The 71,272-nt window shown below is 46.8% G+C and overlaps 1 protein-coding gene and 4 long non-coding RNA genes across 10 annotated transcripts in view; 2 read left to right on the top strand and 3 right to left on the bottom strand.

Annotated features, from left to right (window-relative positions):
* Window positions 1-4,900, bottom strand: part of NABP1 (nucleic acid binding protein 1) — a 10,699-nt gene extending 5,799 nt beyond the window's left edge. Inside the window, exons 1-3 of one of the 3 annotated variants that reach the window (XM_032354238.1) lie at window positions 3,886-4,900; window positions 3,486-3,624; window positions 995-1,066 (exon numbers count right to left, since the gene is read on the bottom strand). In XM_032354238.1, the coding sequence (XP_032210129.1) occupies window positions 995-1,066; window positions 3,486-3,624; window positions 3,886-3,976 (302 nt within the window). In that variant the 5' untranslated portion in view covers window positions 3,977-4,900. The other 2 variants (XM_032354237.1, XM_032354239.1) reach the window with 2 other exon arrangements.
* A 6,968-nt stretch (window positions 4,901-11,868) lies between these two features.
* On the top strand, window positions 11,869-16,376 carry LOC116597254. Of its 3 annotated transcripts, none has more exons than XR_004288528.1 (4): window positions 11,869-12,156; window positions 14,629-15,093; window positions 15,292-15,490; window positions 16,339-16,376. It is a non-coding gene; the product is annotated as an uncharacterized LOC116597254 (long non-coding RNA). The 3 variants fall into 3 exon arrangements; XR_004288526.1 differs by having other exon boundaries at window positions 14,041-15,093; XR_004288527.1 differs by having other exon boundaries at window positions 14,041-15,126.
* Window positions 16,377-31,016: 14,640 nt separating this feature from the next.
* Window positions 31,017-46,543, bottom strand: LOC116597183. The gene is made up of 3 exons (XR_004288482.1): window positions 45,928-46,543; window positions 45,687-45,843; window positions 31,017-38,093 (listed from the first exon to the last, which is right to left on the bottom strand). It is a non-coding gene; the product is annotated as an uncharacterized LOC116597183 (long non-coding RNA).
* Window positions 46,544-57,996: 11,453 nt separating this feature from the next.
* On the bottom strand, window positions 57,997-59,562 carry LOC116597184. Its single transcript, XR_004288483.1, has 2 exons — window positions 58,992-59,562; window positions 57,997-58,764 (listed from the first exon to the last, which is right to left on the bottom strand). It is a non-coding gene; the product is annotated as an uncharacterized LOC116597184 (long non-coding RNA).
* An 8,808-nt stretch (window positions 59,563-68,370) lies between these two features.
* LOC116597480 overlaps window positions 68,371-71,272 on the top strand; it is a 3,065-nt gene continuing 163 nt past the window's right edge. Inside the window, exons 1-3 of one of the 2 annotated variants that reach the window (XR_004288629.1) lie at window positions 68,371-68,429; window positions 68,667-68,992; window positions 71,066-71,272. The exon at window positions 71,066-71,272 is cut by the window's right edge and continues 163 nt beyond it. This is a non-coding gene — a long non-coding RNA (uncharacterized LOC116597480). Of the gene's footprint in view, window positions 68,430-68,666; window positions 68,993-71,054 lie in introns of both variants that reach the window. The other variant, XR_004288628.1, reaches the window with a different exon arrangement.

Below are 71,272 nucleotides of genomic sequence, written 5' to 3'. Positions count from 1 at the left end.
AGGAAGAATGGAGTGACCCCCACTGGTTCTTCACATAACTGACCTCTTTCTCCGTATACAGGAAGGTCAGGAAAAACCCCACGTCTTTGGATGATATTGACGCTAAGAGCTTTCATAACAAGTTGCTCTAATACTGCTCTAAAAACAAACATAAATAAACAGTTTTTCTCCTAGCGAAAGCAAAGTGTTACCAATTTCTGATCTTGAAAAGCTAGCAAGATTATCTTTTCCCAACAATTTTATCCCTGCAGTGTAGAACCTTTCTTTTTTGTGTGTGTATGTGTGTGTGCCATGTGTGGCTTCTATAGGTCTTCAAATCTCCTACAAACAGAATGAACTAATGATGTGGCTCACTGCCAACACAATACTTTATGAACACATCCCAAATGTCTAAGCTAATATGGAGGCTAAATTACCTTTACACCCCTAGAGAGGATGGTTCCTCCAAGTCAGGGTGGAGATTACCAGGGTAGGAGTATACGGAAGCTCGCACTGTAGCTGCCTATACGGTACCTAGACTGTGGATAAATACAGGACTTCAATGGTCATCGCTGCAAGTCCTTCTACCGTGAGTACATATTCACCCATAAATGAAAAAAGAAAATTTAAACTGTTGGCCTGAAACCTAACTTCTTACCTAGCTTCTTCTTTGGCATTTCACCAGAAGACAGAACCTATTTAAAACTGCACTGTGACACCTAAAAGACGCGTGTTCCCAAACTCTACAGAAATGGCCCCATTGGGGCTCATCTCAAGTGCAACTTCATGCTCTTTGCCAGGAAAACTACTATTCTCAACCACAGAAAACAATATGGATGGCTGTTAAGCTGGTACATACATGCAAAGTTGTTTTTACAGCGAAGCTATTGAAGGCATTCAGTTTATCAATACAGAAAAGCCAAGAAGTTTATCCTTTATAGTTTATACCTACCAGTTACTCTGCAGACACTACGTGTAATTTATTCATTTACAGGAAATGCATTTGAATACTTACTCCCCAATTTTTTGAAGTTCTCCACCCCTTCCAGTGTACAGCGTCAAACAGCCTTTCCACATGGATGCATACCTAGAAAGGAAAGAAACGTCTGTTCTGTAAAAATACATGTATTTCCTTCTACTTAAGTGAAACTTTATACTGTATTTTTTTGTATCGGGACGGAGATGTAGATCAAACTCTGTCTAGGGTAGTAAATCAATTAGTCTAATTTATTAACTTGTTACTTATAATCAAACAGTACAAAGAGAAGTCTACTGCCAAATTTTGACATAATTATCTAAACTATAACCAACCCTAGAAAACAGGAAGTCTTTTTGAAAAGCAAGCATTGTTATACTCCAAAGATCACATCTTCAATTAACAAAAGAACTTTCAATTGAAGAGATTCAAGCAGAAATTATTTCTCAATCATAGCATATATAATATCAACACCAAGTATGTGCTTTTATACACATTAACTTGGTCTCCTCAGATTATTCAATAAAACAGTTTTTCCTTTTTCTCTATAAAACACATAGGAGGATTCATGAGCTACTGAAAATTTGTTAAAATTTAATCAAGGGCCTAAAAAACAATCACAAATCTCACCTATCTGCCTTTCCAAACCTGCAATCCTTACCATCAATTTAGCTGAACAGATTATTTACTCTGATCAACTCTGAGAGCACAGACAGCATCATTAAATATTCCTGCACAAAAATCTAATAAAAATGTAAATTAAACATTGTAAAATCAGTCTAAAATTTGGTTTATAGTGGTTCTCTATAAACTACAATGGTAACTTTAGGACCTAGAATGTTAAATTATAGGGGAGCCTAGGTGGCTACTATAGTGGGTTTAGCATCTGCCTTTGGCTCAGGTCAAGATCCCAGAGTTCCAGGATGGAGTCCTCAGGTCTGCACAGGGCTGCTTGCTCAGCAGGGAGCCCGCTTCTCCCCCTGCCTGCCACTCCCCCTGCTTGTGAGCTCCCTCCCTCTGACAAATAAATAAAACCTTAAAAAAAAATGACAAAGTATAATTAAATATTGTTAACTAAGTCGTTGTATTTCATTTTTTAACATAGATTAATAAATACTAGTTAGTTCCACATTATATATTCGTCTTTAGTAAGGGTAATCCACTAAAGACTCTTATGCTATACAAAAAGCAACTTAGAAGAAGAAGAGTGCACTAATATTTCACCTTAGTAATGTGAAAGTTAACGCATGCTGAGAAAAAATTTGAAGTTTCAACAAGTAAACATTTAACTTGCATTTGTTTTGGGAATGAGGTCAACGACAGATACAACTAGAACTGAAGGGCCTTACAACAGGCCAGACTCAGCCACACATGTGATTTTTTAAGTAAGGTGTAATTATTCCCATCTTACAGATGAGGAAATTACCCAAGTGTAAAAACCTCAAGGTCACACTGAAGTTACAAAACAGTGGAGTTTCTTTAGTTTTGAATTTTCCTTTAAATTATACTCCTTGAAACTCTATAAATACTATATGGAACTTGATTTTAGTCTTTCCACAAATTTTTTGAGGGACATACCTATGTATTTCCCACGGACTACAAAATACGGAGATATCTGAAATGAGATGCTGTTTACACTACTTTAGATAGATGCGAAACATTCTGGCAGCCAGAAAAACTTCAATTATGCTAATCCTAATCCGCACCACACCCTCCTAGGCAGGAATTCTCTTTTGTGTCAGCTACAGATGTGGACGTTTAAGGACACAATTAGTGTCCTGAGTCACTGCAGGAGAATAAAATGTCTATGCTCTGACTCTCACTTCCTTCTTTGAGGACACTCTGCCTCACTTCCTGAAGCTGCTCTGAGGCCTGCACGTATTACCAAAGGGCCTACCCAACCTCCAGCGTTCAGGGTGATCTGACACTTTTCTTCCTGCCGAACATTTTTCTGCCTATCGTTCTGGTTTGTGTACTCCACTGACCTTACAGCAGCAGACACCGGAAGTCATCTTCCAGAATGTGCCTTCCAGATACTGTGAACTTCCCTTAACTTTTCCATTCCCGTACAAAATGGACATACCGCAGACCTGCTGAACTGTCCAACTACAATCTGATGTCCTGTCTGAACAAACTACGGGCAGGATTTCAAAAGCCACTAAAAAGGGGGAAAAGCTAGAAAAGCGCTGACAACTGTATTAAATAATTCATGAAAAAAAAAAGGAAGTAGGATGAATTTATGCTAATTCTGCCAATCTACAAAAAACACTCAGTAATCCCAAAAACATATTTAACCATCTGCTTGACCTGTACAGAGGGGAAGTGGGCTAGATTCCGGGGTCAAACTGACCGCTTTCCTGGGAGGGTGTTCCATCCCGAAGCTGTCCACTCCCCAAAATGACCATCCAAGGGGCCCCAAACTGCGCGGAGGGCCACCGAGCAGACAGGAGCTGCAGCACCTGTCAGGGTCCCCAGCGGGTGACTGCAGGCTGTCACCTAGGAAGCCTCCCCCGGCCCTCCGCGCACCTACCCTCGGGTCAACCGAATGATGTCCCCCGGCTGGATGAGACCTCCGATTTCATCCCACACGGAGATAGTGATGCTGCCCGTTTTGTCCGCCACTTTGCATGATCTCACTTCATGGCCGTCTTTGGTTTTGGTCACGCGTCCTGCGGGGAGTTAAATCGCAAGGGGGAGGGGTGCGTTAGGTAACGAGGACTTCAGAGGCTCCAACTCCTCCTCCGCGGACAGGGGGCAAGAGGTCGCGCCCCGCGATTTCGCCGCAGGTCGGACCCGAGCCCGGGGCTGGGGGGCACCGGGGCCACGTGGACGGGGGGAGGGGTGGGGGCCTCGCAGAGGCGGCGGCGGGGAGCCCTCCCCGCCTGCCCAGCACGCGCGGGGCAGCGGGGCGGGCGGCGGACCCCACTTACCTATCTCCAGCACAATAAAGACGACATTTAAGTTTTTCAGTCCGGGCTTAATGTCTTTTATGAAAAGAGGAGGGTCGCTGCCCCCGTTCATACCGAGGCAGGTGCGGCTACGGCTGCGGAGGCGCGGGTGGGCGGGGGACGAGGCCTCCCACCTCCCGGGCCGGGGCGAGGGCGCGGGGGAGACCCTGGGCGGGGGCGGCCGGTCGGGGACCAGGGACACCAGCCCAGACGGCGCTGAGCGCCCCACACGGAGACGGAAAAGGGGAAAAGCTCCCGGGTTCCAAAGCAAAGAGCGGCCGGAGCCGAGCGCGCTGCGGCGGGGCGGCCGCGACCCCGGGCCGCGCGGCCCCCTCGGACAAAAGGAAGGTCAAAAAAGGCAGCGAGGGGCGGCCTCCGCGCGGAGTCCCCTCACACTCGCAACACACACGCGCGAGCGCGCGTCCCGGGGTCCCGAGCTTCGGGCAGGGACAGACTGTGACAGCGAACCCGCGCCGAGACCCAGCGACCACGCACGCTCCGTCCCGAACCGCGACTGCCGCACGCGCCCGCGCGCCGGCCGGACCCTACCCCGGCAGCCCCGCCCCTTGTGACGTCACGGGCGTCGGCACGCCCGTCGCCGGGCTCGCCCAGCCCGCAGGAAGGGAAGCGAGGGGTCCGGAACCGGCCGGCGTCGCACGCGCAGCCTCCCTCGCTCCTCGCGGGCGGTCCTCTCGAGCCCCGCCCCCCGAAGCCGTCCAATGAGCGCTCGGCCCCGCCCCTCCCGCCCCGCCCACCCCGCTGCCGCCGTCGCTGAGCCGCGTCCGGGTGTCCGGCGGCTTTTTGCCGGCTCCGGGCGGTCACCGCGCGGCGCGGGGTGTCCTTGCTCCTTTCTGGCTGGGAGTTCGGCCCTCCCTGGGCGCTTTAGCCCCTCGTCCCCGCGGGTACCCGGGGCAGCGCCTGTGTTTAGGGCCCGTGGGTCGTTCAGAGAGGGGCGCCCAGGCGCAGGCCGGGCGGCTGTGGGCGGAGGGACGCGCCGGCCGACGGGCGGGTCCCCGCTCCGCAGCCAGGACTCGGCTGGGGAGGGGCCTCGGCTGGGCGGGGCCTCGGCTGGGGAGGGGCCTCGGCTGGGCGGGGCCTCGGCTGGGCGGGGCCTCGGCTGGGCGGGGCCTCGGCTGGGCGGGGCCGGCGCCTTTGCTCTGCCACGTCTGCTCCGTCCCAGGGACGGTGCGGGGACCTCCGGGACGTGGTGACCCGCGGGCCTGGCCGAGCCCTCCCCGTACTCGGTCGGGCCCCTCCTCACGCCCGTCCTCCCCTCCCTCCCCGCGCGCTCGTCCCCTCCGCTCAGTCTCTTCAATGGGCGAGTTTTAGGGCGGCGTTAGGTTCCCAGCGGAGCCCCGGGGGGCGCGGACGCTCCCCGACACCCCGCCCCGCGCGTCCCCGGCCCGGAGGGTCCGCCGGTCGCGGCTGCTGAAGCGACGCCGGCACGTCGCTGGCTCTGTGTGTCCGTGAGCTGGGACAGGTGTGTGGTGACTTGTGTCCACCCTACGGTGTCGCAGAGCTTCAGGGCCCGGAAAGTCTGTGTCACCGCGTGTCCTTCCCGCCCTCCTGGTCCCGGCGCCCCCTCGTCCGTCTCCGCAGTTGTGACCGCAGAACGGGCACCGCCGGCCCTTCAGACGGTCCCTGCACTGCTGTGCGCTGTGCGTCCCGTCGGCGCCCCTCCGCGGGCTCGGTCTGTCCTTGCACAACCGCACGGTCCCGCACAACCGCACAATCGTGCACAACCGCACGGTCCCGCACGACCGCACAATCGTGCACAACCGCACGGTCCCGCACAACCGCACAATCGTGCACAACCGCGCGGTCCCGCACAACCGCACAATCGTGCACAACCGCGCGGTCCCGCACAACCGCACAATCGTTACAACCGCGCGGTCCCGCACAACCGCACAATCGTGCACAACCGCACGGTCCCGCAACAGCAACGGGAAACCCGAAACGACAACCCAGAAAAATAGGTTTTCTTCATCTCTTTATCTCGCGTCGTGAGGAACGGGCACTTGACAAGCAAATCTGGGCTCAGACGGTCCTGCGGGACCTTCCGGACACCCATGGAGCTTCGTAGTCCTGATCCATCGTCTGGGAAGAGGCCGCCGGCCTGGGAGCTGCGACCGCAGACGTCGTCTGGCCAGTGCAAACACTCAGTACGCTCCCTCGCTTCGTTGTCCTCGGCGGTGGCCGCTGGCTGTTAGCCCATGGCACAGCTGGTGAGACTCTCGGGACGCAGAGCCAGAGCGCGGCCGACCTCGAGTTCCAATCCAGGCCGTCTTGACGCCACCATCCCCCACCCCCCAGAGCCCTGCAGCTTAAAAGTAGTTTTTCAGACTTAAATTGCAGTGGTAGAGTTACATGTTTTAGCAATAAAACGTATCTGTAGAGCATTAAAGAATCATTAACTTTGTGATGGGGAGAAGAGTCAGAGAACTTGCATGGCAGAAGCCTTATGTTTTTCTTGATTCTTGCTGCATGTTTTTAGATGCACCACCTCGGCCCAAGCATCTGCGAAGAAGTGGCATCATCTTACTCAGCCCGAGAAGGGCTTCGGAGAGAATCACATGACCAGGACAGCCCAGACATACCGAAGGAAGCAAAAGCTTCCATTTCAGGACCAGTAAGGCCCGGAGAGCCAAAGACACTGACGTAATGAGGGAAAGTGATGTCAAATAATGTAAGCATGATTTCAACATCAAATAAATGAGGAAACGTGGCAGTTCCTGGCAGAACCACATCCAACCTCAGGACTCCCAGAGTCTCCCCCTTCAGATCCGAAGCTCTGATTCCACCAAGAGTATCCAGCAGGACTTGTTGCTTCATTTAGATGTTCCTCAAAGCAATTTTCTTCAACACAGGCAAGAACATTCTCATAGAAACAATATTTAACCAACTGAGCCACCTCGGAGTCCCTCAGAGAAGGAATATTTAAATCAGACCTTTATTTAAAGGTTTGACAAGCTCTCTAAAAGATTAACAACAGATAGGAGATCAATTAACGTGGAGCACAATCGCGGCCAAGAGTTTGGACAAAGCGAGCTGGCCCCTCCTTGCACCCTCCGTCCGCTGTTCCCAGAAAGGGGATTAGATGGGGCTCAGACTTATTTTACCGACACTGCCGAAGAGGAACCAGTCCGGAGCCCAAGCCCCACAAAAGCAGAAGCTGAAGTTAGCAGCCCCGCCCTGCCCTAACCCCACAGGAGAGAACTCGCCAAACCTCTACTTCCTCCCCGACTCACTCAGCTGTTCTCGAGCAGGAAATGGCCACCAAGTGCTTTCGTGTTCACTGAAACTGGAGACAGCCTCGAGAAAACAAAATGGTGTGAACAGGGCAGGAACTCTTCAATCCAGATCAGTTGGTTTCAACCAACTCCAGTTACCACTCAAGGGTGATGTTAATGAAACGAGAAAGGGGGTGGCTGTCGAGAAAAACAACTGTTGCTGCTCAGATAATCATTCCTAATACGTAATTCAGCAAAATAAACAAAGGCCCAGCCGGTCAGGTGATGAGGATCCTACTGCTGACTCGACGACATCCACAGGATCGCCTCACGGTCTTCTTCCTTCCAAGACTCTTGTTCTTCAGGCCTTCCTCATGTTCAGAGCTCAATCATCAGCCTCTGAGGGAACCAGAGGATTGTGGCCAGAACCTCACCAACACTCCCTTGTGTTTAAAAAAAAAAAAAGGTTGTGTGGCGAGATCCAGTACAATACAGAAGTGTATCCATTAGAATCTGTACTTCAGGGTCTGCATATCTGGGTGCTCCCTGGTAAGGGTTTTCCTGTAAATTTTACCACCACCCACGACCCACGCTCACTGCCACGTTCTGGTTTCTGGGATCAAAAAAATCATTTTTTCTTTTGCTGCGCTACCCATCTATTCACCACTGTGACAACCTCCATTGAGTAGCTGACCAAGTTCTGTTTGAAAGGAGATGTCTTGTGTGGTGAAAGAACAATAAAAAATTAACAAGAACTACAGTGTTCTCACATTACAAAGGTAATCTACTTTGTAACATAATTGGCAAGGTCAAGAAGAAATAGCCTTTTCTTAATCTCCTTAAAAAGATTTAACCAAAAGGGGCGCCTGGGGGGCTCAGTGGGTTAAAGCCTCTGCCTTCTGCTTGGGTCATGATCCTGGTGTCCTGGGATCGAGCCCCACATCGGGCTCTCTGCTCATTGGGGAGCCTGTTTCCTCCTCTCTCTCTCTCTGCCTGCCTCTCTGCCTATTATCTCTGTCAAATAAATAAATAAAATCTTTAAAAAAAAAAAAAAGATTTAACCAAAAGACTTATAAGTAATGTTTAGAAATGTTTACAACATAGCCACACAAATCATCCCTATAATGATACAGGCTAACACACACTGCTGAGCCTTTGCCATGTGCCAGGCATTTTATACATATTATTAATATATTATTTAATAATATTTTGGGAGTAGGTTTTCTTATTTTACGAAAGTTACGGAGCTGGGATTTAAAACCAAGCCTTACGTGAAATAACTTCTTCTATGAAACAGGTTATTTGCCCTTAAAAGTACACTTCTTTAGTTACCTAAGTGGGTAATTGGATTTTTTTGAAGGCTTTGTAGTTCAGTGGTAAGTGCAACGCCAGGTTATTTAATCCCTAATGTCTCATTGTGGTGGGGGCAGTGAAGTCCGCTGGTGAGGAATAAGTTTGTCGTTTCTCTTGGGAAGAAATGCATCCCGAAGTAGGTTAATTCAGCTCAGCTACATTATCTTTTTAATGATAGTGTGAACACCTTCGGTTTCTGTTCTAAAGAAGTTCCTTTCAGGTGCACCATACATCTAAGTAGCCGCCTGAATTCATTGTTTGTTCAGCTGAGAAAACAAAACATTAGTGGCAACTGAACAACTCAGAATTCATAAAACAAAATTATTTATTGGCAGATTAATCTCATTATGTATCCTAATCCTCATACTTAAAGGGATATTGTAGAAAAGGCTACAAGTCACAAGTCCAGCTGGCTGACCACATTGCATAGGATCAGAAGTCCTTTCCGAACTGTGTGTCTAGAGGACGTGCTGTTCACTGAGGTTTCTTGTTATCCAACGTGGCTGTGGAGGGAGTGTTCACGCGCCACCGCAAATTCCTGTGTTGAAATCTGATCCCCAACGTAAAGTGGAATTTGGAGGTGGGGCCTTTGAGAAATGATTAGAGGCGATAAGAAGGCGGAGCCCTCAGGCATGGGATTGGTGCCCTTGGGAAAGACTCCAGGGAGCTCCCTCACCCCTTGTGCCCTGGGAGGTCACAAAGGAAAGAGGCATGTCAGTGAACTAGGAAGCGGGCCCTCACCAGACACCCCAATCTGCCAGTGGCTGGACCTTTGACTTCCCAGTCTCCAAAGCCGTGAGAAATAAATTTCTGCTGCTGATAAGCCACCCAATCTATGGTATTCTGTTCAAAGAGTCCAAATAGGCTAACACATATGTAAAAATAACTCAATTATAATTTTAAAAACCACCTCTCCTGCTTTCGGAATCTTGGTCCTCAATGTGCTCTAGTTGGCCCAACAAGAAGCAGGTAGCAGGTTCTGCTAACGTCATTCGTGCCTGACCTGTGTTGCAGTGGAGGGCTTGGTGACCCTTTATGGAAGTTTTCCTTATATTCTTGGCTTATCTATAGTAAAAATAAATATTTCTTCTTATTTTATAGTATTATACAGCTTACTCACTTTCTCTCCTTTCACACACAGGCAAGCATACACATATACCAATAAATCACCTAGAAGAAACAGTCACTGCTTCTGTACAAACCCCTAATTCAGATCATTTTCCATGTGAACATAGAGAGTCCCAGTTGGAAGAATATTTACAGATAATGGACTCTAAGTCCTTCTTTTTGTTAAAAAATATATTTTTTATTTCTGGGTATATATGCCCAAAATTATGAATAAGAGTAACACTACAGCCTCTAATGAATTAAGGCTCTCAGTAACTTCAGTAATTATCATTATAGGCTGCTAATATCATGACAAGGGGGACAGCAGTCAAAACAATGAAATCAGAATCTCTAAAGGTGGGACTTAGACATCAGTGTATGCTAAAACCTCTCAGTGTACCACCAAATCAGAGCCATAGCAGGTTAGAAGAGACATTTTTTTTTTTCCCCCAGAATATTTTCTTTATTTTCCACATACCTGTTCCCTTATTCTAGCTTGGGAAATCCTGCACTGAGATAAGCTTCTAGAAGTGGAATTACTGAATGAATGCATAGTTAAGAACTCTGACAGGTATTGTCAGTTGACATTTTAGGAATTTTGAAGAGACTTATAATCCCGTTTGCCCTTTGTATGCTCATTAAACATAACCTATTAATTTATTCAACAAGCCTTTATTGAACAACTACAATGTGCCAGCCCTGAGACTGCATCAGTAAAATAATAATAATAATAATAATACAAACAAAGTCCCTAACTTCACGGAGCTTGCATCCTGAATACATAAAGTTACATAGTATATCAGAGGGTGGTGAATAGTGTGCTGGAAAATGAAGCCAGGCACAGGGTAGGGATTCAACAGGAGTGACTACCGAGAGTGGGCAGGGAAGTGACATTCGCGCAAAGACGAAATGAGAGGAAGGAGCCATGGAAGACCTCAGGCCGCCTGCCCTCTCCCAGGAGCAGTAAGCAGACGACGGTGACTGAAGCAGGGGGACAAGCAGAGCGTGTGACGGATGAGAATGGGGAGGGGGCGTCACAGAGGAGGACGCTGAGTTGGACTCCGGGACGGGGGTCTGCTGGAAGGTTCTGAGCAAAGACCCAACACGCTTATCAGACTAACAGGATCGCTCCGGCTGCCGGGTGCGGACCAGAAGGAGCTAGAGTGGAAACAGTCAAAGATGATCGTAGGAATCCACTTGAGACGCTGTGGCTTGCCCGAGAGTGGGCGCGGGGACACTCGCGAGAGGAGGTCAGGTTTCTACATCCATTTGGAAGAGACAGAACACAGGTTATAAGCAGAGTTTGGGAAAATGGGAGGAATCAAGTAGACTTGTAGACTTTGAGTCTGAGCAGCTGGAAAGAAGGTTGTCGTTCACTGAAACGGTGAGACTCCCAGGGGGACCGCTGGGCAAACGTGGGAAGATCCGGAGGGCCACCTCAGACACGAAAAGCCACGAGGCAGGAAGAGCACAGGAAGGAAAGACGTGCCCTGGCAGCCAGTGAACCGAATGTTTCCAGGAAGAGGGGGTGATGTTTGTGTCGAATGCTGCCGATAGACCAGCGAGATAAAACCAAGGGTTGATTATTAGGTTTAGAAAAAAGGAAAGTAATGGCTGACTTTGACAAGAGCAGTTGCCCTGGAGTTGGTGGGGCCTGAGAGCCTGAATGGACTGAGGCAGGGGATAGTGGAAGCCGAGGAAGCGGAAATGGTGAAAGAAGTGTGCCCAGCGCTTCCTAGCTGCAGAGTGGAGCAGAGCAGAGGGCAATACTTAAGAGGACAGTGGGACAAAAGAGGGTTTTTGGTTTTTTTTAAGATTTTTAAAATTTATTTGACAGAAAGAGAGCAAAAGCAGGGGGGAGCAGCAGGCAGAGGGAGACGCAGGCCCCCCACTGAGCAAGGAGCCCAACATGGGACCAGATCCAAGAACCCTGGGTTCATGACCTGAGTTGAAGGTACTTAACTGACTGAGCCACCCAGGTGCCCCAAGAGAGACTTTTTTTTAAGGTGTGAAAAATCGGATCATGACTGTGGGCTGAAGAGAATGTTCAGTAGGTAGAGGGAACTTCTGGAGACACATCCTTGTCCTTGAGTAGGTGAGGGGGGAGGGAGTGAGAGACCCTGTGGAAGGGCTGTTGGGAGCACACAGGATTCCTCTGGAGCAGCCCAAGGGAGATGCTGGTGGGTGGGCGACATGACGGCCTGCGTGTGTGGACGTCCCCTTCTGGTTGTTACTGCTTGCTTGCTTGCTTTCTATTTAGTTATTTAGATTCGATTAGCCAATATAGAGCACATCATTAGTTTTCATGGAGTGTTCGATGATTCATTAGATGCATATAACACCCACCGCCCATCACATCACGGGCCCTCCCTCATGCTACTACTTTCTGAGTGAGATAAGCCAGACCATCCATTTTGGGTGAAGATGCGGACAAGATGCTGGAAGACTGATGTGTGGAAGAGGGTATGAAAGAGTTGTCGGGGAGCTTGGGAGAGTGAGTGAACCAGGGAAATGGATGACAGTTTTACAGCACGACTAATCGCTCACGTGAAGGCAGTCAATAGTAAGTTTAGAGTTAGACCACTGCACATACTGCTTTTTTTTTTCTTAAGACACATTCATCTATGAAGATCTGGGCACAGACTAGGCTGAGATTTGGATCTAACTAGTATTGGAGTTTTGCCAAGTGACAGTAACCCTGTTTTCTTTAGGGTGTATTGTACAAATCTTTCCCGGTTTGTGATTTGCCTTCTCCTTGTGTCTCTCTATATTTCTTTGAGCTATAGTAACTTTTTATATGGTCAAATCTGTTGTCTTTTTCCTATGGCTTTTTCCATTGTTTTTTTTTTTTTCCTTGAGGGAGCCTTTCCTCAAGAAGGGATGATATAATCTTTCTTTTATACCTTCTCCAATTTTTTATGATTGAATTTTGAACTCTTTAATCTATCTGTATATATGCTGTGATGCAAAGTTCTAATAAAATTGTCATCAAAATGTCCTTCCTCTCCACATTAATTATTAAAGAAGCAATTCCTTATCCTTAAGTTTATAATTTCTTTGAAGTATGTTACCTTATTATCTTTCTATATTTTGTAAGTTCTCATTCCAGGTTATCACATTTTTTTTAAGATTTTATTTATTTTTTAATAGAAAGAGACACAGAGAGGGAACACAAGCAGGGGCAGAGGCAGAGGGAGAAGCAGGGAGCCCAATGCGGGGCTGAATCCCAGGACCCTGGGGTCATGACCGGAGCTGAAACTGAGCCACCCCCGTGCCTCGGGTTATCACTTCAGAGTCACCAATTCACCTGTATAAAGATGTGACAATGGTATATTTATAATTCTTCAGCATCTGATAAGGCACGTAACAGCCTCCAGCCTCTTTTTTGTAAGTAGTCTTTAACCCTTCTTACTTATTTTTGTAGAGAATTTTGTCATGATTCAAAAACAGACTCCTCTTAGGGTTTGTTTGGAATCAAAAGAAGCCCGAAATCTTAATTTGGGAAATACCACTTTCTTTATGATATTTAAGTTCCCTATTCAGGAACCATGCTCTGATCATCTATTCTGGTCTTTTAAATTGTACTGGGTTGATTACTCATTCATGTTTTTATACACTTCAAATCTCCCTGAAATATAGTTTTACTTCAATTTTGATTTTGCTAGAGTAATTTTTCAAGTAATTCCTCAAGTAAATTCCCCAAAAAGAAAAGCAGAAGATAACTTTCTGATACTTTACACAACCAAAGAATTTCTTTTTCTCACATACATATGACATTTGGGACAGGTATAGAATCTTCAGATTGTAATTTTTCCTCTTAATATTTATCGCCGGGTCCAATGGATAGAATATTCCTTGAAACAGTACTATTGAAGGAAAAAAGTGGAAAACGACCTAAAGGTCAAAAAAGAAGAGATTTATTAAATAAGTTAGGACGAATTAGTAGGAAAATCTATCACCTATTTTTTAAAATGAGGTAAATATATGCACGTGATAAAAAAAGATTATGTGGGGAAAATGGGAGATTGCATAGCTATGTACACTATGATTAGATTTTTGAGAATAAAACCCTATCTGGATATATATTGGTGTATCTATTTTCATGTCTATCTATCTGGAAGAACGCACATCAGGTATTAACAAATCACAATGGATATTAAAATTAATGTGTGTGGGAAGAACCTCCACTTTTTATTTTATATACCCCAAGTTATTTGAAGTTTTAAAATTATATATCATTCTTAACCAACAGGTGTACAATTTTGTCCGGCCAATATGCACACTTACTTCACCTTTTTCCACCCCTAAACTGCCAACCACACTCCCTCCTACCAATGCTGGGTTAGGTGCCTCTTCCAGGTGTTCCCAATGACACACGACACTTATTTGAATTATAATACTTTTCACTTCTTTTATAATCGCCAATTTATTTATCTCTTCCTTCCAGGTAGACTGAAGAGTCGGTACTTTCCCTATTTCGTCATTTTTGGTGATACCTTATGAAGTAATTGTTTAATAAGTGTTTGTTAAAGTGTCTATGATTCAGAGGAGAAGGGGTCACTACCTAGTTCTCTGGAAACTAGAAGGGCAGCGTTGGGAAGGCGGAAAAGGGAAGCGATAGAGGAGGTGAAGAGTCCTGGGGAAAAGCAGCCAGTCCCCTGTGCGAGTGACTCCCGTCACGGCCACCTAAGCCGTCAGAGCGAACGAGGTGGAGACTTGGGGAAAAGCCATGCAAGAGCGCTGAGAAGGCGACCAGCCTCCTTCACTGGGGGATTCCACACCTCGACAGGAGCGGGTGATGTCAGTGTCTTTCTCCGGCGACCCAGTGGTCACATACCCCATGCGGGCAGGATGCAGAGGAGCAGCAGGAAACCTCTGAAGAGAACGTTCAAACGCAACTAAGATAAAAGCAAGAGAAAGCAGCGTTTGCGTAACAGGGAAAAGACTAAGCTGTCCCAAAAATGAAACCAAAGAGTATGCATGTACATGCGGAGGCTTAAGTAACAGCGAAGTCCATGTCCTTCTCATGTTACAGGAAGGTGTGCAACCCTGCCTGGCAGGAAAGCCACCGCAGGATCACCTCCCTTCCACGTGTTATTGCTCCGCTATTACCTGAGGTGACCGCTCCATCGTCGTGGCCAGAGTTGGACTGTGGGCACACTCAGTCTTCCGACCTATGCAAAAGGAAGACAGGAACTCGAGGCAAGTGGCTTATCTTTTAAGAGAGAAGTGACCCAGAAATAACACAGTACTTCATCTTGCATCCCATCAGCTAAAAGGTAGCCACATAATCATATCTAGTTGTGGAAAGAGGATAAGGATGTGGCCTCTGGCCAAGTAGCCATGGATTCAGTGTCATTGGTTTCTACAGAAGACAGAAAATACAGACTTTAGAGAAAAACTAGGAGTTTTGCCACATAAATCAAATATGGTGCTCATAACCAACCCGAGACAAGTGAAACGCCATCAAATGCTGGTTTAAGACAACTAATGAACTAATGTACGTGCAGTGCAAAAAGCAAGATCTTTGCGGGTAATTTAAAGCTAAAGGGATTGTTTTTAATGATGAGATTATGTCCTTTCTATTTTTGACGTTAAAATCTAATGATACAGTGGGGATGGTAGATAGCATTTTAATTATCTTTTTTTCCTTCTTTTCTTTCTTTCTTTCTTTTTTTTTTTTTTTTGTAAAATAAAGGTTGACAGTACTACATCAGTATTCTCATTCTCCAGTTCATGTATGTGTGCTTGTTGAGATTTTACTGATTCTTGCCATTCTGACGTGGGACCAGAGCTCCATCAGACCACCAAGCACAGAGGCTCCGCGGAGAGGCCAGGATAGGATTGTTCTTATAGCCTGTTTTTCCTTTAACAGGAAGAGGACAGCTCATCCACAGGTGAGGTTTTCCGAACTCTCCCCATCGGGAGCCACCATCATCTCCCTCTCCATGGCCAGATAGGGTCCCCTCCTCTGGGCTCCCAGAGTAATCTTTACATGGTTCTGCCGTAGCATTTATCATCCTGTGTTGTATCCCAACAGCCTCATTTTTACTTAATCCCTTCTTCAAAGGCTCCATCTTTAAAAACAGACACAGTTTGAAGTACTGGGAATTAGGACTTCACCATATCAGTGTGGGTACACCGTTTCACCCACAACAACATCTTTATGACCCTTGCTGATTATAAACCAATCCAGGTTTTTATTTTTAGTCAACTTAAACATAAATGTAGAAGTAGAAAGTCTAAATCTCCTTTGACCCTACTCTTCGTGATAGTAGCGCTCAATAGTTAGACGTAGTCAATGATTCGGGAAGAAACGAGGGAGGGAGTGAGCAACAAGGTGGTCCCCATATTACACCTGAGGAAGATGACACACACCAGAAGACCAGGCAACTTTTTTTTTTTTGAAGATTTTATTTATTTAGTTAGAGAGAGTGAAAGCTCTTGCCGGGGGTGGGGCAGAGGGGGAGGGAAAGAGAGCATCTCAGGCGGACTTGACGCTGAAGCACAGAGCTCAACACAGGGCTTGATCTCACCATCCTGCAAACATGACCTGAGCAAAAATCAAGGTTAAGATGCTTAACTGACTGAGCCATCCACATGCCCCAAGGCCACTATCGTAAGGTCATAAAACCAATTTACCATGGGAGAACCCTAACCCAGTTCTACCAGTTTCTCATCTAATATTCGTTCTACTATCCTTTGCTACTTTTTTTCTTTAAGATTTTATTTATTTATTTGTCAGAGAGAGAAAGAGCACAAGCAGCGGGAGCAGCAGGCAGAGAGGCAGGCAGAGGCAGAGGGAGAAGCAGGCTCCCCGCCAAGCAAGGAGCCCGACGTGGGACTCGATCACAGGATCCTGGGATCATGACCTGAGCAGAAGGCAGTGGCTTAACCCACTGAGCCACCCAGGCGCCCCCTTCACTACTTTTTACATTTATTGTAATTATTGAATAAAGACTTGTGGTCCTCATTTTTAATGTCAAAGTGGGTAAGCTGAAGATTTTATATTTCTCTAAAAGTGACCAAACTCAATACTTTAAATGATTTTAACTTACATTTAGCTTTGTCTGAGGATCTTTTTGTAGCAAGAAACAGATATGCACTCAGACTAATTTTCAGGTATCTGTTGCTGCTAACAAATCTTGTCAAAATTTAGTGGCTTAGAGGCACCTAAATCAAGAGCATCTGACTCCTGATTTCAGCTCAGGTCATGATCTCAGCGTCCTAAGATCAAGTCGTGCATCAGGCTCCCTGCTTAATGGAGAGTCTGCTTGTCTCCCTCTATCTCTGCCCCTCTCCTTGTCCTCTCTCTTTGTCTCTGTCCCTCTCAAATAAATAAATCTTTTTAAAAAACAGTGGCTTAAAATAGCAACTACTTTATTTGTATGATTCTGTAGGCTGGTCATCTGAGAGGGATTTCTGATGACCTCGCCTGCAATCAATCAAGGTCTCTTACAGCTTAGACTCTGGAACTCAGGGTTGCTTTTGTCACATTCTGTTGGTCAAGGTCAGTCACGAGGCCAACCAGGATGCAAGGGGGTGGGGCTACAGCCTCGGCCTCTCGACAGAAGGAGTGGCAGCATCGTATTGCGAAGATGCGTGTGGATACAGGAAAGTGTGACTCACTGGGGGCCTTATTACAATGTTTTCCCACAGCTGACATTTCCCACAGGATAGCGTTCGGCTCGCCAGCCTTCCTGTGATGCCCACGGCTTCCTTTAAACAAACGGAACAGTTGTCATGGTTCCACGCTGCACTGTGTGACTCTGCCAACCGGCTTCAAGAAGTCAGACCGGAAATTAGTACTTACATTAGTTAAGTTTACGACTAACTTCAAGTGAGATAGAATCCCACATGGTCGGGTTTAAAAGAAGAAATTTATTTCTGGCTTTCAGAAAGTCCAGAGGTAGGTCTTCAGGATTGGCCTTGGCCTTGAATTATCTGGCCCCTTCAATCTTCTCCTTCAATTCCCAAGGTTGCCTCATGATCCAAAGCTGCCAGAGCTCCGGCTGTCACAACTAATCCCACCCAACAGGGTGGGGAAAGGGGAGGAAACATAGAACCCACTCCAATTAAGGATACTTCTGGAATTTGAAAACCCACTTTCCTCCTATATCCCATTGGCCTGCACTTAGTCAGAGAGCCATGCCTGTCAACACAGGGGTTGGGAAATGTGTGCTATTTCTAGTGGCCTATACCCCGCCAGAAATCAGGGATTCTCCTGCTACAAAATAAGGAGAAAGCAGATACTGACCGATGATCACAGCCTGTGCCACAGGGCTTGACCCAAGGTAGATATCTACACACTGTCTGTGGGCATATAATACAGCCTGGTAAGAGATGCATTATTTATTACCTCACTCCTTCTGGAACATAGTACACATTGTGTCCTTTGCATGTGCTAACCACTGTTCTAGTGACTAAAAATAGGCAGTAAACTAAGCCAAGCCCCTGCCTTCATTTAGTTATTCTGTAGCTGGAAAGATACGCAATAAACAAATACACAATGTAATGCAAAAGAGTGGTAAGTGCTGTGAGTAACTCACGCAGATAAAAGGATAGGTAGTTAAGGCATGTGGTTAGTAGGGACAGTTCTTTTAGATAGGTGACATGTGAGCAGGGACCCAGATGAGGTGAGCAACAGCCCTGCAGACAGAGGGGAAAAAGGCCAGAGGCCGAGGGAACCGTACGTTCAAAGGCCCTGAAGCAGGAGCTCATTGGAAAGTCTGAGGAACAGCGAGGAGCGGGCGGAAGGAGAGCGGGGGAGGGGGACAGCAGGACAGGAGGACAGCGACAGCCAGAGGTCAGTTCTAGTAAGTCCTGCGGACCAGACTGTGAATCAGATACCCCTCCTTCAGGAGTCGGAAAGCGAAGCGGCGTCACAGGTTCTCAAGATCACACCGTCAAGATCTCAAGATGAAGAGTCTCCAGGGCGACTCAGGACCGGGCGGTCCCACTTGTGGCTGAGATACCAACGGACACAGAGCAAACCCACTAAGGGGGGGAAGCTCACAAGGCAAAGTCTGGAGAAACAATGTACGAGCTTCCAAGAGTCTCGTCCCAGGGAAGTCCCACAAAGGGAGCTTATTTCCTCCAGAAACCAGCTGTGATGACAGCTATGAAATTCTGTCTCCCAGGGAGGCTTATGCCCAGGGGTTTTTTCTGAGGGTCGGTCACACGGGTGTCCTCGTCCTGGCATGTACCAGCTTCCTGGCTGCCAGAGGCGGGCACGTGTCCAGCACGAGCCATGCTGTTGTACAAACAGCTCGGGCAGAGCGAGCTACTTCACCATTGAACGAACGGTCAGAACCTTCCGGAAACCCAGGCTTTCAGATGCTGGGCAAGGGCCAACCTCGCTAGCAGGGCTTTCTAAGAAGCGAAGTCCCGGGCCGGTTATTAACTCTGTTCTGCACCGAAGCACCCAGAGATGCTCCAAGCCCCCTGGAGTAGGAGCCGCGAGACCACAGCGAGACGTCGCCGGCTGCGTGAGCTCCTAGAGGCAAAGAGTAAACAAAATTCCTGAGACAAACTGTCCCATCTGTGGAATGTGGACTTTTCGTTTTAGACAAACTGAGAAGTAGCCAGCGGGCAGCAATACAGGAGGAAGAAGCAGAAAGGAGAGAAACTGGGAAACTCGTGCGGGAAGAGCAGGTGCCCGCCTGGGTGACCACAGCCGCAGAGTGCTCTGGGGACGCTGGAAGGGCTCTGATCCGGAGGCCCGTGAACGGGGCTCTGCGCCTTCCTGATGCCCGATCATTCTGCCGAAATGGTTTCCCATTCTTGCCTCCTGATGTCCGTTTGGATCTTTGTAGTAAATTCCAATCACCAGGATCAGAGACGTTTCCTCCAGAAACCAGCTGTGCCGACAGGACCCCAGCTGGGCTGGGCTCCTCGAAGTTCAGACACCTGGGTTTTCACCACTGGCAGCGCAGACTTAAGGAGGGAAACCCCTATGGTGGTCAAGGGCTCAGTAGCCAGGTGGGTGAGGGACCAAGGCCCGCAGCACGGCGTGAAGGCCTCACCTTCCTCCGAGAGGCCCTGTTCTCGTCAGAGCGAGCCAGACACAGCCATACTCAGACGCAAAGTGGACTTTTAAACTTTTTAAATGTTGATCCTGTTTTTCACTCTGTTTAGAATTTCGGGGCTTTTCATCCTCAAAAAACACCAAACCACGAATGCTGTTTGCATTATCCCGAGGCCTCCCCAACGCCTCCCTGACCGCACTGCCCCAGCCCACCGCAGTGACTGCTTCCCTCTGCACTGCTCTCTCAGCGACCGGGACATATTTCTGCTGTAACAATCGTAAAACATTTTATAATCGACTGTTTAGGCATTTGTTCTGAAACAAATTATGTTCCTAGCATAGTGCTTGACAAAGGGTAATTCTTAAATAAATGTATATTTGGAGAATGAATGAATGAACAAACGAACCAAGAAACAAATGCAGGGAGACACATTTTGAAGCGTCTGATCCAGGATTTAAGGTCAGAGCTCCTTCACCAGGACACCCAGTTCTTAATTTTCATGCTTGAAACAATCTCTCTCATTCACTGGAGTGCTTATTATTTTCTAAAATTGTATTGGTTTTATGTTATCTCTCTGAAGATATTATGACTTTACAGATGTTAAATAACCATCTTCGCATTGATTCTAATGATTTTCCTAGTGAAAATAAAATTCTTTTTATTTTCTAATTATGGGAGGACTTAAATATGCCCCATCCATAAAAGGATATGCTAGATATACTCAATTTTGTAGACTCCAAGGATGTTTATACAAGAGTAAACACACATACTTGCTCTCCTGATAGGAAAGTGTTTCCTATCACTAATGCCTTATGGATATATGCATATTTTTAATTAATTTTTCAAAGGGAAATAATTTCAAGTAGTATTGTTTTCACAATCCACTACTTACAGCACTGAAAGTTGAACTGCCTAAGAGATTTTACGTAAAACTAATTCTAAAAGCATAACCAGGATCATTGCAAACATTAAATTGAATCTAAGGTTGTTACTCTTTCTGCAAGATCTCTTCTGATTAATGGCCTTTTACAGTCTGATAGTATATTTTATAGCTTTCCTTTACTTCCTTGAGAATTATTAGAATCAAGACCTTTTTAAAAATGCTTTGATGACTGCTGTAGCTAGCTGTTGTTAACACACAGGGGGTTTCAAGAACTAAACAAAATATATTACCAGAAATTGAGGACAGATTTTTTTTTTCAGTAACATCATCTGCAATTGAAGCTAATTAGAATTAATTTCCAGTTTCCAAGATTAGCCATTGAAAAGAGGGTTTACAAATACGTGTGGGGGCGTTGCCTGTTTCTTGTGTGTATCTGCAGAGAGGGGGTTATTGCTGTGGCACTGGAGAAGCAAAATTATGTTTGGGGAGCATTTTCTTTGATTCGGGCACTTGACACACACTTTCATTTTATCATTGCAAGACTCCACTGACGCCGGACTCTCCTCCACATTGCACGGATGGGACAATGTGGACAGGAGAGAGGCTCCGGCTACACCACTGCTATTCAAGTGGCAGAGACACAAACTTTGGAGTCAGACAAACTCGGTTGTTTGTGTCTCTACCACCCAATACACAAGGCCAAGTTATCACGCCACAAGATACAAATAGCTCCGTATCAGTGTAACCTAGTCCGGATATCATCCCTAAAATGGAACGACCTGCTTAGCGATTGAAGTTAAAAAAAAAAAAAAAGAAAAAAAAAAGAATTGACGAAGGGTCAGCAAATTACGGCCCCAATCCTGTTTTGTAAATAAAAACTTATGGGACGGGTGCCGAGCCCATGTTTGCCTTGTTGCTGACGGCTGCTGGTGGCCACAAGGACAGAGCTGAGTAGTTGTGACAGAAATCATATGGCCCACAGAGCCCAAAATATTTACTATCGGACCTGTTACAGAAAAACCGCGCTGACCTCTGGAGTAGAAGCAATGTCCAGTGCTGTCCCAGGAAGATGGATTCAACGCCAGGGCACCGTGAAGAGCTGTACTCCTGCAGAGGTGTGGGGGGTCTGCCTCCTCCGCCTTCACCCGGAGGACGTATTTTATAAAATGAGTCAATTCTTCTTGCCCTAACCTATTGCCATCGAGGAATCTCATCACAAATACTATTCTCTAAGTTCCACAATAACTGAAAACATGGACGGAGAAAACCCACATAATATCGTTGCTGTGAAAACAGAAACGAACGGTGAATTAGAACAGAAATAGAAAACTAACAGATATGCAAAACTCTCCTAGACTGGTACAGGCTGTCCATCCCCGAACCAATCAAACCTTCGTAAGGGAGATGGAATTCAGCGATTGGCTTAAATTAGTCGTGACCACTTGCAACTCAACAATGTGATGGTTCGTACTAAAGATGGGGTTAACAGGTCCGCCACTATATTCAAGACAATGAATGTGATTTTCTGATGAAGGGTCTACTAAGACACCACATGAAAAAATACAATCTTAATTAAAACGATACAGCTTGTCCTTATTATTTTCCCATTTAGCACTCACTGAGTCAACTGAACATAAACAAATTTTTTGTTCATCACAAAAAATTGTTTAAAATTTCAAAAGGGTCATTCTGGAAACTTTTGAAATTTCCAAAATTGAGAAAAACAAAAAAAAAAATGTACGTAGTTTTTTGGCTTTCTTCTTATGCCATTAACAGGCATGTCATTTCCTATGCATAAACACACACCCTGCAAAGTACCATATGCCTTTTCTTTATTTCCCTCTTAAATAAAAAAATTAATCCAGCTTATTTATGAGAAGATAACACATTGACATAATTAGTCATTCTAAAGGTGCTAAAGGGTGTCTCAGGAGTCATCCCTTTTTTTTTTTCTTTTCCCCTAAATATTTTATTTATTTGTCAGAGAGAGAGCACAAGCTGGGCAGAGCGAAAAGGAGAAGCAGGCTCCCCGCTGAGCAGGGAGCCTGATGCAGGGCTCCATCCCAGGACCCCGGGAAGATGATGTCAGCTGAAGGCAGATGCTTAACCAACTGAGCAACCCAGGTGCCCCAAGTCATCCCTTTCTTATCTCTGTTCCCTCGTCACCCATTCTAATGTACTTGAAGTTACTATTTTCTTGTGGACCATCTCATAGATAATCTGCCTTTATAAGCAAATATGTAAAAATAGTCTTTCATTCCCCCTCTTTTCACAGCACCTGTGCCTTGCTTTTCTGCAGTGATGATACATCTAAGTGATCTTCCCATAGTAGTACACAGCTCACTCGTTCTTTTATAGGTCTTCCTGCTATCCCAATGATGCGATCAATCCACTATTGATCAATCCACTATTGATGGACATTTGGACGGTTGCCGCCCTTTGATATTACAAATGCTGCATTATATAAGCTGCGACATGTCATTTCACACATTTTGGAGCATATCTGTAGCATAAATTACTGCCTTTTCTTCTCGCACCGAAATTTCATTTCCACTAGAACAATGTTTGTATTGGATGGGAAAACTCACTAAAACACTTTCTTCTTTTTTTAAAATTTTATTTATTTATTTTAGAGAGAACAAGGGCGTGCATGAGCAAGCATGGTGGGGAGGGGCAGAGGGAGAGGGAGACTCTCAAGCAGACTCCCCGCGGCGCCAGGAGCCCTACATGGGGCTCGATCTCACAGCCCTGAGATCATGACCTGAGCTGAAATCAAGCATTGGAAGCTTAACCGACTGGGCCACCCGGGTGCCCTGCACTGAAACACTTTAACCTTCTGTGTGTTTTATATAACGGAGTCACTCACGTCGTAGACTGAAACTATCTCTAAATCACGCGGTCTGCACACGAACTCGCACTAAGCCTCGGCTGCCCGGCTGAGAACAGTCACTTCCCTAGAGCCTCACCTGTAGGTCAGAACTACCGGCAGGGACACCCCCAGGACAGGACAGCGCTGACGGCCCAGGACACAAGCCGAGAACAACACCGGGAAGACGAGAGACGCGGAGCCAGGAGGGCCCGGCCGAGCTCACCAGCAGATGCAGCCGCTTGCTCACAGGCCACAGAAGCCTTTCATCCCAGCTGACGTGTCGGTAAAGTCTCCGGTTCAGGACCCTTCTGGGGAAGCCTGCGTCTGTCCGAAACTTTGTAAACATTTCCAGTTAGAGTTCTCCAGGTTGTAATCCCCAGGATAGTCCACGGGTTCCCATTAGCAAGGGCCAGGAGAGGCGAATGCTTTGTTTTCTAGTTGTTTTCTAGTCCAGGGCAGCAGGGCAGAAGCCCATAGACCCTGAGCCAGTTCCAAACAGTTCACTTAGTGTGCACGACACGGCCCCTCCGGCCTTATCAGGGGATGCTCAGACATGGCCCTCAGAACTAAGTGATGGAATCCATACCTCTTAGCTCCCACAGGACTCCCTCCTCCAAAGCAAACCCGGATTCCGGATTCTCTTCTGTCCTAAGAGCTACTGAAAGGAAAATAACCTTGCACGAGGGAAGACCGTAAACTCAACCAGTCTTTACACACCATTTTGATGGATTTTATCATATTGTTTACAGGATGACCTTTCCATGGGGGTGGGGCAGGGAGAAAGAGCTCTGTGCACGCGGCAGGATGGGACAGAGCACTGCTAAGAAGGGGCCACAGGCCGGACAGACGCACAGCAAAAGCTCGGTCTGCCTCCGAGTAGCCCCTGAAACATAATCACCAGCACTGCCCCTTCTCCCCCTGTTAAATCTCCCTTACGAATGTTTGAGAACACAGACATCAGGATGGATGGTGTGACTCCGCAGCGTTGTAACAATTAACTTTATTTAATGGCTCCCTTAATGTTGGCATGCTCAAGGACCAGTGACTTCCAATCGCTGCATTAGACAATCTTCCCAGGTTGCTTACGGGTGCTCCTGAAGGGGGTTTACGATGTTCTTTTAAACACAACCAGCTCAGGGCGCGTGGGTGGCTCAGTGGGTTAAGGATTCTGTGTTCAGCTCAGGTAATGGTCCCAGGGTCCTGGGATCGGACCCTGAGTTGGGCTCTCTGCTCCGCGGGGAGCCTGCTTCCTCCTCTCTCTCTGCCTACTGGTGATCTCTGTCTGTCAAGTAAATAAATAAAATGTTAAAAAAAAATACCCACACACACATACAACCAGCTCTTAGAGTTTCATAGCGATTTTGTTTTTCAAAAGAATTTTCTCAAGAGTTGATCCTGGTCCTTTAAGCATAGACTAAAGGTTATCTGTCACGGAGGCATCATTTACCAGGGCCTAAAATCACTCAGACTGAAGAAGACCTCTTTCTCGTTGCTTTGAGGAGTCAGCCGGGGGGAGTGCATGGCACAGCTAATTACACACGGTGCAGCCGAGAGCTGAGCAGAAGGCAATCTCACTCTGCCTCTTTGATTCATATCCAGTTTGAAACTCTGTCACTGGCAGCAATTTGGTTTTTGTGTCTTCGGAGCCCTGGCGGGGACAGAGCAAGGCAATCTTGTTTTCAGCCTTTCCTGGCGGCTCGGTGCAGTTTGCGGAGTGAGCGTCTGGAACCGAAGGAAAAGAAAATCCTGCGGGTGTCCCACTGGACATAAGCCTGAACCGGGAGCCTGCAGCTGGGCTGCGAGTCCCACGCCCTCTCCATTATGTCCAGAGAATTACCCGGGAACATTACTGGAAGTGAGCTGTCTTGGCCCATCAGCTCGCATTCTCTCGGGGAGGTTAGAGCCCTGTGAATTTCACAACCTTTGCAGCTTCTTGGGAAATGCACTATGAGTTTCCAAATCTCTTGCTCAGCCTTCGTAAGGCTCCCAAGTGATTGCAAAAGTGAAAATAAAACCCAAAGCTATTTTTGTGCCTCCGTATTTACGAATAAGGCAGGAAGTGAAAACTTGCATGACAGCAAATTAACTTCATGATCATGTGGACTTCGGGGTCCTAGTGGAATCCACAGCCCTGATGTGGGGGAAATAAATATTGTTAACGACACAGACTGACTCTTCTCATGCACCTAAGTAATTCATGCAGTGTTAGGGCTGGTAGGAATTCAAAGATCATACCACACCTTCATACCATAAATTTGAGATCGGAGAGATTGTCCACTTACTGATAGGCACTTGTTCATATGGTAGAAAGAACACTGAGGTCAGAATGAAAAAGAAAAAGTTGAATTTGGATTTTAACTTGCCCCTTTCTGGTTGTACCTACCAGACAAACCAGTGAATCTCAATTTCTATATTGGAAATTGGAGAAATTTATGCTCCAAAGAGGTTGTGAATGTTGCTTTGTTGGGCAGGGACAGGGAGATGCCTTTAGGAACTTGGAAATACATTGGCTCTTAAAGAGTAAAACCAGTGAAGTCACATATAATAGATGAAAAAGTTACCTTTAGGAAGAAATTATGAAATTATAAATCTATGAGAGAAGAGTTGTTTTTTAAGTAAGTCTATTTTCTGATTTTATAGAGTACTGTGTACCCATTGTGCAAAAAAAAAAAAAAAAAAGGCTGGAGCACCTGGGTGGCTCAGTGGGTTAAAGCCTCTGCCTTCGCCTCAGGTCACGATCTCAGGGTCATGGGATCGAGCCCCGCATCAGGCTCTCTGCTCAGTGGGGACCCTGCTTCTCTCTCTCTGCTGCCTCTCTGCCTGCTTGTGATCTCTGTCTGTCAAATAAATTTAAAAAAAAAAAAAGGCAGTGAAGAAGAAGGTGAGAATTGCTCACAATCCCGGGTGTGTGTTTCCAAGTCGGTTCTGGCGGACGTCCGCGCCCACGTGGACGGGACCAGGCTCTGCGCCCCTTTCTGACACTTGACCAAGTGCCGCGGTCGGGTCTTTCCCGCATTCCGGAGCCTCAATTCTAACCCGGACGATCTGGGCCTCAGACCCGGGAGGCTCCGCTGGTCCGAACCGCGACGGCAGCGCGAGAGCCGCGGGAAGGGCCGGGCAGACGGCGAGAGGTCGCAGGGGCCAGAGCGAAGGCCGGGCCGTGGGTCCCGCGCGGGGCTGCGGGGCTGCGGGGCTGCGGGGCTGCGGGTTTCCCGCGTTGGGTCCCTCGAGACCCCCCGACGGCGCCGTCGCTACCCGCACTCGTCACGCGGAGAACCGGACGACCGAGGAGACCCAGCGGCTCCCCCCGCCACAGCTGGGGCCGTCGGGGCCGTCGGGGCCGTCGGGGCTGGAGCGCGGGGGCGCCCGGAGCCGATCCTCTGCGGCTGACGGGTTCACGCGAGTCACACACGCAGAGATGGAAGGAACAGCTCCCCAAGGTCTGCTTTGAAGACCAGGCCGCTTGCCCCGGAGTCCCCCAGGGCTCACAGCTCGGACCGCCCTCCGACGGCGGAACCTGGCGCTCCGGGCTTGGCCGTCCCCGCGGTGCTCCCCGTGGGCGCGCTCCGTCGTGTCGCCGCCAGCTGGGGTGGCTGCGGCTGCCCCGCCCCGCACGCCCCACTCCCGCCCCACTAGTGGCCCGTTCCGCCGGTGTAGACGGCTGTGCTGCGGATGATCCTGCCCCTCCCCCAATATATTTTATGCAACCTGATCCCCAGCGCGGGGTATCGGAGGCGGGATCGATAGGAGATAATTGGGCCACGAGGGTGCAGTCCTCATGAATGGGATTGATGCCTTTATGGAGGGACCCCAGAGAGGTCCCGCGCCCCTGCTGCCATGTGAGCTGACAGCGGGAAGGCCCGTCAGGAACCTGGAGACCGGCTTCCAGCGACACCGAGTCCGCAGGGCCAGGATCTGGGACGTCCCAGCTCCAGAACGGTGACACGGAGACCCGTCCGACTCACAAGCCACCTAGTCTGCAGGATTCTGTCCCGCAGCCCGGTACACTGAGACAGTCACACGCTGTGACTTCCGTTTCAGCTCCTATTCTTGTTCTGTTCTTACGGACAGGCGAAGCCTATTTGACTTGTTCATGCTCGAGGCCACCGTGACGCCTTCCCTTCAAGACCCAACCTCCTGTGGCCCCTGGAATCATTGTCACGATTGTTTTAGTGTGGCTTGTTTCGTGTTCTTTATGCTCGATACAAATTCCAACTCCTCCTCAGTTGTATAAATCTCCTTTTAATACATTCACCTGCACTGGAAACGCGAACCATTTCTTCTTCTGAGGAAATCAGACTTGCTTGCTCCGATCTGGGTCAGAAGCTCCCTAACGCGAGTTCCACTTAGAACGCTGATTCCCATCTGTCCTCATTCTGGAGAATTTCTTTTGACCACTCTCCAGTCTTACATCCAATTTCCTGCTTTCTACGTCTTTCACTTTCTTGGTTTGTTCCCTTGTTTTAATAAAGGACACAGCTCAGGAGCTTCCTGAGAAAGAACACAGAGGCAACATTGTTGAGACCTTCTGTATCTGAAAATATTTCCATTCTACATTTAATACTTTTTCAGAACATAGAAATCTATTCTTCCTCTGAATTTTGAGAGCATTTTCTCCATTGTCTTCTAGATTTAGGTGTTGCTACTGAGAAGACAGATGGCATTCTAACGCTTGATTTGTTATATTAAAACATTACCCCCCCCCCCCCGCCCCAGAAATTGGAGATCCTATTTCTTTGTCCTTATTGCTCTGGATATTTTGTTTATTCTTTAGTACAAATTTTTTCAATGCCTACTATGTGCCAGGCACTATTTTAAGTGCTGGAAATATATCACGGAAGATTTCATTATGATGTTCTCAGGTAGGCATCTATTTTTAGTTCTTATTCTGCGTAGCTGGTAGGCCCAAGAATCTGGAAACTGAGACACAGGATTCATTCAGTAGTTTTTTTTCCTTGGATGATTTCCTATCCTCTGTTCCCTTCTTTCCATGATCCTATGACGAGATGTTGGACATCCTGCTCTGGTCCTCTAATATTCAAACCTTTTCTCTCCGGTATCTGTATACTATTATCTTTTTGAAATTCTACTTCTTGGGAGATTGCCTTAATTTTACCTTGCAACACTTGTTAACATTTTACCTTGTAACACTAATGTCCTATTTTTAATAGGACATTAGATCCTTTTGAATATGCTGAATATTCCTTTTGTATAAAATGTTGTTTCATACCTTCTCTATCTCTCTGAGGACAAGATTGCGGTTTTTCCCCTAAGTTTTCTATTGGCAAAGTTTGTTTCCTTCAAGTTGCTTCCTTCTGTTGGGTTTGATCACTACCTTTCATTAATAGCCTTTCCTCAACTATCTGGTGGCTGCTAGCTGTCTAGTTTTGTTTTAAGCCTGTAGCATCGGAGAGAGGACACTCTGTGCATACAGAGACCCTTCACTGAGTCCACTGCATCCGTCTACTTGCGGAGCCCGTATCACTGCATTTACTCTTGGGCTGGTCAGGTAAGCCAGAGAATCCCTCCAGCCCTCTGCCAAGAAAACACAAGCTTCCGGCTAGCAAAAGTCACGTGGAGAAGAAGACAGAGGCAGTTTCGACACACACGTTGTGGATCTACATATATACCCTATGTGCAGGAGCTCTTCTCCTATGCCCGACACTCTCATCCAGAGTCCTCTGTTCTGGTCGGAGAGGCCTTCAATTTCATTCTGCAGGAAGGAAAGGCATCTCCTCCTGGAGGAAATAGAGGTGGGGAACTGGGGCTCTATCAGCTTCTTACAAAGACTTCCCAGTGAAACTCCATGTTACCCCACCTTCATTCCCTCTTCCTAAGGTACTGTTGCTCCAATATTTTAGGACTCTATGTTGTAAATTGGGTTGGTTAACAAGTATAAGATTTAGCTATTGTTTTGTTTGCTTTTTATTTTAATCCCAGTATAATTAACATACAGCATCCTATTAGTTTCAGAAGCACAATATAGTGATTCAGCAGCTGGGTACGGCGCTCAGGCGTTACCGCAATGACATCTTAATCCCATCACCTCGTTCACCTACCCTCCCCCAGCCGCCTCCCCTCTGGTAACGGTAGGTTTGTTCTCTAGACTTAAGAGCCCACTTCTTGGTTTCTCTCTCTTTTCTTTGGGAAACACATTTTATTTGAATCTCTTTCTTTTTTTTTTTAAGATTTTATTTATTTGTTCAGCAGAGAGAGACCCAGTGAGAGGGAACCCAGCAGGGGGAGTGGGAGAGGGAGAAGCAGGCTTCCCGCCAAGGAGCGAGACCGATGCGGTCCTGGATCCTGGGATCCTGGGACTCCCACGCTACAGCATAGTTGCCTTTGCAAAAGGCAAGTCGGATCTCCTTCTACACAATCTGTGTAAAATCTTCAATGACTTCCCACTACTCCTGAGCTAGGGCGGACAATCCCTACCAGGCCCGTGAGGGTCTGCGGGGACTGACTTGGTTTCTCCTCTGGCCTTACCCGGTGGTGCCCATGCCCTCACTCTCAGCTCCCAGCCTTGCTGCCTTTCTTCCTGATTGTTTTTCCTGGTGCTCTGCCCCTCCCCCTGCCCCAGTCCCTTTGAAGCAGACCACCCCCTCCCACCGCTGCTCCCAATAGGCCAGCTGCCCCCTTCACTCCGCCCTGGAGACCTAAAGAATGAGTAGATGCTATTACCTCCTTATTCTTTAGGTCTCCAGTTCTGGTATCACTTCCCCAGGGAGATCTGGTGAGGTCAGGCTTCCTTATAATATACTCACACGGAAGCGAGCTTCATTTCCTTCTAGCACTTATCTCACTTGGCCCTGCTTTTTACGACTGTTTTATGGATGTCTGCCTCCCCCATCAGATTGTAAGCACCATGAGAGCAAAGAGCATGTCTACTATTCATCACTCTGTTCTCAGGACCCAGCTAATTTCTGACTGTCTCTTTAAGGACTGATTTTAAAAGAAAAAGTAATATTTTTCTTGGCTAACATCTTCCTCAAATTCAGAAGAATTTCAGTGTAATAAATATCATGCAATCTTGCCTTTAAAGGTGCAAGGTCATTGCTATAAAAAACATGGTGGTATACAGTAAACTTCTAGACCTTGAGGCTATAGGGATATCAACCAGTATGTTAAGAAGCTTCAGACTAATCATCCAGAAAAAAAGTGAGACAATTTTGAAGTTTTCAAAAGAGAATTTGAATTTTATTAATGCTCAGTAGAAAGCTAAGAGGTTGGTTCAATTACCACCTTTCAAGATAGGAAGCATTAAAAATAACAATATTATTATTATTATCATTATTGAATACTTACCGTGTACCAACAGTAAGCAAGAAGTTTAAGTACTTTATCCCACTTAATCCTCACAGCTGCCTTCTGAGAGAGCTAACTGGTAGAACCGCCATGTTACCAGTCAGGAAACTCAGGCAGGTTAAGAAAGATGTTAAGAGACTGTGGGTCTGGGTGGTTGAGTTAGTGTTCACACCCTAGGCAATCTGGCCGTACAGCCTGCATTTTTTAATGCTTTTAATGAGGAAGACGATGAGCAATTCTTTCCAAAAAGCCAGAAATTTGGCCAAGGAAAACTGATATTAAATTTGAGAGAACCTTCATTTGGTGGCAAAGAAAAACCATTTAGAAGCAATGAAACACTAGAATAAGCTGGGGTTTTATTTGTTAAGTTTTTATTTAAATTTCTTACAGAATAATATTAGTCACAGAGTAATATTAGTTTCGGGTATACAATATAGTGATTGAACACTTCCAAATGGAATAAGCTGTTTAAAAAAAAAATAAGTTGCGTGTCTATTCTGATTAACTTTGAGAACAGATGGACAGGCTTATAGCCCAGAAGGGTCAGTTAATGGTGTGTTCAAGAGCTGGGCTTGGACCCGCTGACCTCTTGGGGTCCTCTCCATTTCTCCAGCTCCGAAAGGTTGCTTAGTGCCGAGTTATCTTTGTCCTCAGCCTTTTCCCTGGATGAAAATTTGCCTAATGTCGTCAACTTTCTGCTATCCCAGGGTAACTTATCCAGGGCAAGTCTTGCTTTATCGAGTTTAGTAGTCACTTTGCTTAATGACTTGCTGTGTTAACAACTTGGCAAAGGCTTCATCCAGTCAGCACCTCCTCCTCAGTTTAATTACTTGCTTTGTTGACATTATACTGCCTTCGGGGAAACACTCTGAAATCCAGAACTTAACCAACCCCTACAGTACCCACCCCGCCAAAAGACGATGAGGTCACAAATTGTATTTCTGAGGAAAAAAAAGGAGAATTTTAAGAAATTGATGTGATTCTCATGAGGATTTTGATGAACTCAAAGAGCATTAAAAAAAAAAAAACGGTGAAAGAAAACAGTTTGATTGCTGAATCAGAATGGCAGGTTCCTATATGAATACAGTGTTAAAAGAAATCTTTCTTATCTTGAAACCTACTGAAAATATGCTAAGGATGCTTTAAAGAAACATTATATTTTAAACACAAAGAGACCAGTTTCCCAGGGCAAATGGCTTCTGTGTTGACAGCTGTTGTACAGAGGAGAGCGGGCTGGGGTTGGGGTCCCCACATCTCTTCCCAAGACTGTTCATGGAGATGCCCTGTTCCAAGGAGGCTGTTCCTCTCCAAGCCCATGCGCAGGTGAATCCCACTGCCGTCACCATGCGCTCAGCAGCAGGACTCAGACAAATGACTCACACTTGCTTTGGGGCCTTAAAATCTTAAAATCTGGATACTTATCTTCACCAAACACCACATATCCACCGGTCTTACCTAAAACAAAACAAAACAAAGAAAGAAACAAAGAAACAAAAATCTTCCCCAGTCCTTTACTGAATCATTAGAAGAATATGGAAATAAAAGCTGAGTTCTGCATCTGTCTGGACTCCAGGCAAATTCTCTGAAGGATTATCTTTTGCTTAGATAATTATAAAAAGCCCACACTACGGAGTTCAATCTGGTTTGTGGAATTTGAGATCCAAAGGTCAGAGGCATCTTTGTGCAACGACCTATTCATTTGCTTATGCAGTGTTTGAATAAAAGAGACCACTTTTTTATATATAACCGGTTAGCAGTTTTGACTGTCTTGAGAATAAGACAGTGGCAGTAGCCCAAAATGACCAGAGACTCTCCTGTATGTGAAGATGATTGACATTATCATTCCCCAGATACAATAAAACTCCAGTTTTATAAGGTACATCACATTTGGAATTATTAGCTCAGTATCTGCCTCATTTCCAAGGTCATTGCAGGCTTTGTCTGCCCAACAACGCTGAATGGTGCCCTAGGAACTATGGACATAGCACCCTGATCGTTTCCCTTTTATGAGACCGTGGAGATTAAGACGATCTTGTCTGTGCTGTATTCCCAGCATTTAGCAGAATCCTTGTCACAAAGTAAATGCTCAAGAAATAAGTAGGTGGGTGAATGAAAAAAATTAATGGTTTGGGTCTATTTTCTTTCTTTCCTCAGGACCCTGGGAGGATCACTTAATTCCTTTGTTTCCAAATCCAACTGTACTTCCTGATCACCTTTGGAGTTTTTTAAAAAACAGGGACTGGACCCACTTCCAGGCAGTCCAAGCAGTGTTTTACAAAGCTGCCACAACGGCCGATGCCGTGTGGGGAAGACTGAGAAGCAGATTTAATGCATCTGGCCTCACTTTCTCATCTGGGAAACAGCTGGCCCCGCGCTCTCACCGGATGCCCTGAAGATGCAGCTCAGTCCGTGCAGAGGACCCCGCAGAGAAAGGACTGCCTGTGACCGTGCAGGGCTGGATCAGGCGTGAAGGTGACCAAACACACATTCTACAACCCAGGTGCTTGCTTCTCTTCGGCACGTACATGACACATCAAATTCCAAGATGTGAACAGGATCGGAATGTTTTCTGGACAAATGAGCTCTCCCTTCTTTGTCCGTACTCTCCCACATCCCTTCTGCGACCTTGACCACAGCGCACCTACTTTAGATGCAAGCACAGGAAGGTCATGGGAAGAACAGAGTCATTTGGGGAATGACCATTCGTTCCTCCCTGGCTTTATTTCTTCACTCGCTCAGTGGTCACAACCGGTCATTTCAGTCTCGGGCACAATGCTGCCTCTGACAACTGACCCCTCCCACCTGCCAGTTGGGGCAGACACCACAGACGCTCCCCCTCGACTTCCCAGAATCCCTTTACTGTCTCTGCATGCCCATACCCCCAACTTAAGCACTCTTCGTGTTAACAGCACCCACTGGTGACCTTCTTCAGAGGACGAGTCCTGGGCTGCAGGAGCCACTGTGGTGTGGGACAGTGATGGAGCTTGTACCTGTGCTGGGACTTGTAGAGGAAGCCAAAGCCCAGCTCGCCTGCCTAGAGCCGGAAGAAACGATGCGGCGTCACTGACATTCCAGAGCTCCCGGGGGACCAGGCTGAGACCGAGACCTTACCGAAATGACAGCTTTGCCGGGCTTCTTCCCCTCCCCTACCCTACTTGCCTCAGCCCCTTACCGGTATCTCCCATAAGAACTTCCTCGGTAATCATTTGCCCACAACCCTTCATCTCGGAGTCTTCCTCCTAACCTCCTCATCTGGCTCAGCTATGGGTTTTATAATCTAGAAATACCTTTTTGTTTGTGCGAGTAGGGTCACCGAGATGGAACACGCGCCTGGTGTCGTAAGAGTTCAGTCTGTTCCTCTCTTCTTTTGTGACCTCAAGTCCTGTGTTCATCTTATTAATTCATATTGAATTTTTTGAGGTATTATTCACATACAGGAAAGTAAACCAATCTGAAGCGCATAGTTCAACAAATTTTTACATATGTACATCCCCCCACCCCATCACCACCACCCGGTCAAGATATAGAACATGTCCAGCCCCCGGGGGCGCCCCCACGTCCCCCCTGGTCAGCAGTCAACACTTCAAGCAGCCGCTGTGCTAACATCCGGCATCACAGATGAGTTTCCCCTGTTTTCGCCTCTTACAGATGGAAACCTGCGGTGTGCTCTTCCGTGTCCGGCCGTCTTGGTTCAGCGTGGTGTCGGAGGGTCTCGTCCATGTTGCATGTCCTGTTCGCTCGTTTTCATTTCTGTCCTCCATCGCATGGAAATAACCACAAGTTATTTACTCATTCTCTCGCTGATGGCAATTTGGGCTGTTTGCCGTTTGGAGCTGTTATGAATAAGGCTACCCTGAGCATTCTGTACGTGCGTCTGGCAGACATAAGCACTTATTTCTATGTGTGTACCCAGAACTGGAATTGGGGTTGTAGGTTCCATGATGAATTAGCTCTGGTTGGTGCTGTAGCAAACATATTACCGCTTTGCCATATTGGGGTACATTCCCCACTGGTTGAGTGCTTGCCTTTTAATTATAGTTCTTTTTTTCCCCCTCCAAATTTTTTTATAGTATAATTTTCACCCACAAAATTCATTACTTTTATTTGTTTGTTGCTTTTTGTTTGTTTATTATTTTTTAAAAAATTAACCCTTTTAAGTATGAAGTTTAAAACATTTTGGCTAGGATTATAGTTGTGTAACCAGCACCACAATCAAGATTGAGAACATTTCCATCACTCTTATTATCTTCTGTTTTAACATAGAAATGTTTACATTTCTGATACAACCATATATGACTTATCTCCCATTATTTCTCTACCTTTAAAATACTTTACGTGCTAATTCTTTCAGAGGAATCCTAGAATGACTCCACTAAGTATCCGAGGAAGTGCCATTTCCTTCTTATCTAGAAACACAAACAGGTAATAAATTTAGATCTTCGCTGTCGAGTCGGACAGGGCAGCATGGGGATCCCAGTCACTTCCTCGCTGGATGTCGTTAGGAAGGCCACTAGCCATCATGGTATCATTTTCTTCTTCTGTAACGTGATTCCAGTAATGGTACCTATGGTGCTGTTTGCCAGGCCCTGTTCTCAGCACTCTATTTGTAATGTCTTATTAAATCTTAGAACAATCCTGTGAGGCACGGATTGGTCCTCTCCTGATTTTATAACCGAAACCCAGAGAAGTTAAGTAAACCGGGTCAGGCTCAAGGGCGGTGCGCTGGCTACAGCAGAGCTTCTCTGCTTCACAGATAAGGAGGTGACGCAGGGAAAGAAAAAGCACAGCACCGAGCATGAACGGCGCAGCAATGCTAACTTTTATTATTATTATTCATCTTCGTTACATATTTAATAAGGTGATATAATTGTCTTCACGTACGTCATGCACATTTCTTGTTAAAGCTTCTCATAAATATTTTATGCCCTTTCATACTTTTGTGCATGGGGTATCTCTTTTTCCCGTATGTTTTCTCATTGGTTCTTCTGGAATGTAGTGAAAGCTATTGACTCCTATCTCCTAGCTAAAAGAGCTCCAGCAGCACATCAGGACCTTCTAAAACATACCTCCAAAAAGAAATTTTAATTATGTTTAGTGTTCTTTTAACATCAAATGGAGTTAGTAGATAGGCAATGAAAAACATTAGAGATTAGAAATAACATTTTAGATTCTTTTTCCTTTGGTTAAAGAGAAGAAAAGAGGGGAAATGTAGAGAGAACCACTGCGCGCCGGTGAGAAGAGCACACAGGAAGCCGCAGCACGCTACCGCCACCCGCCCCCAAACCCACTGTATTCTCAAGCTCCTTTTATGTAATGCTTCAAAACAATATTTACAGCTTAAACTCACTAAGGAGATCTTTGTTCAGTTTTACTGAGATATAATTGACATGGAGTGTTATGGCATACAGCAAAATGATAGTAAACTGTTTGATGTCTTCTCGCCGTTGAGATTCTAAGAAGCGCAAACACTCTGCCTACCTACATGTTGACATTGTACGGTTCTTGTTAATCGGTCAGAAAAAGGAGGGCAGGGGCTATTTCTTCTGAAAAATGGATTTGTCTTGACTATATAGCCGAAAATTGTACTCGTTGGGGAAGGGTGTGGGACGATTTCCTCTTGGGTAAAACACTGAAAAGTTTTGACTTTTGTAAATATATTTACAAGTGACTGTATCAGCTCCCTTGAGGACACCGTGTGCCGGTGAAGGTGTCCCCGTGTCAGCCTAACAGGACAGATTGGCTGCGGGTCAGGAGGCCGACGGGTAAAGACACTACAAAGAAGAACAAAAAGGATATTAACCAAGGGACTTTTTGCAAAAGGTGTGAGTGGGGAGAGAACCTGATAAAAAGACAGGTAGTTTATTGACCACTGTGGGGAACTCAGGAGTGCCGGTGTTCAAACGCAGCCGGTCCACTCACACAATGGTCGGTCCCTCCAGATGTGCAAACACGAGAGGAACCCTCGCATCGGTCTCCTCAGTTATTCTTCCCAACGTTAGAGGGGATCTGGGTTTGCAGGTCGAAAGGGACAGGTGGAGGTTAAAATTCAGCAGAAACTCACGTGGCCAAACCAGGAGCCCTGGCTGGGGAAGGGGAAGAGGCTGTGGCATGTGGGCTGGTGCAGCTGCTCTGGTGTCCTTCGTTTTGTCTGACCAGGTTATGTGTCTTCCGTCTGCTCTCCTACCTTGTGCTGAGCGGGGACAGCAGTGAGCAAAGTCTAAGGTTCCAGCCATGCCAGTGATGGGCTGTAAATCAAACTATGGAGTAGAGTGTTAGAAAGTTCTATTGGGAGGGAAGGCAGAGACCTGGGCTCAGTCGGCTTCTCAGTAATGAAGCTTTTTCTTCTCCATTTACCCGACCTCTACATCTATTTCTCAATTCATTCTGAATTTGGGCAAAGGGGCGTATGATATTTTGGACCTCTAAAAATTCCATCGGAGAGTTACCAGGATAGTCTCTGTTTCCATCTCTCAGCAGCGCTTTCCTCTGTATGCTTCACTCTCAGGCAGACTTGCTTCCTTTTGGAGTAAAGAGCAAAGTTCAAGGTTGCCAGTGATCTTGCAGGTCACAGTAGCTGTGAAAAGAGCTGGTAACTCTAGCAAACGTCATGGGGGAATTTTCCACGGTTCAGCTTGGGTCATGCATGTATCTCTCGCTGGGAATGGAGCCCCCTGATTGGCCACATCCGCGTGCCTGGACGACTCCCATTGCTAGGACGTGGGTCAGCCTCACCTAGACCAGACAGGGCCAGAGCGTGACAGGAGACGGCCCTCGTAGCGGACTGAACAGACAGTAACTGGTTTATTCTCAGTAAATTGCTAAGGGCTTTGAAATGCTTTAAAACATCCTTATTTCTTCTTATTACTGGTTGTCAACTTTGGCTACACACTGGAACCACCAAGGGAACACACAATCCCAGACCAATTAAAGCAGAGCTTCTTGAGGTTAGGACCCTGGCATCAGCATTTCTATAGCTCTTGCCAAGGTTGACAAACACATGGTATGCAGAGCTTTCTTCCTTCGCCTGTGGCCGAGGAAGAAAGGCATTGATCTTATTCTGCAGCTAGCTTTACCTTCGATTCAGAATGGGAAGCCTGCAGGTAGAGCAAGGTTCTGGGAAGATGGACGTACAGCGACACCGTTTTGAATCTTTCTGTATTTGTACATGGAAACAGACAGAACAACTAAATAGAAAAACCAAAAACCCATGAATGATGGATGCAACCCAACTGGGTACCAGCTATTCCCACAGACTATGAGGTAAGAACAGGTGATGCAAACCACAGACAGCGTCTGCATGAAAAGATCCGGAGAAGAAGCGGCTGGGGACCCGGAAGAGTGAGACCGGGAGATCCGCGACGCCGGGGGGTCTGAGGCCACAGCTCCGTGGGATGGGGCCCCATCCAGAGAAGTTCCTAGAAGCGGAATCAAAGTGAACAGAGCAGGGTCGGCAAAAACGAAGGAAAGGTGGGGCCTGGGTGGCTCAGCTGATAAGCGTCTGCCTTCGGCTCTGGTCATGATCCCAGGGTCCTGGGATAGAGCCTGGCCTTGGGCTCCTGCTCAGTGGGGAGCCTGACTCTCCTGCTACTCCTCCTGCTGCTCATGATCCATCTCCCTACTCTCTCTCTCTCCCGAATAAGTAAATTGTTAAATTTAAAAAAAAAAAAAAAATGAAGGAAAGAGTAAGTCCCCCAGTGTGGAGAAGACAGAGTCAGGAACTCTTCTGAACAAAATAGTCAACTCCAAAACACGGAAGGCAAAACACTAGACTTTAAAAAAAGCAATTATCGGGGCGCCTGGGTGGCTCAGCGGGTTAAAGCCTCTGCCTTCGGCTCAGGTCATGATCCCAGGGTCCTGGGATCGAGCCCCACATCGGGCTCTCTGCTCCGCGGAGAGCCTGCTTCCTCCTCTCTCTCTGCCTACTTGTGATCTCTGTCTGTCAAATAAATAAATAAAATCTTTAAAAAAAAAAAATTAAAAAAAAAAAAAGCAATTATCTTTCGTGGTCTTCAGCCTCTTGTGCTTCTTGTTACTCTTTTTTAAGATTTATTTATTTTCATTTTATTTTTATTTGAGAGAGAGAGGGATGCAGAGGTGGAGGGGCACAGAGCCCGATGTGGGGCTTGATCTCAAGACTCTGAGATCAGGATCTGAGCCGAAACCAAGAGTCTGATGTTTAACCAATGGTACCACCAGGTGCCCCCATGCTTCTTGTTATATAATACTTTTCGTCTCCTGAGCTTGCACTGCTGGAGTAACAAGCGTGTATTTGCTAATGTATATATGCTACCCAAGCCATATATGTACATGTAAATTACTATGGAGAAACAGGATTCTAAAATACGAGCACCTAAACTAGCTTATACACCCCAAACACAGGGCCGGTGGGACCCACCTGGCGATTACCCAAGTGAGGCCTGGTACCCGGTTCACCTTGTGAACCCAAACCAGGTCACCAAGAATGAGAGCAGGACACCCCAAGGCTGACTGTATGAAGACAGCCTCCCGTGCCATAGCTTTGCACCGCAGCCGTGGTGTCGTTAGACATTTCCCGACCCCACCAACCGAATGAATGAGTCGAAAATAAGAACGAACGTAGAGTGTAAGGAAAACTTTAAATCAGTTTTTTTTTAAGTGAACTTTAAAAATCAAGTAAGCATTTAAGGAAAATTATTTAACTTACTGAAAATTATTTAATGAGAATTCTTTGGAATGTTCAATTTGAAAACATCTACTCTTGGACTCCATTACATTTCAGGAGCCCTAAGATCACATGTCGGTCTTTTCTCTGCCATGACAGACAGATGAGCCCCTTCATGAACATACATGATTTCTCACCACTGTCTGCAGATCAACCATGATTCTAGCCTTCTCGCCCTTACGGCAACATACTAGAATGCAAGTGAGAGATAAGATCTCAAGTCCCCTTTATTTAAAAAACAAGGGAAAATCTTAGAAAAATTCAGTACAACTGTGGTCAATAACTACACAGTGGTTAGGGCTTTGGCACGGGAACAGACTTAATTTGAGGGGTACTCCAACCACTACCTCAGGCTACGTCTCCAGGTAAATGACCTGACGTCTCTAAGCCTCATTTTCTCTATCTGTAAAATGGGTTTAATAAGTGTATGCTTGCTGTTGATAATAAAATAAAACCACGAAGGCAAGGCATTTAGCTCAAACCCAAAATGTTGGCTGCTAATAATAATAATAATGATAATTTCCAGTAACAATCCTCAGTATGAACAGCAATATAAAAAAATGCCCCTGGAAACCAATTAATTTAATTAGTCTGTTTCGCTCTTAATAAAATTCTTTCATTCTTTATATATTTCCCTCGCTTGGTACTTAGGTTGAAAAATCACTTATTACTAAATTTTAAAAACGATGAGCGCCGTCTCTGTCCAAGCCGCACGCGTATCTGATGGGAGCTAGAAAATGGAGTATTAGGGGGTCTCCCGCCTTCTTTGGCTTGTATTTGCGTATTACTAAGGTTTCGGGGTACGCCTCAAACTCAGAATCATTTTACAGCCCAAGTAACATCCCGAGGGGCGGAGGCCTGTAGAGACCGCACATCCGCCTCCAACAGGGGCCGGCAAACGGGGAGCTCGACCCAGCCCGCCGCTGCCCAGTACAGGGTGACCCTCCCAGTGCAAGGGGAGGGCCGGGTGTGGGGGTCACAGATGCGCCCGCTGGTTGCAGGGAGGGCCGGGGCTCACCCTAACACTTGTGTTCTGAGCTGCCCAGGCCCCAGGAACTGGGGAAACAAGCCACCCTCAGTTTTAGATGCTGGAGTCAGGAGAGTATGGCCGGATGTGGTTGCCAAGGCCTCATTCTGAGTGACTCCTCACCCAGACAACTAACCACTGGTGGGCCTAGCATCTGTGCAGACAAAGGCTTAGAACCCGTTTGGCGTGGTGCAGTTTACTGTGATCTTTCCAGCCATTTTCGTCTCCAAGCTGTTGGCCCGGAGAATTATTTACATTTTAATTACAAGTGCTCAGCCACCCAGGAGGAGAGGCGAGCAGCTTACTGACTTCCCACGGGCAGCTTCTGAGGAGGTCGTGGGGCCAGGCTTAGGAGCCCTTGAACCACAGAGAAGTCTGTCTTCCCAGAAGGGCACCCCCTGGTCCTGACGCTTTGCTTCTTCTCTGCTGGGGCTTCTCCCGAGGACCCAAAGGGAAACGGGCTGCTCGGGGCAGCCAGCCAAATCCTGCTGCAGTTTTGTCACCTCCCTTTTCTCTGGGTGAAGCAAACTTCGAGCAGGTTCTACTTGCAGAGACGTACAGCTCGCATCAACGGAGCCGCGCAGGGGAGTGAATCTCTTCTCTGTGCCTTTTCAGATAAGCTTATCCCTTTAGTCATGTAACCTTCTTCCTTGTTTACGGAGAAATGTTTAGGAATATTAATCAGCCTCATCCCCCATCTAAAACAGAATACGCTAACCAGAAAGCAAACTTCCCGGGATGACACATGGCCGTCGTCATCATGAAGGATCAGCCACTGAGATGGACTCCGACAGCCCCACGAGCTGGGAGGGGCCGGACTTGTTTGCCCGTCATTAATGATCCGGGCTTCTGGTTTCCACCTTTCTGTCTCTTCTGTCCGGCCGCTGCTTCTAACAGCCCTTTTCTCCACTTCTAATGTGCTATTTCCAATCTGCCCTGAACTGGGAAATCAGATACGCCCATTTGCTAGAACTCAACGCCTGACCCGCTGTTCTGTGAGCAGAGTGTATAGACTTCAGTGCACACTTGCCTGTTACTGAGCATGCTTTGGGCTGTAAATAGTTGAAAATCCCGAGTCATCGTGGCTTAAGCAGTAAGGCAATATACTGTGTCCTTGAATAGAGAGGTTCCAAGGAGGACAGAGTCCAGGCACAACACTTGAGGCCCTGTTTTAGGGCTGGGGAATTCTACTCACTCTGCTTTCTTCCACACTTAGCTCATCCAGCTGGTGGCAATGTGCTGTAGTGGTTCCAAAGGCACATCCCAGACACAGCGATGTTCCAAGAAAGAGGAGAGAACATCTCCTTCTGTGTCTTTTTTAGGGGAAGGAAACTTTTTCCAGACCTACCCTACCCGCCTCCAGCCAACTTCCCCATCAGGGCCTCACATTGCCTTGCCCAAATCAACCCCTGACGAGAGGCCAGAACTCCCAGGACTGACTTGGGCTCACCAGCATCCACCCTGGACCGAAGTGGAATTCTCTGAGGAAAAAGTAGTTGATGGGAAGGGAACCCACCATGTATGCTAGAAACTGAAATGATTTGTCTGCTCATGATTTTCAAACACTTTTTGTAGATTTGCAACTGGGTCTATAATTAGTTCAGATCTGGAGCGAATCACTTCTAGAAAACTGAGGTATTGTTTGAATTAAAGTGAAATGGTAACCAGAGATATTTAGTGAACAATGACCTTTCAGACTACATGGATCCGTAAATGAAGACAAAGTTCGGGGACTGCTTCTCTGTGAATATTACAGCACTTGAATGACTCCACCTACAGAAGAAAGATGACACAGCTTGTTACAAGGAGACGTTCACGAGAGGGAGCCGTTGGGTGAAGGAAGGGGAGGCGCCGTGGAGGTGGTTGGCCGGCGTGACGGCCAGACCGCCCTCACATGACGGCAGGTGAGTAAGTGCAGGAAGATCCTGGGAGCCAATATGTTCCTCGTGAAGCACGTTAAGAAGGAAGTCTTCAACCGAGACCATTCTTTAGGGTGTAAGCAGTCATGGATAAGTTAAGCAAACTTATATCTTCTTTTATTGCAGCTCTAGAAAGCTTCTCCTTCTATAAGGAACTCAAAGGAGTAGCTCTTCAGTGAACACAAGAACACACAGAGCTGTTCCTATAGATCAACTAACGGGCCCCTCTCGTCTTCCAGAGTTCAAGCTTCCAGAAGACATCAGCTTTCCCCAGTGGTCCCGGACTCTCCTCCCCACCTCCGCGCGGGACGTGGTGTTACTTCCCTGCTGCCTTAGTACTCTGTGCACACCTCCAATGCCTACACTTACCACACGAGATTACAACATTGATTTTTGTCTTTTTCCCTAAATTCCAGGGATCTTGATAGAGGAACCAGGTTCTACCTATCTTGTCTCCACTGGATTCTGGTGCGTAATGATTCTCTCTCAGAAGGATGGGTTGGTAGTTGGGTACAGAAACTAAGGAGCAAACAACCAATGACTTGTCCCATCCTACTGGGGAATTCCGCTGCATAGTTAGGCTAGGACCCTAGATTCCAGGGCTATTTTCCAATCCGCAGATCTCCTGGGTCTAGGCAGATGTTGTTGTTGCTGTTGGGGATTTTGTTTGTCAACATCTCTAAAATTTTGCTGAGTAGGTACAGTGTTTTGGTACTGGAGGCAAAAGGACCTGAAAATCCTAGCATCAGGATGTTCAGGCTTTGAAGAATAGCGCTGTGGCTCGAAAAGACTTTCTATGAACAGCAAAAGACTCCAGATTATCTTCTCGAGTTGCATACCAGCCATTTAGGCAACTGAACTCTAAACCTGTCGCTTACCCTCCTCATCCCCGGAGAAACGGAGAGCAGGAAGCTGTGAACAGGGGCGTTACAGCCACTAGAAGTCCCCATCATTCATCTAGCTTTTTTCCAACTTCCCTGGAAACTCAACATCTTGAAGGATGAAGGTTTCTTTCTTACTTTATTGCACAGGTTTAGTGTCACTTCAGCTTTTAATGAGATCGCAGCACACGCTTGTCTTGCATTAGAACCAGGCAGGAAGTCTTCCATCAGTTATAGCCAGAGCAGCCCCAAGGCTTCTTATGGACTAAGTGGTCACCTTAAGTGATGGGAAAGAGCCCAGCTTATTCTTGTTCTAGTTTGTATTTGCCCAACATTCCACCAGAGCCACATACCTGTTGGAACATTTACACCTCTCACTGCAGAATGGAACCCTGGCTTGTCTCTGAAATATTAGAACAAGCCCTTACGAGTGGTGGGCGTACTCCAGACGGCAGACTGAACTGGCTCTCAGAACGGGTGAAAGCATCCTCTTTGCTTCAGAGTCCAGCACTTGTGTGAAGTATCAGCATATCAAGCCCTGGAAATGCGAAGACCTTTCAATTTTCACAAACTGCAGCAGATAATGTGACCCAAAACAATTTGGCTAAATGAAATTTCGCCAAGTAAAAATTGACCAAATGCAAAGTGTGCTAAGGTATTTAGTTTCAAACTAATTTGGTCAGTAGGCATATTGGTAAAATAATATTTATATGAAAATGAGTAAACCGCAGTGATTCTTCTTTTAGGGTTTGGGACCGTGGGGTATACTCGACGGGGTGACTGTAGCTCTCTGTGTGTCGTCAGCATTTTTATCTGATTGTTATAATGGTTCCTTTTTTTTTTTTTAAGCTAATTTCTTACGTTCTTGGCTTCTTACAATACTGAAAAGGTGGGGGGAAAGGCTTGTTCAAGAACAACAGAATGACGTACTTGGCAACAAAAGCAGATTAGGTTAAAACAACAAAATTTCTGTAAATAGGGGAATTCATTGAGACAGAAATTTCACATATTTTCTTCCATGCTTGAGTTCATTATTTAAGTTATTTTGTTAATTTTCTCTCGGCATAAAAACAATGTTGTGTTATTCAACATACACAAAAATTACAAAATATGGACCTGCAAAAAGAGACATTATGAAGACTCATAAATTCACTTTGAAACCTTGAGTTAGGAGTCGTTTCCTTCCAGGACACACACACACACACACACACACACACACACACACACACAGGTGGTGATAAAGCCGATCTGGAAACTGGTGCACAGGAGACATACCGTCGGGGCTGACACAAGGGCTACCCTTCAGCTGTGGCAAAGTGAAAAGAAATGTGAATCCCGTAACGGTGTGCAGAATGGACCGGTCAAGAGGAAGTGAAAAGCTTCTGGTGCTTCCGTCTGAGGGAAATGCCACGGCAGGTGTTTTCAAAGCGGGGAGAGAGTGACGGAGAGGTTAACGTTCTCGACGACGCCTTCCTGTGAATAAAACAGGGTCCGGGAGCGGCGGGACTGGGGTCCGGACTGGCAGGGAGGGAAAGCAGTAGGATTTCTTTAACAGTCACCTCGGATATTAGATAAAGACCTTAAAGGATTTTTCTCTTTAATAGAAAAGAAGCTTCAGTTGGGGGGTGGGTAAAGAATGTTTCAGGACATGCTAGCCTACCTGCCTTGCCAGGAAGGTTTAAAAACAAACATAAATCTGCGACAAAACAAGCAGGCTGAGGGACAGGTCAGTAACTGCACAACTGTTAGCCAAGGCAGACAGGTTTGGAGCAGCACACGGTTCTCTTAACATACAACCCCGGCTGCCAAAAGCCACTGGCACTGCCTTTTTGTTGCCTTCTTATTTTTGTCTGTTAAAAAGCAGAGGAAAGGCCCAGCCCTTCCTGAGCAAAATCAGAAAGCAGCATAACCTCTGTCTCCCTTTGCTTCGCCCTGGTAACTCTCTCCTCCTCCAACTTAGAAGAATGTTGCAACTAGACGGAAAGGAGGGAGCGGAGGCATTTAGCTCTGCCTTCCTGAGGTCCAGCCTTGCTAGAGAGTCAGGACACAGTCCTAAAGCCTGGGGGCTCTGGGAAATGAAGACACCAGTAGCGGAACTAAACCCTGCAGGTGGCAGAACCCGGAGGAACAGAGAGGTGGGCTTACGGGAGCTCCCGTCTGTTCGCACTTTAGACCCAATGTTCTCATGCCCTTCCACCCCAAGAGAGCTAATCTTTGCTTGGTATTTCCTTACCTATACCATAAAGAAGGTTTTAAACCAGAACTAGCCCTTAGTGGGGCTGCTAGGAGTCTATCCTGGCATTTAGGGATTTGGGGCAGGAGGCTGCATTGTGTAAGGACCTAAGGCTCCTAGTGACAGCTCTAAGGCTCGGAGCCCCACCAGCTGAGCACAGCTCTCCCAGCCCGGCTGGTTTCGTCTGTCTTCACCCCCTTGTCTACTCTCTCCTTGTGCCCCAAGATACTGAGCATACAGGACTCACCGCCCTGTGACTTCTCCTCCTGTGCCCGTGTCTCCACACCTCCTGGCCCCACCCTGCAGGCCAGCCCAAGCATGGGATCATAGCCTCCCTGTCCAGCGGGTCGTCATCCAGACTCCAGACACCTGATCCGGGCTCTTCTGAAAGCAGTTGAGCGCAGCTGCATGGAGAGAAAAAAAGAAGTGAACCCAAGAGCCTCAGTCATGGGCCTTGCAAATGAGGAGGGAACAGAAGAGCCTACGACCTGCTGATAGCAAGTCATGATGTCCACGTCCTGCATGATTCAGATTCTGACGGGAGGCTGATATCTCAGGTGACTGTTCCAGAGGACACATGTGTTCATTGCCCAAGTCAAGACGGAATCCGGCTTACACAAATATGCCCCCCAACTGGCATGGCTGTCTCCATCAAGGCCACACACAGACAGAAGGAAAACCATGATCTTTCTAGAAATGCTCACGCTGGTAAGAGTTTGGGCAAATATTGAGAAAGCCTTGCACTGAAAGTATTCACAGATACGATGAAACTAATGAAAGTCCAAATCGGTTTTTTAAGCGTGCCTTGTTCCTATAAAATATTAATTGGGGATATATCTACACAGAACAATATATTTCATAAATATCATTCTCTAGTGTGAAATATTGATTCCATATTTTTATAGTAACAATCAAACAAAGAGACGGAACTTCACCCAAGCTCTGCCTGCCTTCTGAAGTGATAAGCCTGCTCAACTGAAAATACTCCTTCTATATCTGTCAAGTTGATAAAGGTTTTCTGGAAAAAAAAAATATTGCTTTTCTGTTTTAAAATTGAATCACAGCAAGTATGCATGGACACCAGCTTCTAGAAATGGAGCTATTTTTAAATAGAACCTGGGGTCCATAAGTGACTTCACCGGTTGTCTTCCCGGCCTCCAAAAGCCGACGGAGGCTAATCGAAAGATGTCAGCAACCAGCCCAGGTAAACCCACGTGCCGCACCGACGCGTCCGTTGCCCTGTGGGACCCCAGGATGCTGCGGTCTCAGAACTTGCCGTGGAGAAGGCTGATCAGGAGAGCAGGGAGCTGCCACCGGAGCCGAGGGTGGGGTGGGGCAGGGTGAATGGGAGAAGAGTGCAAAGACCTACGGGGCCTCGGCGGGAGAAGGGAGCCCAAATGCTTGTTGACAGAAATGTCGTGCTACCATGCGTGAGAGACGCAGAACGGGAGCCTGTGGAAGGAGACGCAACCTTGAAGCATGGGCGGGCTTGGGAAGAAAACAAAACAGAACATTCCTGGCCTTTGCGCGGGAGCACACACACTCGGAAAATATTTAGGATATTTAGGATATTTAGGATAATGATTTTTTAAAGATTGTGCAAGATATTTTCATTTAGCTTCTTCTAAAAACACTATCTTTTTTTTCCCCTCTGGGGTGAACTTCTCTAAGTCCCCAGGTCCCAGCCATTTTTGGCAGCTTATTAACATGAAACCTGAGGGAATCCCCGCGGCCTTGGGACCGTGTGCCTTTGTGTGACAGACACTAACTGCCCACTCCCCGGCGTCCACCACCATAGCTCACACTGAATCTTCATTTGTGAGTGTCGTGAAGATGGTGTTATTGAGACTCGACCCACTGAGTCGACAAATATTTATTGAACATCTGCTGTGTTCTAGGCACGGCCAGGCACTAGCAATAGAAGGGCAAACACAAATCATCAGGGAAATGCAAATGAAAACCACAACGAGATAGCGCCTCACACCTGTTAGGATGGCCAGTATCAAGAAAACAGAAGACAACTGTTGGCAAGGTTGTAGAGAAGCGAGAACCCTTGCTCACTGCTGGGGAAAATAGTACGGAGCTTCCTTTAAAAAAATTACAAGTAGAATTACCATATGACCCAGCAATCCCATCTCGGGGTATTTCTCCGAAATAACTGAAATCAGGGTCACAAAGAGCTATCTGCCTCCTACGTCCGTTGCAGCAGTATTCACAACATCCGAAGCTCTGCAAACAACCTAACTGTCCACGACGGGTGAATGCAGAAAATCTGACATAGATACATTATGGGACACTATTTCGTCTTTAAAACAAGGAAGTGCTGCTTGATGGGACAGCATGGATAGACTTGGAGGACATCAGGCTAAGTGAGATAAGCCAGAGGCAGATGGACAAACACTGTGTGATTCTGCTTCTGTGAAGTGTCCAAACAGTCAGGTTTGTAGAAACAGAGAGTAGAATGTTGGTTGCCAGGATCTGGGGGGAGGGAGGGAGCTGCGGTGCAACAGATATTAAGTTTTAGTTACGTCAACTGAAAAAATTCTAGAGATCTGCTGGGCAACATCATGACTGCAGTCAGCAATACCGGATTGTAAATTTAAAAACTTACCAGCAGGGCAGTTCTCATGTTAAGTGTTCTTATCATAACTAAAAAAAAAAGAAAAGAAAAGAAATTAAAGTGTTCGTGTTGTGTTTATTTCATTTATTTATTTTTAAAGATTTTATTTATTCATTGGACAGAGAAAAAGAGAGCCCAAGCAGTGGGAGCCACAGGTAGAGGGGAGAGGGAGAAGCAGACTCCACGCCAAGCAGGGATCCCGATGAGGGACTCAATCCCAGCATCCTGGGATCATGACCCGAGCCTAACCCTAACCAGCTGAGCCACCCGGGCACCCCTGCTGTTATTTTTAAAGCACAAATACACCTTTAAAATATCAGGTGCACACCAGAGAATCAAAGGACACGAAAACGCAAAGGTAGCTGGGGCCATGGGGCCGAGCAAAGAGACCACCAGGGCAAAACTTTCCTTAGGCTTATGGCTGGAAGCAAATTAAGGCACCAGACTATATTCTCGGGCCAGTTATTTTCTGAGTACTCCAAATTAGAACACTGTGTACTTTCTCATTTTCTAGTTTGCCACTTGGAAAGCTGAAGAAAATCGTTTATTTTTCCCCCTGGGGCCAGAACACGATCATAGACTCCTCGTCTAAGTTCCTGCTCCCCCAGCTCCTGGCTGGTCCCCTTACAGGATGTGCCACCCTATATTGGGCTGTTTTGGAGCAAGTTCTGGGGTATTTCTTCAAAGGCAACATCAAAAGCCCAAGTTAAAACTAGAAGATTCCCCATGGGCTTTCTTCTCTGTTAGGGCGTGAAGACGGGACCTTTGATAAGGAAGAGATTAGTGGTCGGAGAAACCACCTCATTCTTTCAGTAAGACCAGCTTCCATGTAACAAGGCGGGTCTTTGTCTACTGGAATCAAGATAGTGCGGTGGTGGTTCGGGGTAGCTCCCCGGCACGCAGATCCCGCCGGAGGCACGCCCTCCTCCACAGAAACGTCACCCCTTCCCTGGGCCGACTCTAAGAAAGGAAGGGTGAGGACTCCATGAATAAGCCCTGTCCTTGCCCACAGACTATGTACCTAGCGTGCCCGCTGTCAATGCATCTCTGGGTTCCTCCGGCCTGACCGGGCCCCTGCCTCCTCCAGCAACGTATCTATCTGCTCTCCTCACCTGCCGGTGAAAAGCAGTGCCCAGGAGACACACAGCAGCACTGGCATCTGCAAACAGGTGGGGAATCCAAAAGCAACACAGAATTAGCAGAGTTTTGTTTGTTGAGTTGCTTACATGCCGTAAAATTCACCCATGTTAAAGCTTACAAGTTCATGATGCTTAGTAAATTTACAGTCGTACAAAATGTGCAAACTTTCACTCCAAAAGGAGCCCCGTGTCCGTCTGTAGTCAACCCCAGTTTCTATCCCCGCCCCCAAACGACCGCTGTTCTGCTTCCCATCTCTATTAGATTGGCCTTTCCCAGAAAATTCACACACATGCCACCTTACAACACGTAGCTTGCCGTGCTGGCTTCCTTCGCCCAGCACAGCGTCATCGGGGCTCCCCAGCCTTGGAGCCCGTGTCATCTCCTTAACTTCCTGTCGCTGCGGAACATCTCAGCGTGTGGACAGACCACATTTTGTGTCTACAGTCACCAGCTGATAGACACTGGGATGCTCTCCAGTTCGGGAGGATTATGAATAAACCTGCTGTGAACATTCTCGTACCTGTTTTTATACGGACGCACCTTTTCTTTCTAAGATGGGTGCCTCAGAGCAGGAAGGTGAGGTCATGTGGCAAGTTCATGTTCAGCATTTTAGAAACTGTCCGACTATTTTCCATAGTGTCTGTACAGTTTCCATTCCCACCCACGACTCATGAGGCATCCGGTTTCCCTCCCTCCTCACTAGGAGTTGTTACCGTCTGTCTTTTTTACTGTAGTTTTTTTTTTTTAAGATTTCATTTATTTATTTGACATACAGAGAGAGAGATTGAGCAAGAAGGGGGAGCCTCGGGCAGCGGGAGAGGGAGAACCAGACTCTCCCCGCACTGAGGAGGGAGTCTGATGCGGGGCTAGATTCCGGGACCGCGGGATCATGACCTGAGCTGAAGGCGGACACTTAACTGACTGAGCCACCCAGGCACCTGATTTATTTGTTTTGCAGATTCAGGTTTTTTTCAGTCCTTAAGTCCCAGAAACCAGCACAGCTACACGTACGATCTGGGTCATGGCTGGTGAAGGCTTCTGAGACGGTGGCAGTGCGGGGCAGAGATCCATCCGGGAGGGGGGACCCACCACAGCCCTGCCATTACGGCAGAGAAGGGGTCGCGTGAGGCCAGACACTTCCTTCGTCCAGCCTCACTTGTCGATGCAGGAAAACTAGTTCTTCTCGAGACAAAACCTTTCCTCTATATTCGAAATGCTCTCGACGTGTTTGTGCAAGAATTAATGAACATTTACAAGCACCGGTGATAGGACAAAAGGTATTTCTCACATAGTGCAGGAGACGAGAGCTCAATACTTCTTGACAATCTGTTGAGAACAGAACATCTTGTCGGGAGGTAGACGAGTGGCCCCAAATTCCTGATTAAAGACGTTCAAGATCTTCTCACTCCCGCACATGGGAAAGCCAGAAAGGAGGCGGGATGGGGGCGGGGGCTCCGTGACTTCTCCCTGGGGAGAACTGCTGAGCCACAGACACCGCAGCACGCGTCTGACACGTGCGTGTGCACAGAGCGGCGGGGGCTGAGCAAAGGCTTGAAAACATGATTCGGAGGGTGCATGACGGTCACCCTGAAGCCGGCCTGTGGGCACACACGGCCAATTCTGAGGATCCTGCGCGCCTTCATGTTAGTGACCCGTACAACTTCTGCGCAGACCCACGTTATGACTCCCTGCCTGTGACTTCGCAGCTGTTTCGGGGTTCGTGCAGATGTTGTGCAGATGCAGAGAGGACGGCTCAGCGGAGGGGGGCTGGAGGCGGGGAGGGAGCTGGAGGCAGCCGGTCTGGGGGCTGCGCGCCGCCCGCGGGCCCTGCGCAGCTGGAGAGGCCGCTCCGCGCTCTTGGCCAAACGGCACCCCTGGGCCGGAGCCGGCCGCGTGCTGGAAGCTTCCGACCGACCAGCGAGGGCCGGCCGCGTGCCTCCCCGACTCCCTGCCCCGGAGGAGCGGACGCTGCAAACGCGAGGGGTCGGGTGTCCCCGTCCCCAACACGAGCCCGAGCGCGGGTCACCGTCGGCCGCACCCACCGCCGCGCGGCGCCCTAACTGCGGCCCAGCCGTCTGGGTGACCGCAAGGAGGTGCTGGGGTCCCCGCGGAAGGTGCGCGGCCCGCAGACGTCCCGAGGGCCCTAACAAGCAGGAAACGAAGACGGGCGCGTCTGCCGCGGGAGGGACGGCGGCCGGGCGCGGAGCCCACCGTCGGGGGGACGCGCCAGACGCTCCGCGCGGCGCGACGGGACCGGCGGGGCCGCAGGCACGAGCCCCAGAGGCGAGCGGCAGGCGGTGAGGCCGGGCGCACGGAGCGTTCCAGCGCGGGGCCGTGCGGGGTCGTGCGGGGCCCCGAGGCCGGCCCAGCCCGCTCTGGAGGCTCCGGCTCCCCCGGAACGCGGAGACCTGCCGACACCCGGGGTTGAACGTCCCGGTGCCGTGAGCGCTTCCACGAAACGCATTGCAGGTCCGGCGCGGCCGCACGGAAGGCAGGGCAGGGAACCGCGCTCCCCGCGGGAGCGTCGTCGAGGCTGGGACACGCCGGTCCGCGGCGCGCGGGGTCGGGCCGGGACCACGGCGGACGCGCAGGGCTCCCAGGCCCGATCGGGAGTCGCGGCGACCCGCAGCCTCCCCGGGGGTCGAGTCTCCCCTGGGGGGCCCTGGGGCGGGAAGGCCCCGAGCTTCTTCCCCTGTTCGCAGTCAGGGTTGTCGCGGCACCTTCGCGAATCCCAAGCCGGACCTCGTCTGCAGGCGGAGCGTTTATCCAGCCGACCCGGGAAATTCTCAGTCCGCGCCCGTGGATTACTCTAACGACCGAAGCTCGTGTCCTGCCAGTGCCCGATTTTCACTGTATTTAATGAGAAAATTTCCACGGGCTTCTGCTCTGGGTCTTTGACGGTCGCGTCACCTGCTCCTGACACCCGGGAAGCATTGCTCTTGTCTGCTCTCGGGGCGCCGCGCGGCCAGGGACGCGCCGTTTGCCCTTCGAAGACCCTGCCGCGGCCTGGTCGGCCCGAGCCACTTGCAGCTGTGGCTGCCCCACGGGCCTCGCAAGGCTGTTCTCTGGCGGGCGGTTACTCCGCACACCTGCCACTGCTGCTTGGAAATCAGGTAAGTGGCTTGTTTCCATGTGTTAGGAAGAGTCTGTAAAGTCAGAGAGGGGCCTGCAGCGTTGGGCCCTCCTGGGGTTCCCCAGGCTGAGTTTTGCAGACTCGGAGGGTTTGGGGCTTTGTTTCGGAGGTCGCTCCTGTTGTCGGGCATCTGGCATCTACGTGACGGGTTGATAAGACACTGTTACGGGCTGAACTGTCTCCTCGCCCCCACACTTCTACATTGAAACCCTAACCTCCAGTATCTCAGAGCCTGATTGTATTTGGACAGAGGGTCTTTAAAGAGATCATTAAACTAACCGGAGTTACTGGAGTGGGCCCTCGTGCAATGACTGGTGTCCTCATAAAAAGAGGACAGGGCACAGATGCACGCAGACGGGACAGTGTGAACACACAGGGAGACGAGGGCTCCCCACGAACTAAGGAAAGAGGCCTCAAAAGAAACCAACCCTGGGATGCATGGGGGGCTCAGCCCATGAAGCGTCTGCCTTCTGCTCAGGCTGTGATCCCAGGATCTGGGATCGAGTCCTGCGTGGGGCTCCTTGCTCAGTGGGGAACCTGCTTCGCCCTCTGCCTGCACTGCCGGCTGCCACCCAGTCAAGGGTACTTTGTCAGCTCTAGCAAACTGAGACACCAATCCAGCCACCTTTGTCCCCACAAGGGCAGTGTCCCGGTGTTAGCACCCAGAGCCCATACCAGTAGAAGCTGTCCTGCCAAGCACATGTCTTAGGACGATTCTTTTGTTTCGTCTGTCAGTAAATTATTCATAACATGGGCTTTCCAGGGAGTACAGTGTCACCTCATGGCGGAGAGGACCGGACAGGGCAAGCAGAAAGAAGAAGGAACGAATGACCTTCCAATCATGTAAGAATAATTCAGAATTTTAGGGGGAAATGTTTCACCTGCAGGGAGATGAATTTTGAGCAATCAGTTAAAATCTAAGAAGAGGGGGCGCCTGGGTGGTTCAGTGGGTTAAAGCCTCTGCCTTCGGCTCAGGTCATGATCCCAGGGTCCTGGGATCGAGCCCCGCATCGGCTCTCTGCTCAGTGGGGAGCCTGCTTCCCCCCCATCTCTGCCTGCCTCTCTGCCTACTTGTGATCTCTCTCTCTCTGTCAAATAAATAAATAAAATCTTAAAAAAAAAATCTAAGAAGAGCACCAGGAGTCATTGTCACCTTTCCTAAATCAATGTATCAGATCAAAAAAAGGGGGAAATAAAGCCATCAATTGGGAATGCTTATACACAGAACGTTTTTTAAAAAGCATTAAAGGCATAAAGGTAAATTGTTAGGTATCCTCAGACAAAAAGCACAATGAAAGATGAATGTGTATGTGAAATTCTGATTTTAATAATTTAAGACATCAGTGAAAGAGAAGAGGCCTAGAGATAGACAGTGAAAACACAAAGGGAAAAAACGGACTAGGAAATGAGGAGAACTGAGACCAGGCCAAGGGGAGTGAGAAGGGGTCGAATCATAGTTTTCAAGACTGTACATGTGACGTCTCGGTGGCAGAGGCTGATTCTCTGCGCCCCCGAGTTTCAGACCTAATGGAAACCACTGGAGTTAGAAAAGGGTTGTTGTAGGATAAGTAAAGGGTAATCACTCTTTGTCTAATAAAACAATATTGTCCCTTCTCCTGATTGTTGGGACAAAATAAATCACATAGATTTGAGGCAGATCGCATCAACGTATGTGTGCATGGAGAATGGAAACTACAGGTGTCGGGGAAATCGGCCAAGACTGAATTTAGGTCATCCTTGATCCCGGAGTCCCCAGGCCAAGGAAGAAGCGCCCCATCCTCAGGGGGCACAACAGCACTCCAGAAGTCTGAGTGGGGTAGGGAACAACCAGGACAGGGAAGTTCCAAGTCTTCACATATCTTCAAGGAGACTTTATTTCTTATTCCCTTACTAGTCCTAAAATTTTTCTTCTTGAAAGCAGTGGTAGTTTCTAAAAATATGTAAATAGCAAAAATACATTTTTGAACTGTTTTAGATAGTAAAGCAGAAAAATCTTAAACCAATGTGGAGTCATGTGCAGTCCGTGGTCTCCGACTGAAGAGCGCTGTCTGTTTGCCCATCATTCCCGCGGAGGCCTCACCTGGAGCCTACCTGCCTCCAGGACTCTTATCCTGGGCTCGGAGATGTCCCTCACAGACTCACTCCAAAAGAAGTCAACAGGTCCAGACTTGACATGGTTGAGCCTTGTGGCAGCGAACCGACATTAACACATTAGCACGGAACCCTGGTGCCTGCAAGCGAGGGAGCAGGGCCCGGCAGAGCTGCTAACAAGTCAGATTCCCAGAAACCTGACAGACCGGAAAAGCCACCACGGATGCCATGACCAGGAGGCCACGGAGTGACCACTCAGCCTCACCTGATCTTCCTTTCCTGGTGACCAGAATGGCAGGAACTTTAGCCATGGAACTCACCTACCTCCGAGCTCTAATTAACGTTTGCTAAGAGCTTTATGACCTGCCCACGCAGCTCGCCTGGGAACGCAAAAGCACCCAAGTCATGGGGCCGCGGTGATTATTCTCTCGTTGTTGGGGCTGTCCCTGCTTTATAACAATCATTCCGAGCGTACCTGATTCTGAGGGTTCTGTGTTTGTTTGTGTTTGTTCTGCGGGGAGGTGATGTGTTTATTGGTCATGCGTCCTCTTCTGACCGTGACACAGACGGTGGATGCAGCGGGAAAGAGAGCCACGCGCTGAAGCATCCATTTCCTCCTCTTCCCAGCAGGATGAGGTATGAGGGGACTCGTTGGGGACAGGGGGAGGTGCCACCTCTGGGCCACTCCTGATACGTTCACCACGTACACATGTTGGTCAGTTCGGGAATCAAACCCGGGCATTGATTCAGAAACCGCTTAAGTTCAGATTCTACGGCTTGAGATTTAGGTGCTAGAACAAACCAAATGGCTAGAGGTTGAAGGTGACATTTAACTTTCAGATGTTTTCAACTAAGAACTGAAAGGAAACATACCACAGGGCGCCTGAGTGGCTCCAGCTCCACATGAGACTCGATTTGGCTCAGATCGTGATCGCAGGGTTGTGACATGGGGCTCCCCGCTGGGCATGGAGCCTGCTGAAGATCCTCCCACTCCCTCCGCCCCTCCCACCAAACCTCTCTCAAAAACGAACAGCCCCCCCCCCCAAACTGTTAGGATACATACCCACATCCACACCCACACTCAGCCCAAACATGGCACCGTTGTTTGGCTGTCAGATGATTCATGCTATAAACAGCAGGGGGAGGCGGTGAAGATTACAAAAAGTCAAACTCTGACCTATTCACTTCTCAAACTTAAGAGCCAAGTAAACGCAAAATCTTCGCATTTGGGTAATCTTAGACGTATGGCAAGTCCAGATTTCAACACAACATATTGAACTCCCTTGATAACATTACCAATTAGTGGTTATGCACCCTTTGAAGAGCTCAAGGCAGGGGGTAGATTTATTTACCCTGAAATTAATGTAGCATCAGGTCAGGGCCTCTCAATTGCAAGGACCTCTTCCAAGCCCTATACTTAACTCTGTATCCAACATTTGTATTATTTCTCTTAAAGAGGGCCTTAAAAGTATAAGCTTGGAGCTCCACAAAACCTAAGGTGGGGACAATACTACAGCAAAGGACGTCCAAAGTATTTTAACAGCAAAATAAAATCTGCTTCCCTGCAAATATCCCCAAAATATCAGAAATGTGTGTTTGGCTACATAGTGAGATTTCTGAGATCGAGTTCATTCCTTGAGTAAGTAGAAGCTTTTAGGAAGGTTATCCAGAAGTCCTGCATTTAAATTTAACACCAATTCCTCTTTTTTGCCCCAGTACCTTTGGCAAGGCTGTTCTCTCTTCCTGGAAGCTCTCACCCCTTTTGTCAGATTATCTCTTACTTGGTTTTTGGATCTCCACCCATATTCCCTGAAGACTGTACTCCCTAACTTCGCTGATCAGATCAGTGCTCATCTGTGTAGTGTCACTGCACCACACTTCTTCGTGGCACACAGCACACTGTAATTTTGCCGTATTTGCACAATTGCTTATTATACTCCCATTTCTGCCATCAGACTAAAAAATGCATGAGACCGAGACATTGCCTTTCTTCTCTGGTGAGAGAAGCCCAAGCTCAGCACAGAGCCTAGCATGATACATATCTGTAAACTGAGTAAAAAATGCACAACAGGGGTTAGAAGGAGTTGATAAGAAAAGGTCCTCTGGATATAGGTTTAAACACAAATTCAGTAAAAATTTAAAAGTCATTGTTATAAAGAATTACATTTTAGCTCATTATAATGCACATTGTCTGACAATTATTTACTGTCCAAGAATGAAATAGGCTATCTTAAAAAGTGGAACGTGTCCTTCAGAAGTATATGTTTACTACTAAGGATGTTGAAGAGGGAAACTCCATGCGGGTCTAGAATTGGACCCACAGCAGCTAGATGATTTAAGATTTGTCCCAACTAGAAAGCTGGTAGGACTAAGGTCACTGACATCCAGCTTTTAGGATGGCATTTATGATGATGTGCATGTGTGTGGGTATGGTTCTGTGTTTAACAATAAAGACATTAACAGAACAAAATAGTTAGAAATTTATGCTCATTATAGGTAGAAACCAACACATAGGAGTAAGTATAGGTATGCAAATAAAAATGTGAGAACTGGTAATAACGTAATTCCAGAATGAATGAAGATCTTCTCGAGGTAAAGTAACAGGGGCTGAATTTAACCTCCCACCTGAAACAGCCAGAAAAGAAAACACAGGAAACCCAGCCTGTGATCCCGGAGAGGGGAAGAATAAGGGAGGTGACATCTGCAATCAAGGAAGCGGCTTCTTTCTAGAGGCCCTTGCAGGCTGTGACATGGGGAAAGGGAACCCAGACGGAGCCTGCAGTCATACTGAGGGAGAAAGAGAGAGATCAGAGGTCAGAGAGGCCGTGGTGCCAGGGGTGGGGAAAGAACCAGGAGAATGAGTAAGCAGAAAAGTTTTTGGAACTCATACGGGGCTGGGAATAACTCATGTTCTAGACTGGAATGCAAAGGCCATTAGATGAGGCAGGGTTGGCAAACGAGAGCCCACAGGCCAAATCCAACCCACAGGTGGTTTTTGGAAACTTGCAAACCAAGCATTATTTTTATATTTTTAAAAAAATTATAAAGTACACAAAAAGAAAAATCAGCAAAAATAGGCAGGTAAACCCTAAAATATTACATATGGCCCTTTACCAAAAGGGTTTGCTGAACAAACAAAACACTGAAACAGTGTTGAGAAAGTTACCAGTTTAGCAGTGGAGATAAATTAGCCCAAAGCTAAAGGCTGCTCTGGACTCACCCTAACAAAAACAATCCTCAAAAGGATTTTACAAATTCATAGTAATTTAGCTAACCATGAACTAAATCTAACACTATTTACTGAAATACAACAAAATCCAGTGTCCCGAAACATAAAGTTTGCATTGGGTGTCCAATAAAAAATGGCCAGATTTGTGGGGACCCCACTCGACGGGGAGGGAATCTTCTTTTTCTTCTCCCTCTGCCCCTCCCTCTGCTTGTGCTCTCTCTCTCTCTCTCTCTCAAATAAATAAACTAAATCCTTTTTAAAAAATGCCAGTTTGCAAAGAAACAAGAAAATATTACCCTGTGTTATTTGTCTATTGCTGTATAACATACTTCCTCCAAACTTGGTGGTTTCAAACAATAGTCATTTATTACTTGTTATAATTTTTTGTGAATCAGGAATTCTGCAAGAGCACAGAGGGGAATGCTTGTTTCTGCTTCACAATTTTGGGGGCCTAAGCTGGAAGATTTGGAGTCTAGAGGCTAGAATTTTCTGAAGACTCATTCGTCAAAATATTTAGAAGTTGATGCTAACTGATGTGGGCCACCTTAGTGGAAAGGAAAGGGTTAACAAAACTGCTCTAGTTGTTTATTCCTTGCATATCTCCAGAAGAATCTGGAACCATGAATGACCCTTGGCCAACCACTGGGGATACAGGCCCTTAGGTGTCAGATGACGATTTTATTTGCGTATACGTGGAAAAATGGGCAGGACTGGACTAGCTTGTCAAGTTTCTCTGCACAAATATCAAAATTAAGTTGTGCACCTAGTTTCACTGTGGAGGTCTTGAGTTTCAGTTGCCACAGCTGGTTGCACAGCAAGATATGCTCATGTGACCAGCACACCAGAAAAACTTTGGACCCCGAGGCTCCAGCAGGATTCCCTGTGTAGACACATACCATGCATGTTCTTATCAGTTGCTGATGGAGAGAAAGCACGTCATGTGTGGCCTCTGATGAAAGGTTCCAAAGCCCATTCTGACTGTGTCTGAACTCTGCCCAGTGAAAATCTCTTCCCTGCTGCTTTACTTAGTTATCTATAACCTTCTCTTCAGTCTTGTGAGTCCTTCTGGCCAATCATCAAACTTGGGGGCATTCTCAGGACCTTCAAAAACACTATGGAAATACAAATCAAAGGAAAGCTGAGTGTATAAGTTACCCATTGCTGTGTAACAAATTATCCCAAATGGAGCTGTTTTAAACAATAAACATGTATTATCTCCTAGTTTTTGTGTATCAGGAATCTCAGGGTGGCTTAGCGGGGTGTTCTTGTTCATGGTCTCCCTCAGTCTAGGTGTCAGGTTTGGCTGGGTCTGGAGACTTTGCATCCAGAACCCACTTACCTGGTGACTGGAAGAAGGCTTCCGCACCTCGCTGCTTGGATTCTCCACAGGGCTGCTCCTGTCCTGACTTCCCTCAGAGGAGGTGTTCTGAGAGAAAGTAAGAGAGACGGCTCGGACAGAAGTCACAGACTTTTGTCATGTAACCCCAGAAGGGAAATAACTTTACTTCTCCCATATTTTATTAGCCACACAGACCCACTGTGGTACAGTGGGAGAGAGGACCATAAAGAGTGTCTATACTGGTGGTGGGGATCCTTGGAAACCAACTTGGAGGCTACTAGAACAGCTCTTTAAAAGCAGACAAGGTAGATTCCACAAGAAGGAATATTATCAGGGATAAAATATTATCAGGGATAAACAGGGACCTTTCATCACAGCAAAGGGTCCAATTCCTCAAGAAAATGAAAAATCCTATTCTGAGCTGCAAGACAAAATAGAGGTTTTCTCCACGTGCATTTGTTGTTATAATCACCTTCCGCAGGGGACGTTTGGCACATGTCTGACGCCATCTGTGTTCCGTCACCTCCTTCATGCAGTGGTCCTGCTGGCTTTGAGGGAATCCGAAATGCAGAATTTTTTCCTTTAGTAATATAATTACAGAGATGCTGTTAAAAATAAAAGCTCATTTGTAAATAGTTCTGCTTTGAAGAAAAAACAGTTCGGTGGGAAACAGTCCCGTAGGTGTTAAGACAGGGTGTGGGGATTTAAGAAGTCACAGTTCAGCAGAGCAAGCAGGAAATCATAACCACAGACGAGAAACAAGGCCAAGACATCAGAGGCGATGAGTACCTTCAATGATGGACAGGCCAGCCAAATCTTACATGGGAAGGGGGAGACGGTGCTGGAAATTCATTAGCCAGGCCATAAGCATGTGAGGGTGAGACTGTCTTGTTCATTACTGACATCGCGGCGCCTAGCACGTGAGTAAAATAATGTAAAATGTCTATCTCTTGATGCAAAAAAGAAGTCTGTAATGGGAGTGCCTACCAAAACGGACCAACAGTTTGAAGGACATCGCTTGAATAAATACTCCAGAATTTAGACTTTTATGTTTCAAGACTAGTATAGCTGGTCTTGTCCTCAATTCTAATAGCTTATGATTAGAAGAAAAGAAGAATCTGGAAGCAAATTACATACAAGGCTTCATACTTCCCCTGGCATTCGAGAGTGCCCAGGATCTAGCTTCTACTTATTTTTCCAGATTTTTCTGTCAGTTTTTGCCTTCTGGAAATCTGCCATTCCAGCCAAATTAACTAAATGCTATATTTTCTTGATTTAATTTGTACATTTATGCCCACTTCCTAATATCTCTGAAATGAGGAAGTATATTACAATCGGTGCATCTGAATTACGACCCTCTTTTAAATATATCCTGTATTTTCTTCTCTCAGAGATTTGGTGAAAGGCATTTTTTTCTGCCTCTTTTACATCAGTTGAAATCCAACCAACCTTTCCAGATGCAATTTACATCCCAAATCTCCTAAAACCCCTTCCTGACCAGCCCTTCTAAAAGTTTATTTACTTTCTTCTGACCTACGGGGTACCCAAACCTAAATTTGCATATTCTGCACTACTTAATACATAGTTACCTGTGTCCCTGTCTTATTTCTCCTTCCAGGTTATAAGCATCCAGGGGACCAAAAGTGTGCCTTTTACGACCTTGCATTTCACATAGAAGGCAACACATATTTTCCTCATTTACATGATCAGTAAATATTAATTCAGTGAATGCAGGAATATGTTAATAAATATACACAATTTATTTAAAAGAATGTAACTTATTTCAAATAATGGAAACAATAACAGTAGGAGAGGAAGCCCATGGTTGGACAGAAAAAAAACCCGTAGAACAGTATTACAGAATGGCATTTTTGCCAAATCTACAGGAAATTCCTCCCTGGCATATAGGATATGGATTTTGTATATCATATGCAGAACATTGTTTGGAAAACACAATCCTAATAGTTAGCATCAATTATCCTCGAAAGCCGGATGAAGTTGTTAAAATTATGAAAGTTCACAAGAGATTTTGCCGGTTTAGTTGTTTACTTCACACACACACACAAAACAAAAGGCAGCAAAGTATGTGGATTCATTTTGCTGCGTAAGCTATGGGGGAGAAAGAGGAAAGCCGCTGTCTTCAGGTTTGTAGCTTTATGTGAAGGGGACAGAGAAAGCCCAGAATTCAATGCATGGAAAGCTGTGAGTTATGAGATATGACAACCAAGAAATTAGATTAATTCAGAAAACTATAGAAGAAAAATAAATAGTTTTCTGGACTTGGTTGTCACAGAACTCTGGGGCCTAATATACTGGTTGATTTAAAACCACAATCACACACAAGCAAGTGGAAAGGTCAGGGCAGTGGGTCAGAGCAGGCAAGTCGGTTCCTTTAACAACAACCCCCCCCCCCTTGCTGTGTTAATGTGTAACTGAAGCAAGTTTCTTATTCAAGAGACACCTCTCCTGTGTGTTTTCCCTGCTCCGAGCGATCCCATCAGAGGCGAACTGCAGGTGAGAACCCTGAGTTGATGGAATCCCACACAGCCCCACGGCAGCTGATTAAACACGGTGGATGAGGGAGGTATTTATATTTTCACCTGCAGTAGCAAACAGTTAACTTTATTTTATTTTTTATTGCTAACCATGCAGTAGGCCCTGGGCTAAGTATTGACAGGTTTTAGCTGATCGGTGACTCTAACAACCTTATGACATCACCCGCCCCTGTCACAGATGGGGACAGTGAGACATGGGTTAAGCAATTAATAGCATCAAGCTTGAACTCAGGACGTCCGCTCAGTGCTGCGGAATTCCGTAGTCTTTGCCTCTGCACAAACGTGCCTGTCACATGAGCCCACCTATCACGGCTACATATTCCACTGTTCAGATTTCACTTTGTCACCGCACAGCTGCGGAGCAGAGTGTCCCCGTCGCCCTCCTTTGTGGCAACACAATGCTGGGACTCACACAGCTCAGTTCCTCCATCTGCTCAGCTTCCTGTTCTCATTCGAAACATCAAGAATATTCCGCTGGAAAGCAGATGTTTCCAAATACCACTATTTCCTTTCGCTAACTTACTGCAGCTCTGCCGCTCCTTAACTCACCTACTGTCCCGCCGGGACAGAACGTGCCTTCAGCTCCGCTCAGGGTAGAGGCGGAGAAGCACGTTGGTCATTGCAGGAAGCTCGCAGGGTCACTCCCTTCTGCGCCAGTCTGGAAGTCCGAAGAGGTTGGATAAATGAAAGACTTTTTATAACTCATTTTATATCAAAGCCTGGCCGGACCTAACCTCATTTAGCAACACAACCTGCCCTGAATTGACTCGAGGCTATTTTGGATCCTCACGGATCACAGTCAGTGTGAATTTTCATACGTTCCACGGCTGAAATATCAATTCGCTTTATCACAGGATGCTGCCCAGACCTCCCTGGGGGTGTTTATACATGATAAGGTATATTTACCTTTTTACCCACCCAAGAGCCAAAAAAAATCCTACATTACAAAATACTTCTGGACCCTGAGGATTTCAGAGATGTGATTTCAGATGTGCATTTCTTTTCTCTTAACACCCCCCCCCCCGCTTTTTAAAGAGGTAAAGTTACATGTAACAGATTTGGTGGATATATAGATTTGTGCATGGTCATGTATACAAACACTTTGTAACTTAAGAAAATTCAGCTGTCATGGAGGAAACCTTTTTTAACTGTATTCTTATACAAGAGACATCATACACCCCACCCTGTGCTGGCTGTTTTGTCATTTGTTGACTGAGAGCCACTCAATCATTTCCGCCCGAAGGATTAACTTCGGGTTCCCCCTTTAGCCTGTGTCTGTATGTGGGTGACTTCGTTTCACTGACTCTTTTAGAATATGAAACTCAGTTTATAACTCCACATGTGATCAGATTAACCATAATGTCATTAAAATTAAGGTAAACCAGGGTGCCTGAGTGGCTAAGTCAGTTAAGTGTCTGATTCTTGATTTCAGCTCAGGTCATGATCGCAGGGTCAGAGATAGAGCCCCACAGTGGGCCCCGCACTGCGTAAGATTCTCTCTCTCTCTCTCTCCCCCCCCCACCGCCTCTCCCCTTCGTCCTTTCCCCCCCATCACCCCCCACCACATGAGCCCTTGCTCTCTCTAAAAATAAATGAAATTAAATTAAGGTAATCCAGAGCCTTATATTTCTGACAGATCTGGGTTTTGTTTTGTTTTGTTTTTTTTAATCTGAATTTTCTGGGTATATTTACATAGACTCGCAAGGCTGATTTTCCCATGCATCTGTCATGATTTTCTGTTGGTGAGCTTTCCCAACCTTTAGCGCTCAACCATAGCATCGGAAGATCCATTCAATCTGGCACTTCAGAAATTTTAAAAATTGCCACAGAATTATCATTGATTAGCTGAAATTTTCCATGATAGATATCGGAGTCACAAAACTTAATTCTAAAAGCCAAGGAAAGATTGCCAAACGAAGGCAAAGAAAAAGCACTTCTGACTTAAGGCACTTTCTTGCTTTTCTGTGGCAAATCAGTTGCTATGACAGTAGACTCTCTCAGAGAACAGGCAACTCACTGCTTAAAATAGCCAAGGAGCACTTTTCCCTAAGGAAGCAGGTTCTGCAAGAAATTACTAAGTCTTACAGTATTTATATGAGCACTGTTTCAGCCATCAATAACTAGGGTTACAGAGTGGGCTTGAAAACATTCTGTTGTTTAGGGTTTTTAAATTTTAGCAGAGAAAAAGGGAAATTCCTTAGTAGTTAAGAAGATAGATATATGCCTGTTGTTGGAAAAGTCTTCCATTTGGTTCAAGTTGAAATCATTTTGACTTCAAGTCCACACTTTAAAAGCATTAATTAATCCTGATACATTTGTGTGGCATAAAGGAATGCTATTGTCCCCTTTTTATAGGGGACTAAGGATGCCAAGTGTATTTCCACCTTAAAATACACTTTTCATTCAGAAATACAACCGAAGTCCTCGGGCTCCATAATTGCTGTGTGATATGATGGCTTTTCTCCATCCACTGACTTGTTCTTGATGATGCTAACGATCTGACCTTTCTCTTTACAGAAGATTTGTTGAGCAAACAGCGGGGTTGAGGACCTGAGGGAGGTCCTCGTGAGGAGAACCGCGGGCTTCCCCATTGTCTGGGGGAGCGCGAATGCCAGCAGTGCTCCTGGGGGTTAGCAGTGGCTCTCTCTCTCGGTTGCCGTCCTCCTTTGCAAGCATCCAGGGTTCCTGCTCCCTTACCTGCCCTTTCCCAGCAAGGCCAGGCTTCTCTCGCTCCAGATTCTTCTGTGGAGTTTCCCTCATCGGCCCTTCTTGTGCACAGACCTCACTCTGCTGCCAAAACCCATAAACAGTCTGTCAGGCTTGATGTGCACAGGGCTATTACCACATGGAAATTGAAAGCCCCAGAATTTCATCTCCATGAGGTGCCAGGGCTATTTCAGAGAGTAGAAGCGCCAGGTTCCTCCTTTAGTGATGGTACTCGCGGTACTCACCGGGTAACTGGAGAGTGCAGAGAAAGCCCCTCAGGAAAATCTGAAGTACTATGTTGTAGTTGGGGAATTCTGAAAAGAGAAAACATGCTACAGACTTTTCTACTTCTTCTCTCTCTCTTTGTAAACAGCTGCCTACCTTTTTGGGTGCTAAGCACATATTTCCTTAAGTGGGGACTACACTCGGGTTCTCACCCTGTAATATTTATTTTACTTATTCTACTTCCACTTAAAATTTTTCTTTCTCCCTCTTTTTTTTCCAGTAAATACACTTCTAAGGGTACAGGAAATCCATTAGCACGCATCCTTTGTTGCGTGAGCAGGTGCTTACCCACCAAGAGAAGCCAGTGAGCACAAATGCCCCAGGCTCATCCTGCCCTCGGGGAGCTTCCCTTCTGGGGACCTGAAAGAGCTTGTAAACAAGTCGCATGTGTGGTGCTGCTTTGTCAGAAAAGAAGAGGATACGTCCATCTACATTCGACATTCACTATCACGAATCAAGACAAAATCCTACAGTAGGCTTTGGCATGGCACCATATTTGAATTCCGGGGGATGTTCTGGGCATTAGTTTGGAGTCTTGGAAAAGAAAAGTGCTACAAAAGGAGACTCTAAGGCATTGTCTAAAATAATACTAAAACCACTGGTTGAAAATTAAAATATTTCAAAATTTGTAACAAAAAGATGCATTGGTGTATCTCTGTATTCTTTGAATGGATTCAGCCAGAGATATATGTTAAAAATTAGTCGTTACAGTCAAAGTGATTCCACCAGCTGCTTATCTGTGCAGTGATTACGGGAGGGTTGTAGGTAGGGATTGCATTTGTCTGTCTTCCGGGGCCTAATATTTGTTGGTGGCCCTCATCTTCCCCTCTGCCCCCCACCCCCACTCTCTGGGAGCTACAGGTCTCACTTCTCATCAACATTCACACTCTCTCTGCGGAGACGGATGCCCTAGCCTCTCCCTGTGAGCATCTGCTCAACTAACTTCCCCCTGAGGAGATCCCCTCTTACTGGGCTGGTTTCAAATACGTAGGCTTCTTTACTCTCCTCAGAAGTCACTACTATGCACTCTTCCGGCTCTGCAACATGAAACCTCTTTGTCAGGAGCCAGCTCACACTCTGCCAAAGAAGGATTCCCTCATTCGGGAAACCAGACCCACTGAACAAACTGGCTCTGCTTTTAATGCTCTTGTGAGTGCAGCTTAAATGCTTTTGCTAACATAGTTGTCAAGAAATTGTGTTTGGGACCCGGGCTGAGACACAGATGTCAAGATCTCCAGCCGCAGCTGAGTACCTGCAGACCAAGGTTAGCAGGGCCAAAGAACGGGACGTCTAGTCAAGAATTCGCCAGTCTCTCAGTTCCTAAACGAGACTGAGAAAGAGAAGGAGATTTGGAGAAGTGCCTGGACACTACTCTTGAATAACCACTCAGGGCCCTTTTAATTATTTATAGCAAATAGAGATAAATCTAAATGAATCTCAGGCTAGCAAGAGACAGTGTCTAAGTTCACAGAAAAGTGCTCAAGCTGTGCAGTTACTGGGGGATGCTGGGCCAGACGTGGGGAGCCACGGGAGGCCAGTGGGCAGGCCAGGCCAGCAGAGACCTCTTATCCCAGCAGGGCAGTCGACAGATTTTCAGGGGACAGTAAAGAGTTGCCCCCTTTTGGCGTAACCTCTTCTGAGGACGGTGGCCAAACACATTTGCTTGAGTAGTTCAGGGGAGGATCCCAGTACAAAAAGCAGACCCACAGGGCTGTGGTACCACAGGGTACCCACAGGGCACCTGGGTGTCTCAGTCAGTTAAGCTTCTGCCTGCGGCTCAGCTCATGATCCCAGGCTGCTGGGATCGAGCCCCAGGTTGGGCTCCCTGCTCAGTGGGGAGTCGCTTCTCCCTCTGCCCCTCTTTTAATTAAACAAAGCAGATTGTATAGAGCCTCTCAGTACAAAAAGATTATTTCTGCTTGCAATCTTTATTGCTGGACCTCCACGGTATTTTCTTTTGGATTTGGTGTTACTGCTGTGTTTGCATGGGTCCCTGTGGGCTTCCACCTAGGAGTCATCTTCTGCATTTTAACCAGGGATTCCAAACGTTATCTCAAATCATCATTATTTATTCTAGCAAAAACCTCAAGATGCTTATTCCCTTTTTTTAACCTAGCACAGTAAATAACACCAGATTTGCATACACAGATACCTACAACAATGACATGCAGCAGGCAGAGCCCAACCTGACCTAATTCTCGGAGTTTGATCGGGTTCTGGCCCAGGAGACGCAGAGGCCTTAAGGAAAGCATCTGCCAGCATGATGTTTTGTGTATGTCCTTCCATGTTCCTCCATGCACATAGATACATACCTACACACACACACATGCCCATATGTACACAGATACATCCATGCACATACATGTATACATGCACAGCGCTGTTCTCCATAAAGTAAAAAGCTGTAAGCAACCTGCATGTCCAAAACTGGGGAAATTTTTATGGACATCGTATTATACATAGAACATCTCGCAGTGATCTCTCTACAGAGCATCACGTAGCAAGGTGGGAAAAGGATTTACCCGCCAAGGTACAAAATTATGTGGGTGGCTTGGCCTACCCTGCCTCCAAGTGGTGCCCACGACAGGTCGGGGAAGGGCGGCAAGGATGTGGGCCAACCCTGTACTAGTCGACATTTTGGGGTGTATGGTCATACACCATTTCCTTCTTCTTTTTGAAAACGTTCACCATGTTACCACATGGTTTTGACACAAACCTAGCACCTTAGACACACACACACACACACACACACACACACACGCGCACCTTGTCCAGGCAGCTCAGGACCATGCTAGGCCGTGGAATTGAGTGTGACATGCTATAAAGACATGGAACGAAAGGTCTCATTCAAGCTGGCTTAACTTAGGGCATTTATTGGACGAGGTCATCAAAAAGTTCAGACGACGGGGCGCCTGGGTGGCTCAGTGGGTTAAGCCGCTGCCTTCGGTTCAGGTCATGATCTCAGGGTCCTGGGATCGAGTCCACATCAGGCTCCGCTCGGCAGGGAGCCTGCTTCCTCCTCTCTCTCTCTGCCTGCCTCTCTGCCTACTTGTGATCTCTCTCTGTCAAATAAATAAATAAAATCTTTAAAAAAAAAAAAAAAAGTTCAGACGACGCCCCCCCCACCGCCAGGGTGAGCCATTCCAGAGACGCAGGGCGGCCTCGGTGTGCGGCCCCGTCCGACATGTCCCGTCATCCTTATCCTACCGCGTCAGCCATCTTGTCGCACTTCCGCCCTGTGGGGAAAATGGCTGCCGCGGCGCCATTTTAGAGAAGGCGGAAGGTCGACTTTTCCCCGGAAGTGTCAAAGAACCGTCTTTTTTGCTTCAGTTCACTCAGACCAGCGCAGACCCGTCGCTGGGTCCAGGGGCCTGCTCCACCGGCTCAGGTCGCACCAGGCCCGCCGGCCCGTCCGTGGTGGGTGTGCCGCGTCACAGCTGCGTGTGGTCCCACTGTGCGCCCGCCTCGCCCACCTCGGGCCGAACCGGGGACGCACGACGCCGGAATCGATACCCGGACGGGACGCCGCTGCCGGCACGACCGTCGGCTTCCCCGAGGCCGTTCTGTTCCTTCTGTCCGGCTGCCGCGCCGAGTCAGCGTGCGGTTTGCCGCACTCCCTGCCCCCTGCCGCCGCCTCCGGGTGTCCCCAAGCAGAGGCCTCCGTGTCAGCCTGGGCTCGAGAGTCCGGAGGAAGCGGAGCAGAGCCCCGTCCGCCGGGCCCGCGCAGGGACCGCGCTGGGTCTGGGGCTGCTTGTTCCCGAAGGTCACCGGGCGCTCCCGCACGCGGCTCGAGGCCTAGCGTGGCCACTTCCCAGCCTCCGGAAGCTGGACGCGCTGTTCCACGTATTCTCTTCGTTTGCAAAATAGCGACGATGCGTAAACATTCCCGGAGGTGCGTGGTCCCCACCCTGACGCGGGGACACAGTCCAGGACCCCGGGGACCCCTGAGAGGACGCAGAGTACCACACCCTGTGTTACTACGTTGCTCTAGACGTACAGACTCACACATGCGTACTTCGGATGAAGTTCAGTGTCCAAATTGTGCACGTTGAGATAATAGTGATATTGGAATAGAACAATTATAACAATACGGTGTAATAAAATTATGTGGATGTGGTTTCTGTTACAGTATCTTATTGAACTAACACCCTTCTTGCGCCGACGTGAGATGATAAAACGCCTAGGTGGTGACATGAAGCCCCGGAACAACCGCTGCCCAACCTAACGTCAGGTACTGCTGACCGCGCACCGGGCCGCTCTGCTTCAGGACCGGGGCTGACCCTGTGAAACTGAAGCCACGGGAAACTGTGGATGAGGAGACACCGCCATACTCAGAAATGACAACTCTTATTATTTGCTGATAATAAGAATGATAGTGCTTGCGTCCATGGGGAATTTTCTCAAAATTTACATGAGTGATTCTCAGGGAGGAAGAAAGTCCATCTGAAAGAGGGGGTATATTGTATTCCCTTTGACCAAGATGAATTTACCTAAAGTTTCAGTATTCATACTAGTAATCTGTACATAGAACAAGAAATTCTTCCTCAAGATATAAATGTTAGTTCCTTGGAATGTTCCTTCTTTTTCAAGAAATAAAAAAAGATTAACCCAAAATTTCATATGGGGAAAAATACTTTTTCACGTTCAATATCAAAATGTGATAAAGCTATTCAACAGTACAGTTGGCTTCACTGGAGTAATTTTGTTCCTTCTCTGAGTTATCTATTATTGAAGGTAGCCAAGCAATGGATATTGAAACAGATGATTTTTCTATTCTATTGTGAAAACTCTTGTGTTCCCGGAACCTCTTCCCATAAAGTGATGCATTCTTGTGTGTGTGTGTGTGTGTCTGTGTGTGAGGGAGAGAGGGAGAGAGGGAGAGCGATTATAGTCAGAGGAATGCAATTTAAAAGTAAAATTTCTACTTTATCCCTTGAGAATGTAGTTTTATTGAGACATGAGTCTAAGTTGACTTGATTTTGTAATCAATAATTATTTTACCTCATGGAACACATTCTCTACCTTAGGCATTTATCTCTGACAACTGATACCTAGTATTTTTTTCAGATTATAGTTTTTACTTGCTTAGGTTTCCAGTAATTAAGGTATAAAGCAATTATTTATTCCTTTAGATTAAAAAAATGCTTTTGAAAAATGTAGTATAAACTAAATCATGGTTTAAATGCATTAGGGCAGTAGCTCCCACACATTGCTATGCAACAGAATTACCTGAAACCTTACACAAACACACACACACACACACACACACACACACACACACGACACGGACTTTGACTTACAGTCTCCAGAAGTAGGGTTCAAAATTTTTTTTATTTAAAAAGCTTCTCAAAAAAAAAAAAAAAAAAAGCTTCTCAGGGACTGACATCACCAAGATGGCAATGTAGGTTGTTTCTGACTTCTCTTTCCCACATAAGAACAACTAACTAACTAACATCTGTTCATGTATTAAGACGCCACTGAGAGAATTCTAGAATATGAGGGTGAGGCTGAAGCACTCTCTTGCACCTCAGAGACCAAGACAGACCACATTAGAAAGGAATTTGTTTTTGAGCGCACTGAGCTATGAACATCCTTGCACACGTCTCGTGGAGCACACAGGAAATAATTTCCCTTGAGCAGATACCTCTCGGTTATAGTGCTAGAAAGAAGAATATGATTAAGTTCGTAATTATGAGACCATGTCAAAGTGTTGCACCAAACTTTTCAAATTAGATATATCATTTTTATTCCCACTAGGATTGATCCCAGTAGATCTATATCCTCTTCAACAGTTGTTGTGGTCAGATTCATTTTTCACTACAGTTTATTTCTTTGCCAATAAAATAGAGACACAATATTTAGAAAAATTTCTCAAACACCCAGATTTTGATTTCTAAATACTGTTCCCCACTAAAAGAAACCAAGGGTCCTTGGTGAAAGGACTGATCCCAGGGCTGGAGTGAGGAAAATATAAAATGAACTCAGAACATTTTCTTGTGCCAGAAAGTAGAAAATTGCCCAAAGAATGATGGGAGTCATGTCAAAGAACACAGAACTTCGTTTGACAGGGCTCTTGCTGGTCACATCTGGGAAAATTTGAATATGAAATTAAAATAATAATAGATTATAATCCATTGAATAAAATTAGTCTACACTGATATATTCAAAGAAGAGAGGAAAGAGGGAGGGAAGTAAGGATGAGGAAGGAAAAGCTCTTATAAAAGAATGTCAGCTAATAAACGTGGAAGGAAAAATGCAATTAGAAAATCACCAGTTGAGCAAGAATAATCAATAGATGCTAAAACTAATAGGTCAGAGTTTGATGAGGAATAGAAAGAATATTTACATCATCTCAAAGTATCTTTCATAAATTACATCCTAATGCTAAAGGGTAAGGAATAAATATACAGTGAAAAAGTCTGGCAGGCACAACCTGTACGGCTTGAATGATGCCCCTAAAAGATATGTTTATGTCCTAACCCCCAGGATCTGTGAATATGACTTTATCTGGAAAAAGTGTCTTTGCAGGTATCATTAAGTTAAAGATTTAATGAAATTATCCTGAATTACTTGGACCCTAAATCCAATGATAAGTGTCCTTATAAGAAACAGAAGAGGAGAAGGCAACAGAGAAGGAGAAGACGGCCACATAAAGACAGAAGCCAAGAAGATACGAGAAATGCCAACAGCTACCAGAAGCCAGAAGATGCAAGGAAAGCTTGTACTCCAGTCTTC

Source organism: Mustela erminea, chromosome 8 (genome assembly GCF_009829155.1).
Source record: "Mustela erminea isolate mMusErm1 chromosome 8, mMusErm1.Pri, whole genome shotgun sequence".
NCBI lineage: Eukaryota > Metazoa > Chordata > Mammalia > Carnivora > Mustelidae > Mustela > Mustela erminea.
Note: the sequence above shows the minus strand (reverse complement) of the source record. Positions and strands in the feature narration are given on the sequence as shown.